The sequence below is a fragment of the Rhinichthys klamathensis genome, unplaced genomic scaffold (assembly GCF_029890125.1).
Source record: "Rhinichthys klamathensis goyatoka isolate OS25496 unplaced genomic scaffold, OSU_Roscu_1.1 h1tg000760l_1, whole genome shotgun sequence".
Lineage (NCBI taxonomy): Eukaryota > Metazoa > Chordata > Actinopteri > Cypriniformes > Leuciscidae > Rhinichthys > Rhinichthys klamathensis.
The window spans coordinates 57,527-129,615 of NW_026607164.1; the positions used below are offsets into that span (position 1 = coordinate 57,527).

Genomic DNA, 72,089 nt, shown 5'->3' on the forward strand with positions numbered 1-72,089 from the left:
CTGAATGATTGACAGACAGAATGCGAGTGTCCCATTCCAGGAAATCCCCTCGTGCCTGATGTGTAATCCTCTTTATGAAACGGGACAGACTGCTGAGGTATCAGCGAGACTATGTGTGTGTGTCCAGTATGTGGGAAAATATGAGGCTCCAACTTCATCATATTTCTCAGAAGTGTCTGAAGCTCTTCAACATTGGCTTAACATCATTCGTTCATCAATCCATCAACCAATCCAAGTGCCCTTCAAGCCACTGTGCTCTTATGACCTACCTGAAATGATTAAACACTAGACAGCATATATAAGTAGCCAGGAAATCAATTGTTGTTAAATTTGTATTGCAGCATAATGATCACAACAATCAACCTCAAACACATCTTGACGTACAATCCAATGTTAACAGGAGTGTGAGTCAGCTGAGATGAAAGTATGAGCAGATTTGGTCTTCTCGGAGGATATGAAAGGTCAAAATAGCAAAATCTGCGTTCATAAATGGCCTGCATAATGTTTTAAATTCATATCTAAAATGCTACTTTATTATGGTTAGGGTCAGTCTAGTAACTGTAATTAACAATAACGAGTTCCAAAAGTCCGAGATTACTAGTGAAACACGTCTATTTGGATTCTTCTCTAATTTAATACACTCAAAAACAAAGTCTTGCTATGGAAATAAATGTTATTTCCATCCAGAGGTGCATCCGTTTTTGGTCAAGATCTTGTCTTGACAACACAAGAGTCCAGCGCTCTGTAAAGTCTCCTCCAGCACATCCCAAAGACGTCCAGTGAGTTTAAGAACGGGACTTTCCATGCCAAAACACGCGTGAAACTGATTCTTCATGATCCTCACAACCATTCTTTCACAGTTTGAGCCGGATGAATCTTGACATGTTCATCCTGGAATATGGCCATGATGTGTCTTCCTACATTGTTTAAGAAATGAAAGCTACACAGTCCATCAATTAGGCTTAGAAGAACTGATGCCAAATATATAACATGCAACACAATAATCACTGCAATAATGATCCAGTCATAGACTCTCAAGCATGTGCCTATTTAAGAGACTTTTGTTTTGGCCAGGCAATGTATTTTTCCATTACAAATTATAATATTTGAGGGAAAGTTGAATTGAATGTCTTAGTATCTGTCTCCCTTTTGCTTTAAAGACAGCAGCACTCAAGCTGGCATGGACTCCACAACAAGTTAGTGCAAATCCATGTTATTCCAGCCTTATTCGTTGACGTGGTAAACATCATAAACAACATCTGATTAGAGACCTAAAAGTTGTGCAGAATTTTAAATAATTCTTCTGCATTTTAAATCATATCTTTGTTTTAGTCTTTCAAAACCCCAACATTATTTCCATGCGTATGTCCCAGATTTCCAGCGTGCACTTTTTTGGATCTATGGATCACATTTCTATCTACGTACATAAAGAATAGCGTGTTGGGAGACTGAGGAAAGATATGGCAGTTACAGTGTCTTCTGAACGGCAACTCTCGAGTGGGAATCCGTACAGAATGGAGGGTTGAAGATCAAGCTAACACACTGTAGTCAAACAGCGTCCTCTGTTGCACAAATATTGCACTGCACATAGAGAGGACACACAATCTGAGACTTCAAGACTAAAGACCAATTCACACCAAGAACAATAGCTATGAAGATAACTATAACAATACATATATTAACGTTCTGTTTATTCTAAGTGTATACGCTGCAGTTTTGTCCTCTGACAACGTTTTACTGTATGCACTGTGCACTTTCTTTGCCGTGGGGTATTGTCTTTTTGAATGTTTGCAGGGTTTTGGTCTAATGTCTTATTGTTGCTGGGGATTGTTGGCGTACTTATGATGTCTGTCTTTTATGGTTATTTATGTCTGAGAGTTGTACCAAGACAAATTCCTATCAACTTGTTGACATGGCAATAAATTATTGAATTGAATTTATCATTCTGAAAGTGATTCCAATGATATTGTTTCTCTGTGCCATTACCATTATAGTTGTGGTGTGGACTCTGCTATTCTTTTATATTAAGAAAGATTTTTAAAACTTCATCTTTATCATTGTATTTTTCGTTCTTGGTGTGAACGGGCTTTATTTGTCGGATTATTCTGCCTTTTAAGAATGAATCTTATTTGGGTTTCTTCCAATAATACGAACTTGTCCCTCATTGGCCCCTTGTCATCCTGTGTATATAAACCCTGAGTTATTTCCGGTTCATTTTCTTGTGATGAAGTTGTGTGCTGGTGTTGGTCTATGATGGTTCCTGGTGTTTATTAAATGCGAGTTCATCGTTATGCGTCAATCATCTGGTTTTGGATTATCACGTCAAGTCAGCGTATGATCATACCAAATCATTCATTATATAATGTAGAAATACATTTAACCTGGCTGTATGGAATTGTACACATAATGTCTTGTTTCAAAAGTTTGAGATGGGCAACATTATCGATATCAAATGTAAACAAATCTTCATATAGATGTAATGTTTTATTTCATGCTACGACCAGCATCACATAGAATTGCACAAAAAGAAATGAGGGCAATCTCCCCCCACACAAAAAAAAAAAGAAAAGAAAAAGAAAAAAGAAACGCCTTCTGAGGCACAATAGAGTAGTGATATGAAAATGTATAAATATTTGGTACCATTTAAATATGCATCATTTCATTTCCATTCAGGGAATTTAAATAGGTGACTAGATTAATTTAAGAGGTAAAATATGTTGTTTACATTCATTGCTCAAGGGCAAAAATACTCTTTTGTACACAACAGCATGACCAGAGGGACTACGCTATCAGATAAAGAAACACCAGGACCAAGTTATTAAAAAAAAAGTTGGGAAGGAAAATGAATGTGCTTTGGCTTTCTTCAGATATTTACCTGAAATGCATTCGGAACATTTCATCATGCCCTGAGGCAGGAACATTAATTTCCCCCCAATGCAATCATTGTATAAAACCCCCTTGGTAATTATCACAGGCATGGCAGGCCTTAATATCTCATTCATAGAGTTGATTCAGAAACTTTGCATAGTACCACTGTTAATTTGAAATCAGGCATTGTGCTAAACAACGGTCATAATATAAGCAGTTAATAGCATTAAGAAATATGGATTCAAGCATTTCACAATATTTAAACCCACTAAACAGGCCTTTTAAGGTATACAGTGTCAAACCCTGACAATTTACAATAGATATGCATCCGCTTTCCTTCATGACGCATGACATTGAATCTAAGCGATCAGTCTTTTAAACTATCTTTGGTGTCTTTTCCTTGGCATACAGCAGGTATATGTATAGTAGCCTACCTGTGCCGTGTGCAACACTACACAAACTCTTTTCAGTAGCATGTCTGGAATAACAAATCCACTAGAAAAAGCCCATTCCTCGCCATTTTGCCATCATTCAAAGGAAACGCTGTTACTGATTGCTCTGTATATGCGCAGCAGCCATGTCAGCAGCACACATGAATAGTCTGCCAACTCCCACAGGGTGCTAATGCGATTTATGCTGAATACACATGTAATATTGTTCTTTAATCCTTGAGCACAGTCGAAGAGGTAGAGATGGATAAAGAACAGCCAGAGATGGAGGCCGATGAAGAGGGAAGGATTTAGGAAGGAGACAGAAAGAGACAATGAGTGAGTGAGAGCAGATGTCTGCGATCCCACGAGTCCCATTGGGTCGGCCTAATCTATCCAGTGGACGTTGTGTTTGACTTTCTCCATCCATCTCTGCCTACCACAGATTCCAATGCAAATCTGCAAGAGTGAGATACTGTAGGATCCTTTCACACACACAAAAACACTGAGACACACTCCTCCGTCTCTTTAGACTTTCCTTCTATCCTTTCTCTAAACCTCTGTTGTCCAGTCTAGATCTCTCTCTAAACATCTAACTTTCACTCTTTTATTTAAACATATGCAATAATGATTGACAAAGAAAAGCCCTTGCACTATAACACATACTGTTTATGTGTAGATTAGAATCCAATCAGGGGATACACAATTAGCATCAATCAGTGTACAACCTATCTCTATACAGCATCTAAAACAGTCTCTGATACTTGATATACTATCATTGGCATATAACTTAAAAAAAAAAAAAAAAAAGCTTCGAACAGTATTTGTTTCAAAAAGATTGTTTCTACGGGCTGTACAACAGCTTCTTATACATAAAGGACAAGACCTGGATTTGCGAGTTATTCCTTGTCTTTTTCTATCTTTCTACTTGTATTGTTTTTGACTGTGGTCAAAACTCAAAACTCGCCAGTTAAAAGAAAGTAATAAAAAGTACCTGAGAAAGGGAGCAAGCAGGGTAACTGACAGACTAAAGAAAGAGAAGCTTATGTGATCAATAATTGCAAACTTCTCCACACACACAAAACATTGCGTTCGGTTTCATCATGATGTACCTTGGCCTAGTTGGTTTTCCAGCTCTACTGCCCTCATTCAGCAGAAAATATTAGTAGTTTCTATTCTCAGTAGTGCTAAGTAGCGAGTTAAAACTCTTCAGACTCAATAGGTTATTATAATCGGATCAAGTCTGCTTGATGTGCAGTCCGTCAATGGGGATTTCCTCAGGATGTGACTGAATTTTGATTTTATCCAAGTCGCATAACTAAAAAATCTATCCTTCCCCTGGTTACTTCTGTTCTCCCTGACATTTGTGACACCCGTTAAACCCTCATGGGAGCATCAAGCAGGTGCTTTGATTGTAGTCAGCCTTGTTGAGCGAGACAAATGGATGAAAAACAACTCTGTGGAGACAATTTGGTTCGATACAGAAGCACAGTGACATGACCATGTCCATTATAAGTTCTGTCATATAGGGTTTCTGTACCCTGGGAAGTGTGTAAACCAGCTCAGTCCACTCAGTAGAACTTGTCATCAATGCGGAAATGAGGACGTGTAACGTCATCTGGGTTGAGGAAGACTGAAATTGATTTGCCAGGGTTTTCTGTCACCAGCTGTTGAAGTCGCTGGGCTAGCCGGTCATCCTGTGGTGATCCTGCACCATATCCGTGGCTAGGTGATGATAACCCATGCCCATTGCTCCCAGCTCCCGCTGCCTCTCGTTTGAGCTGGCATGCCTGTTGCGCTTGCTCTAAAGCAGCTCTTAAGTGCTCTGCAGGATCAGAACGTAAATGTGCAAGTTTACGCGCAACTAACAGGGCAGCGCCATCCGTGAGATGCTCTAGCATGTTGCACTGGGGTAGGAAGTAATTGGGACAGTTTTTGCCCAGAACGCAGTGAGACAAGTCATCAAGAAGACCAAGGAAGAGTCGTGCAGGTGTCTCGTGATCTGGACAGCTTAGGAAGCTGGTTGGCAAGCGATCGCATGCCCAAAACATCAAGGTACGTAGGTGGTAGAGGCTAAGGCCGGTGCGAGGGCGAGCTAACAGTCTTGACAATACAGCTTTAGCCGCTTGGAAGGCTTGTGCCATTGGGTAGGGCACGCATTTCTTTAGCTGAACCTCACTGCGGGAGAAGGCAAGTCTCCACTCACGGTCAGGTCTGGTTGAGGGACTTGCAGCTGGAGAATAACATGGAAGCAAGTAGAACCCACTGATGGCCTCCTCCTCCGTTATTTTACCATCCCAGAAATGGTTGGTGGTGAGCCAGCCCTGTGCGACGGCCGGCCAGCCACGAAACGACACCACTGGAAGCAAGTCGTAGAGGATACGGCTAGTTCCTGCAGTGAGAATCAGCGTTGTTAAAGGGCCATTACGCTCCACACGATCAGGAACAGGAATCCCTCTTTGAGGATTCCTCCGCAAGTCTTCCACCGCTGTCCCAACTACACTCCAGAACCAATCGGCAACCAACAACGGAGAGAAGTAGCACCCATCTAATGATGGAGGATGCTGTAGTGATGGGATTGAGCCGGGTACTCCGCCAGTTTCTTCCTCTTCATCTTCCACATCTTTATTCTCTGTATTAATCTCGTCTTGACAGCAGATACGCCAACGCATCAGCATCGCGGGATCGCAGAGGCGCAGGCTCAGCCATGAATGGCATGGTGGGGAATGCCTCATATCCAGCGTCACAGGCTGATTGCGGTCATGCAATTTCAGAGCAGGCACCAGTAGAGTGAAGTCCAAATCATAGTCAACCCCTTTGGCGTAGTCACCTAGGTCCTCTGGGTTAAGGTCAAGAACACCTTCCCTGGCCCCACCTGATAGCAGCAGGTATTCATTGGCAACCGGTAGTCGTTTGTCTACCTTTTGCACCAGGCCTGTGAAAAGGAAGAATATTCATGACTAAAGATACAAATGGAGGGGTGGGTATATATAGGATGGGTAGTAGTTAGACAAGAGGGCAATGTTATCACAGTTCTAAACAATTCAAGCTCAAAATGCTGAAAGCATTTAAAATTTCTAACCCCAAAAGCATCAATAAAAAATTTCAATGAAATAAAAAGTTAAATCGGTGCAATCAATTGTCTTGCAAAAGGGCCAGAGGTCAAATTAAGTACTCAATCTAAAGATATTCCTGCTGGTTAAGTTGTTCAGACAAATTGTATGCGTTTAAAGGTGCAGCAAATAATTATTGAGAAACACTGTTAAAGATTTAAATCAACACCTAAAACAATTTTGTGTGTGTGTGTGTGTGTTGAAAAAAAAAACTGAGTTTGTACATAGTCCTGGCTGTGTAAATGGGGAAAAAAAAACCAAAGTGGATCGGAACGATCACCAAAACACTCTTGTAGCCTATCAGTAATATACGCTCATGATGGGGAGGAAAGATAGTGACTGTAGAAAAGACTGTAGAAAGAGAGAAAAAGATATGGCTGAAACATTACCAAAAAGGAAAAGGTCAGAGGAATTTAATTTGGAAGAAGTGTTATCAGGCAAGAACTTTAGGACCCGCGTTAATATTGGATATATTCTTTTATTAATTCATATTCTTGCACTGGAGAAAGCAGGACGGCCTGAGAACGGACACAGGGGTTCTGTTGTTTCTGCTTGATACATGAGTAACTTTGTTTTTAGCCATTTCCAAGATATGCTGTTGTTGTTGAATCACAGCCGTTTCATCCATACTTGCGCCAGTGGTTGCCTGTGTTGCGTAGCGTGTTCGCTAGGGTTGGGTATCATTTGAATTTTTATGATTTTTGACCCTAATTCCGATTCTTCTTATTCTTATCGATTCCCAGTTTCGATTCCAATATGGTAAAAAAAAAAAAAAAGTCAAACAATTAGATATCAGAAATATTTATTCTGTGCCTTTTAGCCAAACATTTTGTTGCAGCTGAATACCATGAGCAAAAATAAGAAGCCTGAAGAACAACTAATAAACTAAAATAACTAATAAATTTCAAACATTATTAAAGACAAGTATACAGTTAGTTATAAAACATAAACAAATAAGCAAATAAAAATGCAACTGAGCAAATTTCAGAAATTAAAATAACACTGCATAGTTGTCTTTTTATAAATAAAGTATAGATTTATCCTTATTAAAGTTACAAAAGTCATTCAGTCAAGATCAGTGAGTGATTTTCCTTTTTCTTTGGTTTCTTTGATGAACAGTAATGACAGACAGCAGCAGGTTTTTTTAGGCTGCTGTCACTTTAAGACTGAATGCACAGATCTAATATACTGATACACATGCTTTTCTTTATCAACTGTTTACACTCACCTAAAGGATTATTAGGAACACCATACTAATACTGTGTTTGACCCCCTTTCGCCTTCAGAACTGCCTTAATTCTACGTGGCATTGATTCAACAAGGTGCTGAAAGCATTCTTTAGAAATGTTGGCCCATATTGATAGGATAGCATCTTGCAGTTGATGGAGATTTGTGGGATGCACATCCAGGGCACGAAGCTCCCGTTCCACCACATCCCAAAGATGCTCTATTGGGTTGAGATCTGGTGACTGTGGGGGCCATTTTAGTACAGTGAACTCATTGTCATGTTCAAGAAACCAATTTGAAATGATTTGAGCTTTGTGACATGGTGCATTATCCTGCTGGAAGCAGCCATCAGAGGATGGGTACATGGTGGCCATAAAGGGATGGACAGGGTCAGAAACAATGCTCAGGTAGGCCGTGGCATTTAAACAATGCCCAATTGGCACTAAGGGGCCTAAAGTGTGCCAAGAAAACATCCACCACACCATTACACCACCACCACCAGCCTGCACAGTGGTAACAAGGCATGATGGATTCATGTTCTCATTCTGTTTACGCCAAATTCTGACTCTACCATCTGAATGTCTCAACAGAAATCGAGACTCATCAGACCAGGCAACATTTTTCCAGTCTTCAACTGTCCAATTTTGGTGAGCTCTTGCAAATTGTAGCCTCTTTTTCCTATTTGTAGTGGAGATGAGTGGTACCCGGTGGGGTTTTCTGCTGTTGTAGCCCATCCGCCTCAAGGTTGTGTGTTGTGGCTTCACAAATGCTTTGCTGCATACCTCGGTATTAAAGTTGCTCTTCTATCAGCTTGAATCAGTCGGCCCATTCTCCTCTGACCTCTAGCATCAACAAGGCATTTTTGCCCACATGACTGCCGCATACTGGATGTTTTTCCCTTTTCACACCATTCTTTGTAAACCCTAGAAATGGTTGTGCGTGAAAATCCCAGTAACTGAGCAGATTGTGAAATACTCAGACCGGCCCGTCTGGCACCAACAATCATGCCACGCTCAAAATTGCTTAAATCACCTTTCTTTCCCATTCTGACATTCAGTTTGGAGTTCAGGAGATTGTCTTGACCAGGACCACACCCCTAAATGCATTGAAACAACTGCCATGTGATTGGTTGCTTAGATAATTGCATTAATGAGAAATTGAACAGGTGTTCCTAATAATCCTTTAGGTGAGTGTACATTCACTTAATAACCGACTGTGTTTACGGGGATATTTTGACATTATTTTGTTTGTATTTGTCCGTTCAAGCGTACAACACGTTAGATAACTCAATTCAGCATTTGTGCACGATATGAGAGGCGGCTTTTTTTGACGAATTGGGTTCTCTGTCGTGTCTTCTTGCGCTGTAATGGTTTAATTAAATCCACATTTAACCTAGTGTTTGCTATTTTGGGGACGTAGCAATGAAGGGAGGGGTGTGTTTGTTTGGGTGTCGATTTCAAATATGAACCGTTTCTCAGAAATCGCTTAATGCACCTTCAAATCTGTAAGAATATAGTGCTTTAGAACAGATGTGAGATCCCTTTTGCCGAAACCCACGCCAACTGCGGATGAGCCACTGTCATAGTGCAAGAGTGATCTTACTTGCAGTTCACACTTTCACAAACAAATCATATTACCAGAAACACACCTCTGAGACTACAATCTTGATATATATATATTATAATGTGCAGTATTAGTTGAATAATTGGTTTCTGAAGTGAGTGAAGAACAAAAGCAGAAGGAAGGAATGGGGGGAAACAGACTGAGAAGAGGATTAGGGAGATTTCTGTCATTTTAGGAATAGCATCATCTTCCTCTGAGTCAGATAATTCCTGCTCATTCAGAGTGAAAGATATAAATGAACAGTCTGCCTCAACTCTGTTTTGCAATTCAATCCGTTGCTCCTTAAATTCTTTAAAATGAACATTTGAAATCTCTAGTGGAATCCTTTTTAAATGAAAACAAACATCTTGCCTTTTAATATTTTATGAAGTTAGAAATTGGTCGAAACATTCATTCACATACATTCATTTACATTCGATCCACTAATAAAAAGATGCTTTTAAAGAGGAGGACGATTAGGCTACTGAATACTAAGTATAGCCGCCATATGGACGCGTTTCAAAATAGTGCTTTAATGACCCATAATCCAAAGATGATCCTTCGCTAGGGAAATAAGGAAAATAATTGATGTCTTTCTAGGGGTGTTAAAAAAACAAGTAGCAATAGCTTTACTAATTACCAGTTTGTTCATGCAAAAATAATGAATTCATTATGTCCATCGCTCCCTACAGGCAGAAGCCATCAGCACCAGGTGCATTTCACTCATCACTCCCTCATACGGTCACCATTATTGACCACTTTAAAACAAAAACAGAATAATGCCTTCAATACAAAACATCACTCAGCATGACAGATGCCAAAGGGAAACTGGTTAGCATACGCATTTACCAGTCGTAAATCAGAGCCCAACATGCCCTGCTGTCAAAGCATGAGTTACACATAATGTATTGAAGTTTGGACTTCTACGGGACACTTACTGCGTTCTGTGACTTTTTCCAAGAAAAAATAACTTTAACATTGTGGATTTAAATAACAAGATTAATGTTTTCATGCACAATTATAATGATGCTACATAATCTGTCTGTCCAAGCAATACATAACACAGACATATACACAATCAGTGTCCGATATATGCTGGATGAAACCAGGCTGGGTAAAAAAATTGATTTCTAGATTTTAAACTGGATTTAAGAATCAATATCAGTTTATCAAAACGAGAACAAAGAATCGATCTTTTAGTTTATGCTGTTTGCAATTGATGAATGAACTGAACATTGTAGCTCCCATCCAACAAATCGCAATAAGCCTATTTTTGATATGAAACAAAGTCTCAGATTTCAAATTCTGTCCATTTTATTATGAATTTCAAACAATAAATACCATCTTGTTGCTCTTTAACAAGGCGAGATGGATCAATGTACCGCCAAGTGTCATCTCTTCCGCTTTACTACTAGTTACAGCATGAAATAAACATGAATGAACATCTGAAGGTGTTGAAAGATACAGTACATCTTAAAGGGGTCATATGGTGCGATTTCATGTTTTCCTTTTTCTTTAGTGTGTTATGTAGCTGTTAGTGCAAGTATAAGATCTGCAGAGTTACAAAGCTTAAAGTGTCAAATAGGGATGCACGATGATATCGGGACAACATCGGTATCGGCCGATAAAAGCTTAAAATGACCATCATCGGCAGATATGAATATTACTGCCGATGAGCCTTGCCGATAGCGTGGCGTGTTTCCTATGCGCACGTGACGACCGTGAACGAAGCATGAGCGCCAGCAACTTAAAGTCCCCGTGAACCGGAAGTTGCAAACGACTTTTCTCCAGTGTTGTGACGTATTTCCGAGAGAAACGGAATACTAAATGAGGCAAAATAGTGGGCGTGGCTTTTTTTTCCAACTAGCACCTGATTGGATCTAGAAAAGTAGGTGTTTTCATTCCGCCTGTCTACTGTCAGTTGGAGGGGCGTGGTTACGGATGTTAAGCAGACACCCAAACCGTCAAACCTACGTCGTAATTTCAGATTTTGATTAAAGATTATGAAGCCAAACATTTTTTTTGTGTGGATTGACTTGCATGGATGAATTGTTCACCACAAAACGATCAAGTTAGGCAAACAAAGTAAGTATGGTCAATTTTGAATTCATGGGGACTTTAAACTTCCAACTAGGGGTGTGCGATAATCACGTTTTTTGATCGTGGACGATTAAAATGTCTCCACGATCTGCTTTTGAAGAAAAATCGTAGTATCGTGCATTCTATCAGTTTAATTCTGGCGCCTTCATCTCAACATACTGTACAACGCGAGGTACATTCACATCACATGTAAACGCAGAGGTAGAGTTACACTCACGGGACACCGCAATTCACAAAAGTTCAATATTTGCATGTGCGTCAAAGTCTTGCTAGGTAAACATATCATTCACGTGCTGATGCGCTGTTCTAACATCCGCTTTTCTGAGCGCGTTACACCCGACGCTCACAGGAACTAAAAGCCTGTCACAGCGCCTGCATACTGGACTAATCTTTCGAGTCTTATTGCGCTGATACTGTCAAATACACACAAGGTTTACATAAACAAAGTTGGTTATGTCTAAAGTGAAATCAAACAGAGAAAATCTGCTTGTCAAATGCGTGTATATTAGACGCGTCGCGTGCAGTTCTTAAAGAGACAGTAATAATATGCTGCCGCTTGTCCTTAAAGAGATCCTGCACCCAGAAATACAAATTCTGTCATTATTTACTCACTCTAATGTTGTTCCAAACCTGTATTCATTTCTTTCTTGTGCTTAAATATACTATGGAAGTCACTGGAGTACAGCACCTGTTTAGTCAGCCACATTCTTCCAAATAACTTTTATTTTCAACAGAAGAAAGAAATTTATTTGGGTTTAAAATAACTCGAGAGTGTAAATGATGACAATTTAAATTTTTGGGAGAACTATCCCTTTAATGTTAATAAAACAGCAAAACACAAAGAGGAAATCACTCACTGCTCTTGACTGAGAACATTAATAGAAGTTTTAATAAGCTTTTTTTGCACTTAAAAAAAATACAAATACATAGGTATTGGGCAAAATTAGTTTGAAAATATCGGCATATCGAATATCGGCCAAAATCCACTATCGTGCATCCCTAGTGTCAAACCTAAAGAGAAATTCTAAGGCTCAGCCACACCTTCCTAAAACGCTTCGTTCAAACGCGACGAAACGCGAAGAGTTTCATTACACCGCCCAAATGTATACGGAAAGAAAGAAGGCGTAACTTTTCTTTTATTCTGGCTCTTCTGACTCACACAGCCTGTAAGTCTGTTTTCATATTTTAAGAATGATATACTAACTATTCAAACCAAGTTTTGAGCAGTATAGAGTAGCGCTTGCTTGTAGTTTCTATGATCACAAATGCAGACATAGTTTTATGTTTACATAGTGTTCTCACACCCGTAGCACGGCGCGTAAAAAGACAGTATAAGTCATTATAATCAGTAATTATGTCCCCAATGAAATAAACCTTACCAATCTGATACGATCTGGTCGTCGCGCTGGCAAAGTTAATCGATCAGCTTGGTCATCTAGTGGTAGTGCCGACATGATTACCTGTCATTATTGCTTTGGGAGCTGATGTCCCAAATATGGTAACGGGCGCAGTGTTAATTTTGTCAGCAAATTTTGATTTAGTTTTAGTCTTAGTCTTTTGACTAAAATGCCATTTAGTTTTAGTCATATTTTAGTCATCTGAATTGTTTTAGTTTTAGTCTAGTTTTAGTCGACGAAATACAATAACATTTTAGTCGACTAAATCTACAGTAGATTTAGTCGACTAAAATATAATGGGTTTAGTTCAATTGTAAGGCGTTAATTTAGAATTTCTCTAAAATTTCCAAACCCATATACTCCCGGAGAAAACATCTATTAACCTATTAATATGAATGATTTTTAAGTTTGAACATGCAATACAGATACAGATGTAACTGCTGTTACTTAAAAAATATCTTAAAATGAAATAAAACCACTTTTCCTAAAGTACAACACAGTCTTCTTTACAATGAATGATATATTCATTCCTTATAACTACTTACACATCATTCTTTATTCTTTCAAGCAGACATATTTATTTGTATGAATTAAATATAATTAATCCTTATTAAAGCTATTAACAAACAGTGAATGCTTTTCTCTTTTTCTTTTGTTGCTTGATCAAAATTAAGGACACGGACCGCATTAGGTTTATTGCCACTGTCACTTTAAGACGTCGGATCATGTCCAATGACATGCGGATACAATTGCACTGATGCACATCCGACACACTCACAGTTTAAGACATAACCAGCATAGTTTACATGAATACTCTCCAAAAAGGACATTTAGACATACTGTTGTGTATTTCTCCATTCAGACACGAAAGAGAGCTCAATTCAGTAGCCTACTCGCCTACTGTAGGTGTATTGTGTCTATGGCTGGACGCTTCGGTCGTGTGTGCGCACAGAAAACCGCACCGAATAGAGCTCTTTTTTGCATCGTCACTCTTATTCAGAGATCTATATGTCTGCTCTACTCATTCTCCCAGACGTTCACATTTTTTAACGTTTTATGACCGCGGGGTAGATCACGTTACAGTAGCCTACAAATGTGCGCATCTACCACACACGCAGGACATCAGTTCTGACGGATCGCTTCCCAAATCGTCACTATCTAACATTTTCGTCTAGTTTTTATTCGTTGACGAAAATGTCAATAGATTTTCGTCATAGTCTTTGTCATTCAAAACTAGGTTTTATTTAGTTATCGTCTCGTTTTCGTCTGTGAAAAAATGTCGTTGACGAATAATTTTCGTCGTTATTTTCGTCAACGAAATTAACACTGAACGGGCGTGACATTTCCGTCACACGGTTAAGGTTTTTGGGCCAATCACAATGCACTGGATCGCTGGCCAATCAGAACACACCACACTTTTCAGAACGATGAGCTTTGTAAAATTGGCGCCTTTCAGAAAGGCGGGGCATAGAGGACCAACAATAAGGTACAGTATGTGTAAAATAATTACTTTTTTAAACCTAAAACCATGCAAACACATTGCATCATCATATGACCCCTTTAAGTGTATCATGTCATGCAATCGCTCAATCTGTTTTTTAACCGTGGAAAGACGTCAATAAATATTACATTTACCTTAGAAAAGCCATTCAATGACCATAAACTCTATATTCAGCTAGAAAAATAACTCTAGACAGCAGCATTTCGATAAATATATGCAATATATTACATATCTTTTTACTGTTCTTCAATATTTCATGTATGTTTGAATAAATCCGTCAGGTTTTTATGACAGCCACTATTTAAATGTATATATTTCACTAAACTAATTGGAGTAGAAACATGATTATGTAATTATAAAGTTAGTATTATAACGGTTTTATTATTATAAAAACTGCCTTGTGTATAAGTGTTTGTATACAAATCAGTACATTTTAACCTTCAATATTTAATACTATTAGAACCAACTGCATTTACAGCATTAGTTTACAGCAAAAATGTCCATGTTGACATATATATATACGAAATAACCGGTATTGATTAAAATCATATCGTAGGTAGGATTTCAGGTGGACTAAAATACTGAGTTTCGCACAAATAAATCATGATTCTTCAATAAATTTTGTTAAAAATTTACGAAAAATTTACAAAAAAGAAAAAAACGCAAAAAAAAAAACACTCTTGGTGGCCTTAAGATGACATTTTAACACATTAAGAACACATTAAGATGACATTTTAAACAGATACATTTAGAAAATACTCCAAATTCATCAACATTAGAACAAGGTAAAGAACAAATTCATGTGTTAATTAAGCAGTTTTCATGAGAAGTTCAAACGTGCGTATAAATACGTTAGTGTACGTAATTATTAGCGAATGACCCATTGACATAAAAATTGTTTATGGTGTTTGTTTCAGGGAGCCTGTGACCTTCACACCAGAACGTTGATGAAGAGTGTGTTTTTTTTTTGTTTTTCTACAATAACAATGATCCCTTTTGCCCTTTACATTTTTAACACTATTTCAGTTTAATTAGCTCCTCTGGGAGAAATGTGTTCGCAGGATTGTAGCGAGTCTAGAGGCTGGCGTGCAGATGGTATGCTAATGTTTGCAGGTCATGGAGGTGTGGAAACAGAAATCATAATGATTAATTGATCAGTGCCACACTAGGTCTTCTGAAGTGTCTTAACCTCGAACTTGGTAAGGGTCAACAAAAGTGGATCGTCAGTTCTTCCAATCATACTGTAGGAGGCAGAATATTCTGAATGAATGCTAAAGATAGGCATAAAAATAACAAGCTGCCTATCTATCATTCTCAGTAGGTGTGTGATGGATGTCGCTTTGAAAATGTCTGCATATTTTTGGAGAGCGAGAGATGGAAACAGCAAACGAGAAAAAAATAAGTAGGAAGCTTTTGGCTGAACATCAAGGGGTTAAAAAGGACGAAGAAAAAAGGGAGACGCAACAGGAGGCAGGCAAAAAGAAACATAAACGTTGCACTGACAGGATGGCAGAGAAAAAAATCCATATCCACGTCAGAAAACAAAGGTCCAAAAGTAAACGACAAACAAAACAAGTGCTGGATGAGTCACATTTAAAAATGGAACAAATGAAACCGAAACAGACGAGAGCTACAGGCTAAAAGGTTTCCTACGGAGGAGAGAACAGGCTATAGCTATACAAATATATAAAAACAGCGGGCGAGGGAAAGAAACAAGTAGAACGAGAGAGAGAAAGAGAAACTGTCAGCAAATCCAGCATTTGACAGGATTACAGAGAACAATACAGTCCTGCAAATCTCTCTGCCTCACTTATGTCATACAAAACAGGATGACATTTAGTGTGTGTGTGTGTGTGTGTGTGTGTGCATGGAGATGGGGATTAGAAAGGGGTGTTGGGGAGATCTGGTGTGAAATACAGAGGGGAAAACACAGACAAGGAGAACTAGAGACACCTGCTGGACAGACAGCTTCACTCGGGGTCAAGATCTGATTCAGAGACCAGGATAAATCGAGCGCATCAGTCCAATGAGAATATACCGTAAATAAATGGCATATTCAAGTCTTTTTCATCTGTTTTATAAAATACACACTCGGTTTGAAGAGTTTGATGAGTATGAATTCATTCCAAACATCCTGAATGCAATTTGACATTTAAAAAATAAAAATACTCCATATCTAAATGTATACCAGGGTGGTTTTACTGTACTTTATCTAATCAGCTACAGCAGTTATGATGTTTGGACAGAATCTACACACACACACGTTGTTTTTTCATGTTTTATGGGGACTTTCCATTGACAATGATTTTTATATTGTACAGTATATTCTATCCCCTTAAACTAACCCATTAAACCTACCCAACTTTCTGCATATTTACATTTTCAAAAAACATCACTTGGAATAATGTATAAGCTGGGACCAAAAAATGTCCTCACAAGGACAAGGATTTCAGATATGCCATCTTTTTGTCCTCATAATGTAAGGTTTACCAGGTGTCTCTCTGTCTCTCTCTCTGTCAGTCTGGCTGTCTCTCTCTATCTGTCTGTCTGTCTGTCTGTCTCTCTCTCTCTCTCTCACACACAGAGAGAGAGAGAGAGAGATATGATGGTCCATGAGTAATCAAAGTGTTGTTTCTATTAGGTGTATATTTAAGTAAGTGTGTTCACTCTGGTATTCTTCTCACCCAGCATATTAAAGATGAAGTCTTTGGCCGTGTGCACCTCGAGCGCGGTCTGGTCCCCGAACTCTCCCTGTTCCAGCAGCACGAGCGCGTGCACCTGCGCCGACAGCTCCTCCAGCGTCGTGCCCGAGCGGAAGTCCACCTCGGGCACGCGCTTCACCGGCGCCACGGCACTCATGAGCGTCTCCATTGAGCATTACCTGAGAGAAACCACTACAATATTACCAAACTGTCCCACAATAATCACACTTATCAATATAACGTCAAATATTCTCATTAAATGTATGCATTTAAATAATTATTAAATTATGTTACTTAAAAAAAAACGACATAAGTGATAAACACATCAAACCGCTGATAAGGAAACAAACCCGTTACATTTAAGTCCTACTCAGTACTACTAACTACCCAAACTATTTATTAATTGTTAATAACACCTAAATAGTTACAGTCAGGTTAGTTATTCATAGCGACTGTAGCGGAATGTAGGTCAGTGGGCAGATTAATGGCTAATTAGCCAGCTAATGTCTCCAGCGAAACAACATTACACAGTTAATTATTATAAACATGACGAGACCTCTGAAATATGTCATCTAAACAAGAATTCCCCATGACATGTGCTGTATGAGGGGGGATATGTTTGTTTAATGTGTCCACTGACTGAGATGCGTGTAAGTCAAGCAGCCCAAATGAGCCGACTAGCAGGTGTGGAGTGAGCTAACGTGCTAACCAGCTAAACACTTTAGGATTCAGCGATGACACTTGTTCTTTATAGTTTGCACACACCCTGTTATCCGCTGGCTCGGTGCTCTCTGCCTTGGACCCCGGGTTGCTTTGCTTGTTGTGATTTCTTTAGTGAAACAGGATTTCAGCTCCCGTCATTTCCAACAGGTCCCCCTGCGCGCACCTTCCCACTGGCAACACTTTTCCCCGAAATAATGGACCTCCTCCGAGAATCTTGGGATTAGTAGTACTTTAAAAGGGACACAAGTCTATCGTGACCATGATTAGGCGCTATTACAGTATAAGGGATAGTAAACTATTTGCACTGATTTATGTCTCACAATAGCTAGTCTAATTAATTGGTTAATATTTTGTTAATCTCATCTATATTGTTTATATTTATATTTTGACGCAAGAATAGAAAGGATCAGTGTTAAAGTCCCCATGAAATCGAAATTGAAGTTGTTTGGCTTTTACTATGAATACGTTAGGTTACCTATACCACTGTGTTATCTATAGGCTAACTAGTGTGCTCCAAAACAATGACAAAATTCACATTTAAAAGATATAGCTAAGCAATAAAAACAGAGGCTACGTCCAAAATTTGCAAACTCTCTTGAGTATACTTATTTTGAATAATTAATTCATGACCGCTAAAAAAGTGTTATAGCCTATGTTATGAATGTAATCCAGACATACATGTTGTCATTATTATGTGACCTCCCAGCATCAGTTGCGTCACCTCACTGTCATTCGCAAATCCTCTCCCGTGGCCTCATGGAATAGTAAATTGTCCATCTTATGCGCACTTCAGAATCTCATTTGGCTCATTGTTGCCTTTATATGAGTACTGTGAATACGGACATATAACCGTTGTCACATACTGTTTTTCACCTACTAAATTGTGGGGAAGTATGGATTTCGGATACAGCCTTATAAGTCTCTCATTTATCAATGATTTTGATGACATCACTCTGCACTTCAGCTTCTCATCAAATTTTCATGTCCAATCAAATGCTCTCCAGAATGTAAAGTGTCCCGCCCCCTGCACTATAAGCTGCAGCTAAAAATGGTCACTTGTTCACACATTTTGAATTCTGCACAGAATGCTGTATTTTAAAGCGATGTGGAGGAGATCAGGAGGAGAAACGGTTTCGAGATTAGGAGAAAACTGCGGCTTTACTGAGCTCAAAGGCTCTGACTGAGCTGTGATATAAACACAAAGCTATTGGCTGAGAATCCCACTCCTAAATAAATTGTAAGGACAAAATGTGAGAAATTAAATTCATACCAATAATTAAATTGTCATGATTCCCAATGCCAAAACAAAAAATATTATCTGGAAAATGCATTGCATTTGACTGACAATGTATCCTTTACTACTCCACTATTAGTATTACCTGTAGTATTTTGTTTTACTGATCTGGGCCAGTATTCATAAAGACTCTTAATGAAAAGAGTAGCTCCTAGTGAAACAATTCTCAGAAAATTCTTAGAAATGTGGGCGTTTACTCTTAAAATTAAAGAAAAAGTCCTAGTAAAGAAAAAAGTCATTCAGAAAGCATCTTAACCCTTAAAAGAGGTTGTAAGGTCAAAATTGTTAGGAATACGGACGAGGACTTTTAAGAGGCTTAAGAGTTTCTTTAGCAGAGGAGAAAATGGCAGAAAGACGAAGAGGGAGAAGAAATGTTGCAGACAATGGATGACAGTGAGTTAATAAGACGCTATAGATTAGATTGTGCAGTGACCGATCTTATTATTGTATGATTATTCTAAGCCAATCAAATACAGCAAGGTAAATAAAAAAAAGGATTTATATACACATATATAATGTGTGTGTGTGTGTGAGAACGGTCAAATAGGAAAAATTACGCATGTAATTTCAAAGTGAAGGCTTAGAACAGACCCTATACTTAAAATCACTCTTTTTTTTCCTTCTTGGACAACCAACCAATCACAGACTTCAAAAGGTCAAACATAGCAACGGGGTCAACCCCGCCTCCTCACTAAGATGAAAGTTTTTGTCTTTTCCATCGGTCCTGATTCCTGAATCACTCTTAAGCTAAGACTCCTACGTAAAACATTGAAAGCTAAATTAAGAGTTTTCTGAGAGGATTCTTAGAATCTTTATGAATACGGGCCCTGGTCTGCAACCTAAAAATAGTTTGAGTACAGCAACTTTAGTGTGAGGGAACACAATTTGAAAAGCCAGACACCATGAATCCAGTCAAATGCTCCCCTGGCAGCTTTTAAACTCCACCTCTCCTCAGACTTTTTTCCCCAGGAGGTGAAGAGTGATCAAAAGATTTTCCAAACTCTCGCCATCTCTCCCCGTCCCATTCTGTTGCGGTGTTACCTTGAAATACCTCCCCTTTGAAGCAGCATCTGAGAGGCTGACAGCGCAGATAACTGACAAGAAACGGCGGAGGCCGAAGACAGCGAGATGCTTTTAATTCTTCACTTCTTCAGCAACACCTTCCAATTAACAACTGAACCCTGTAATCTAATGCGCACATAATTACATCTTCATTCATGATACAAAACTCTTCTCTATTCAGTGCTTTTGTATCGACACAATCCACTTGCCTTTCACACAAAAAAAGGCCGGACGGCAGTTTCGAATGAGATTTTTAACATTGAAGAATGTAGTGACAGCTTTTGACGCCGCACATCAGAAAGAATGATGATCTTTTCATGGGTATATGCAGCGGTTGAATGAATGGAGACTGACATGTTGAAGTGAAATTGTATTAACACTCTTCTCTGGGATGATTGACGCCTAGAAAAGCGAGCGGGAAAGAGAGAGTTTGGGTAATCATATCAGTGTGTGTGTGGGCATTTCATTCAAAGCGGAAAAATCATACCCTCCCACACCTTCAGACGACGTCTCTTTCGACAACCGAGGTCACGGTAAATCAGACCGGGGAATGAATTGGCACTGCCCACACAAGCGAGGGTGAGTGCGAAATGTCAGTTGGAGGAAGCGAAGCCATGTGAATACCGACAGAGAGAGACTTCAACTCCCATGAGTCGCAATTAACAACACCTACCTCGCTGACCGCTTACCCAACTGTAGTGAAACTGAGTTGCTTGCCCACAGCGCTGCTGGTTCAGACGCCGAAAGATCATTCAAGCGCGAGGAGACTTTAACGACCGAATGACCACAGGGCCACTGCAATGTATCGGTTGCTTTAAACATCGATCTTTCCCGGCTGCATCCATCCAGACAGAGCCTGGGAGGATACACTTAACACGGCCTCGTGAAGCAGAGCGCCATGTACACGCCTTTATGGGTTTTAACAAGACGACTCTGATCTGACTTCAGTAATGAGCGACTGGTGGAATTCCCAGTGCTATTGAAACGTCAGGGAGGAGGAAGAGGAAACGACGAAGAAACCTTTCCAGAGACGCTGATTATCTGAAAAACGCCTTTATATTGTTCAGTCCTTCAAATACAAGCATGTCTTTCGATCCGCAAGCACAGAGCAATTTCTTATTCTTCTATCAGCGGCGGTGATGAGGAGACTGAAGTGGTTTGATTGCCTTGCCCTGATTTGCACGGGTCTTCTAATAGCTCGAGTTAATGAGGGTTTTACGAGTGGTGTGATCCCTTTATTGGGACGTGCCGCATCAATAGAAGCCTCTCTCCGCAATAGAGTTGGCTTATGAAGCTGCCCTTGCAAATTGACCTGAGGATTTATAAAGTCATTTTCAAAGGTTCCCAACTCAGTCACAGGCCCTGGAATTAAAACCTCATTGGATTTCACTTTTCATTTGAATAAAGATAAGTTTGGCCCTACTGTCATACATACAGAATCAAAAAGCTTGAAGGCTATTGAGATGGATGACCTGGGAGAGAGAGAGAGAGAGAGAGACGTTTCCTCCAGTATCAGAAGGTCAAACATGGCAATCAACTTCTCAGACAGCTTTATTTGTTCAAACAAAGGAAACACATGTACAAACGCTTTCAAGACATGAACAACCCAGAGTGTGACTCATTCACGGTAATAAGGAAAGCTTCTCAAAAGTTGTTTTCCCCCAATGCTGATAAAATAAAGATGCCTGTGACAATAAAAGAGTTATGTTTGATCTCAAGGCCTTATCATCACTTTCCAGATGTGAGAAGGGTTTTAGATAAGATGTGAAATTCTCCACCCTTTTTCTCCTTCAGCCACCCCATATCTCCTCCTTTTCTTGTTCAAATGACAAAACAGAACATCATCTCTGAGAATGCATAAACACAGGTTTCAAAGAGCCATTGCAGCCCAGCCCACGATGAGCAACGAGCCTCCGATCGGTGCCAGCTTGCTGAAGCTGGGGTCGTTGGTTAAGGCCTGGTGGTAGAGCGGCCCACAGAAGCAGCCCATGCCCGTGAGGAGGATTGCACCCGCCTTGAGGAGAGAGAAAAAAGTGTGTTATTTACATGATTGCTTACTTATGATGTTCATTCAATTCTTAATACAAACTCTGCTTCATGCCCGGTACACATTGTATGATATTGGGTCGTCCCAGACGAAATATGACTGATCTCTGTGGTCGTGGATCCTAATCGGTGGTTCTACGTCGTACAGTGAGAGAGACTCAGGCCCCATCCACACTACTGCGTTCTAGTTTAGAAACGGATATTTAAAACGAATACGATCTCCGTCCACACCAGCGTTTTAGCTGCGTATTAGAATTGATCTCCGTCCACATTAAAATGACTGAAAACGCGGATCACGTGACCATTCACCAACACTGGGCATGCGCGTGCCGGTGTAAACACAACTTCATTGATAAAATTATCCCACCATGCTCTGGGTTAACCCCAAACCGACGCTCCATGTACGGTCAATGCTGGGAATTGTCACAGATCGCTCGAAGAATAGCTTGACTCCGGCGCATGTAGGCAGTTATAGCGTTGTAAAATGCAGAATTTACTTGTACAACAACAGCTGCTAGCAAAGATATACGCCATGACTGATGACACCCAATCATAGAGCCGAGCGTGAGCCTCTACTACGTCATCGTTTCTAAAGTCCTCCGTTTTGACCCGTCTACACTAAAACGCCCTCCGGAGATTCAAAACGAAAAACGGATCGGCAGCGTTTCTAAACTTCTCTGTTTTGAGTCTCCGTTTTTGCCGTTTTAGTGTGGATGGGAGGTGCAAACGTAGCAAAAGGTCTCCGTTTGTAAACGAAAACGCAGTAGTGTGGACGGGGCCTCAAAGACGGCCGTTGTCAGTCTTGAGACCAAAGATAGCCTTGAGCATTTAACACTTAAGCACGATCATCTCTCAGTGAATTGATTTCATTATTAGGGCTGTCAGTTAAACGCGTTATTAACGGCGTTAACGGAAACCCATTTTAACGGCGTAAATTTTTTTATCGCGCGATTAACGGTCTTTTTGGCCTTGCAAACTTTGTAGTTTTTTCACATGCTTTTGCAACAGGATGCGGCATGGCGCTATGAAACCCATTCATTTCAATGGCTTGCGCCGCGCGAGGACGTTTTGAAAGCGCAAGCGGATCTAGCTAGACCGGAAACAAAACAACAGGCACGACGCCGCACACACTTGTTTGGGCTTGCGACTGCGAGCCGGCCAAATAGTTGGTTAACGTTACGTTTTGAGTGGATGACGAGCGCGAGACGCCGAAATGGATGCCAATAAGATTCTGAATGGAAAGTTACTTTTAAAAAGTTGCCAAATGGTTCCATTGACAAGACCAAAGTGATCTGTGTGTTTTGTCGTTGTGAACTGAGCTATCATCATCGCAGTACGTCCAGTCTGAAATACCACTTGATGATGGCCAAGCACACACACACACACACACACACACACACAGCTGATGTGAATTCTCCGCCCCCTCGTCAATATCAGGACCTCGTCAGTATTTCTTTCACCCTTTTATTGATGGACAGTAGCTGCGTTTACATGGTTCAATCGGAATGAAATCAATCCGATTGATGAATCCGAACACGGTGTTTACATGAACGATAAATAAAGTAATCGGGTTGATGTGCGCGTTTATATGTCACAAGATTCAAATCGAAATTGATTTTTTGACATGCGCACACTGCTTGAATATGCCGCTGTTCTCTATTGGTTCTTTATTTAAACAGCAGATTTAATATATCCGTCTCTGGTCATGATTTGGAGACGATGAGCATGAACCGTTTTGCCGCGCTGCTTATATTGATCACGCAGTAAAACCCCGCGCCCAAAACCAGTCATCCGTCCATGGATGAGAGTCTGAAACAAGCACTGGTGGGACGTTGTCCTCCTCCACTTCACAGACGCTGAGTGAAATGATTTTTTTTTTAAATAACGGAACACTCATTTATATTCACTTTATTCAACAGGAAGAACAGCTCGTTCCGTGCGTCATACGTCATTAGGCTATTTTAACGTCATTGCACATGCGCAGTCCTTTTAGTTTCGGTTTTCAATCCGATCAAGTGTTTACATGTTCTCTCGATCGGATTACAAAAGGAGTAAACCACCCCTTTCAATCCGTTCGAAATTTCAATCGGATCGGGCTCAATCGGATCGATTAAGGTGTTTACATGAAGGTTTTTTAGTCCGATTGAGCCGTCAATCCGATTATAAGTGTCCATGTAAACGCAGCTAGTGTTACATTGAGAGATTATTTGCTCCAAGTGAGAATGTTAGTGTGAAATTGAACACAGTATATGCCAATGTTGTTTTCAATAAAAAAACATTTGCACAAAGCAAGCCGATCCACTTTTCCATGTTGATAAGAGCATTAAAATGAGAAAAAAAAGAATGGGACAAAAATAAATCAAGAGACATTTAGAATAGATAAAAATGTGCGATTAATTGCGAGTTAACTATGACATTAATGCGATTAATCACTATTAAATATTTTAATCGTTTGACAGCACTAATCATTATACACTCACCGGCCACTTTATTAGGTACCCCATGCTAGTAACGGGTTGGACCCCCTTTTGCCTTCAGAACTGCCTCAATTCTTCGTGGCATAGATTCAACAAGGTGCTGGAAGCATTCCTCAGGGAGTTTGCTCCATATTGACATGATGGCATCACACAGTTGCCGCAGATTTGTCGGCTGCACATCCATGATGCGAATCTCCCGTTCCACCACATCCCAAAGATGCTCTATTGGGTTGAGATCTGGTGACTGTGGAGGCCATTTTAGTACAGTGAACTCATTGTCATGTTCAAGAAACCAATTTGAAATGATTAGAGCTTTGTGACATGGTGGAAGTAGCCATCAGAGGATGGGTACATGGTGGCCATAAAGGGATGGACATGGTCAGAAACAATGCTCAGGTAGGCCGTGGCATTTAAACGATGCCCAATTGGCACTAAGGGGCCTAAAGTGTGCCAGGAAAACATCCCCCACACCATTACACCACCACCACCAGCCTGCACAGTGGTAACAAGGCATGATGGTTCCATGTTCTCATTCTGTTTACGCCAAATTCTGACTCTAACATCTGAATGTCTCAACAGAAATCGAGACTCATCAGACCAGGCAACATTTTTCCAGTCTTCAACTGTTCAATTTTGGTGAGCTCTTGCAAATTGTAGCCTCTTTTTCCTATTTGTAGTGGAGATGAGTGGTACCCGGTGGAGTCTTCTGCTGTTGTAGCCCATCCGCCTCAAGGTTGTGCGTGTTGTGGCTTCACAAATGCTTTGCTGCATACCTCGGTTGTAACGAGTGGTTATTTCAGTCACTGTTGCCCTTCTATCAGCTCGAACCAGTCTGGCCATTCTCCTCTGACCTCTGGCATCAACAAGGCATTTCCGCCCACAGAACTGCCGCTCACTGGATGTTTTTTCTTTTTCGGACCATTCTCTGTAAACCCTAGAGATGGTTGTGCGTGAAAATCCCAGTAGATTAGCAGTTTCTGAAATACTCAGACCAGCCCTTCTGGCACCAACAATCATGCCACGTTCAAAGTCACTCAAATCAACTTTCTTCCCCATACTGATGCTCGGTTTGAACTGCAGGAGATTGTCTTGACCATGTCTACATGCCTAAATGCACTGAGTTGCCGCCATGTGATTGGCTGCTTAGAAATTAAGTGTTAACGAGCAGTTGGACAGGTGTACCTAATAAAGTGGCCGGTGAGTGTATATCTATTTATGGCCTTAAATTTTGGCCATTTTGTTTCACAGAAAGGAGGGAGTTATGATTTTTATTTATTTATCATCACAGAATAACAAAGTGCAGGGGACTTGTATCAACCTGTCCCTAAAGGGATTTATTTTATATTATAATAAAACTGACTTTTTACAAGGCTACTTGGCATATAAATGAATAAATGGACATAACATTGATTTGAGTTATCTATTATTTAATAACGTAAGAAACATGAGACCGAAGACGGATATAACAAGAGAAATTAAATCTCTATTAGGAAATCGGTTTCCTGAGACAACTGTCAATTATGCGGATTAGAATCATTATATAATATTTCATCAAAGAATCACAATCAAATACTCCAGAGAGCCATATCTTTGACAGGTATGAAAGACATAAGAGATATAATATATGAGATGAATTCAGATACATTTAGGACACTTTTAGACAGCTAGGTGACTCATTTTTTGTCTATATCTGAATGACATCAGTAGTTATCATATGTAGCTGAAACTGTTTATGTTATAATAAGAATGAGGATGAGAGGTGTGTTTACCAGAGCTGGTTTCCCACAGCGAGCGGCTCCTAACAACGCCAGACTGTGGTAGAAGTGGTACTTGTTTGCTGTATCAAACAACTGAAGACACAAAAAGAACAGAACTGTCATTATGTTGTGTTGCACCTTGTCCTGAATAATAACTATAAATAATGCATCACATTCATACAAATGTGGGTTACATAGTGAAAAATAATTATCTTTTAAGAATTACCCCAGCACAAAAAAAACATGCTTTGGTAAATCATAAATATGACGTAAATTGAGATTATAAAATACCAAGTCATAATTATGAGATAAAAAGTTATTATAAATATGAAATAAAATATACTTGAAAGTATAATATTAAGGCATAATTGAAATAAAATATCAAAATTCATGTCACAAGTATGAGTAATTTTTTTTTTAAAAAACAACTCAGTTTTTACTTACGTCAAGATTGTTTGTCATAATGTCGACTTTTTACATCATAATTGTAATTTACCAAAGCATTTTTTTTCTTATGTGGCAGAAACGGGCATACGAAAGTCCTTACTGTGTACACAATAAATAAACTTGATTTTTTAAAATAACAATTGCGGCAAGATGAACACGTGACACAGAACATAAATAGCCAAATAAATAAAAAGTTGAAAATATAAGATATCGAGTCATAATTGCGAGATAAAAAGTTATAATATACTTGACTCATAATTTTGATAATTTCAATTATACCTTAGTATTATACTTTCAACTTGAAATTATTAAAATTATGAAATACAAAGTCATAATTATGAGTCAACAAAAGTTTGTTACAAAATTATTTTAGACCAAAGCATGATTTTATTTATTTATTATGTGGCGGAAATGGGCTTCGATACCAAATAAACAAAAACGTACACCATAAACCAATTTGTTATTTAGATGATAATTTATGCAAGATTAACAATGTGACAAGGACACAGAACATAAATAACCAAATATACGCACCTCTCTCTGGTATTCACTCGCTTCACCGTGTCGGAAGCCTGTCCAAGAAACAAACACACGAAAGAGTAGCAGAAAAGCTTAAAACTTTGAGGTAAAGTCCGGGTAATGTGCGCGCAGTCACGCTCGACCTGTCAGGTGCCCAGTCGTACAATAACTGTTAGGCTATATGTTTAATCTTCATAACGCAGCAATCGTCTGAAGAGTCCCGTCAGCCAAACAAAACACAATCTCTCCCTGAAAGGACACTTACCGTGAGCTCCATAAGCACCTGCTGAGACTGCAAGAGCTCCAGATATTCCTGCCAGCCTCTGGACCACTGAAGCAGCGTTCATGACTCCAGCATAACCTGGGAACAACTAGTGTAAAAACATGCAGGAAACTGGGGGTCATTACGGATCTAACAGGAAGAATGACGCTATCCACTCGGAACTACGTGCGTAGAGCCAAGATGGCGTCCAACTGCACAGTTGCACATCACGTGAGTCCTTCCGATAACGCTTATCACTCAGGTGTATTGAAGACAGTGATGAAGTCGAGATCAAACACGTTACGCGATATTGTAAGTATTACAATTAAAATAGAATTCGTGTAAAATATTACACGACGCAAATGTATTCTTTTTCAGTCAAGGTCACAGGGACACATAAGCGTAATAAACATATTTTTTACATTTTTAATTTAATTTTTTTTTTTTCCTTTTAGGTATGCAACCCCATATTCTTTTGAAACCACAACAAGCGAATGCCGTTACCCCCATTCACTGTTTCATCAAACAAGTTATCTACCTTGAACGCCGACAGCCACTGCACTGCATAATGTGGTTCGTATGAATTATTAATAAACCGCCATTTCACTTCAAAAAGGTTATTAAATCTAATTCTGCTGGTTTATAGGTTCGTGCACATTTATATATTTTACACAAGACGTGCTTGTGCAACTCTAATCACAATGCTTTACAACCAATTATACTTTCGTAGTAATAGGTACAAACAATACTATTTTATTTTTTCTGTGCTCCTGTTTGTGGGGAATAAAGACCATTTTCAAGTTTGTTTACAGTTTCTTAGTTCTCAGTGCAGTGAATCAAACACGTGGGCTTTAAGTGTCCAGTGAGGGGCGCTGTTTTACTTTGACTGTTGGCTTTCAAAACTAAGCCCTTAATGTGTAGAAAATTACATTTTTTAAATCCTGTCCTTGAGTAAAAACAAAGCTTTGGTCCAAATTTGCAATGAACACAAAATAATTAAGAAAGAACACAAGTATTTAGGTTTGGACCCAAAATTTACGGTCTTGAGGTCAAGTAGGATGTAGGCACTCTGTAGTCAATTAAACCATTTACATAATATCTGTACGTTCCATAATTCATGCACACATTTTTAGGATTGAAAATATTACCAAGCTAATATGAACATTAGCTTGAAATGAGCTAAAATTAATTTATTTTTATGGCAAAGATAATTTAGGGTACATTTCATGCTCATTGATGATAATTATATTTTTTCTAACAGTTGTCTTCATAAATATTATATTTTATCTATTAAGAGAATGGATACTATAGTCTCACACCAATATTTTATTTTAACAATTTCATTTTGCTTGAAAGTATGTCCCTTAAATTACATGTCTGCTTTTTGAAGTGATTGGGACTTGTTCAAAATAATGGATAAAAAAAAAATAAAAGTCAAGATTATCTGTATTAAAGTTTTTCTATATTCTAAATACTTTACAAAAATAGATTGTTTAAGTTGAATTTTCTTTCAAAGACATTTTATTAATGTCCGCAAAAATTCTCTCAACTACTGTATGTTACTAACCAAACACCCCCTGAAAACTAAAAATGGTTTATCCCAAAACCATGTGACCGGCATCATATGATGTCATTTTGTTCTGTGGCAGATATTTTGAAAACATTATGGTAAATATTTTTAGATTTTTAAATATATAAATATTTTTTTATCTACAATTATTTACCGTCAAGGAGTATATTAATTGACCGTCAACTATGTTGGACATGGTTTACAATGTTTTTATCATTTTATTTAAAATTGAAATTAAAATGTGAGGTTAAGCTGATCAAAAAAATACCATTTGGTTGGCCAGACAAGGCCTGCAATCGAAATTATGAGGCAAAACGGTGACATTGTCAACTATGTTACCTGTTATTGTCAAATATGTTACCTCTCAGTCATTCTCAACTATGTTGACAGATTTTTTACATTAAATATCTGATGCTTTTGAACTACATAGACTGGAGTTTTGCATAGCATCCCACAACTATCAAAATGATCTTTAAAGTAGATTTATGCTAAAAAAAAAAAAAAATTCTTATCATTAGTGGCCATGCTGAGAATTTTACACAAATATCTGCAAAAAAAAAAAAAATTCTTCGAAGTCTTTCTAATCACTGTACATACGGCAGAATAGACCAAAAAAACAGTATATTTGAGTCACTGAAAGTGTTGCATTTAATCAGTGTGTGTAGTGGCATCCTGTAACAGCTGACAAACTCACCAGGAAAAAAAATAATTTTTTTCTGCTTTTTTTTTATATCAAAATGATGTTAAATGAACTAGCAGATACACTATGCTGATAAAATATATAAACCGAAACCAACAGTTGAGAGCTATCCCCTAAACATTACACTCACACAAACAGTTTTTACAGTATGTTTTATAAGCCACTCGCCTCTTTCGGGCTGCTCCCCATGATGTACAGTAGGTGATTTCATATTTTACTGTCCTAGTGGGGAGATCTGGTGCCCAAAATGTTGGCAAATCCACTCATAGATAAACCTCTTTGACAGTGCTGGAATATAAGATGATATTTGTGTGCTTGTTCTCTGTGCTAGTTTGCATTGCTTGGCAAATCCTGCAGTGTCATGTACAGTTCTCGTGCGCGTGTGGGAGCGAGGCAGTCAGGCAGGGAAGTTGTACAGTGTTTCAGTGAGGCAGTCTGTTCCAGCAAAAAGGCTTTGTTTTCTCGCTTGCGCTGTTTAGCCACTAACACCAGATGAAATGACAAGCACAACCATGAAACATTCCAGCATTAAAACCGCATGCACTTGATGCACTGTGGCTGTCTCTGTCAAGGCTTTCTAAACCAAACAGCAGTTTTCATTGAAGCAATTCCTCCCGCAGACTGTCCGTGTGTTCGCTAGCCTAGGTTTCATCTGAATCCTCAACTGGCAAGGTCGTTTTTGTTTGGTAAAAACTCAGAATCTATTCGGATGCTCACAAAGAAGACCAATGCAATACTTAGACCTTCAGAAACAATGATCAAGCCACAGATGTCCAGTATTGCAAATCTCTCTTCTACACACACAATAACAAAACAGTACAATGTTTTAGATGTATCCTTTAACAGCGATAGTTTACCCCCAAAATGAAAATTCTGTCATTTACTCAAACTGGATGAAAAAAAAATTCACTCAGAAATTGCTAGTAAATTTCACAAACAATTGCAAAGAAACAGTAAGTAACGCATATAATGAAACGTGAACAACTGAAATAGTATTTCATTGTAAAACGTACTACAATAATCTTTGTTTTACCATGTCATTCCAAACCTGTATGACTTCTGTGGAACAGAAAAGAAGATATTTTGAGAAATGTCTCATTGTTTTTGTCCACAATGGAAGTCAATGTTGACCAAAGCTGTTTGGTTACCAACATTATTCTATTCTATTCTATTCTATTCTATTCTATTCTATTCTATTCTATTCTACTGTTACTTTGATTCTACTGTTATTCTGTTCTATTCTATTCTATTCTATTCTATTCTATTCTATTCTATTCTGTGACTTTGATTCTACACTGTTAGAAGAAAAGGTTTTGATGGGGCTCTATAGAACCATAGGGTTTATGACTCCAATTTAGGGTGTTTTCACAGCTGATCTTTTTCTTTGCTCTGAAACAGGGACTTAATTTACAATGTTGCTTTTTCTTCTTGGTTCGGTTCGCTTTCACAAGGCAACATTTCATAGCGTAGGCCTACCAAAATGTGTTTATGTAAATCATAAAAACCAGAAAAACTCACAGAATCTGCTTAGTGTTATCAGAATCTGCACTACTGCTTAGTTTGTTGGTTCGTTGGGTCAGATTGCGGATTGGACGGATAGTTTTGGTGCGGATCCGAGCGCGATTGCAGTGTTTATGCCTAAACGAACCGAACAAAGGGGGAACACAACCAGGCTCCCAAACAAACACCCCAAACGAGCCAGGTGTGAAAACGCCATTAAAGAACCCTTTATATGCCAAAAAGGTTCTATAAGGAGAAATGTCTAAAACGATTGCATGTTTAATGGGTTATTTACTTTTTTTTTTTTGTAGTGATAAAATATGTATACATATTTTTAATTCATAAAATGTAATCAAAATAAAAAAATGACTTGAAACAAAATAATTAATTTAAACTAATCCCGTGGAATGGTCCCATGAACGGAACCTATATTCCATATTCTATATATAGAAGGTTCTATATTCATAGATGCCACCCACGTCACTACCAAATAGAACGCCACAATATTTACGACCGGTCTCGCCCGGTGTGGCCCATAGGTATGGCCGCCCAAACTGCCCATTTGAATGAGAGAGAGAGAGAGACCGAGAAACCTGGAGAAAATTTTAATTTTAGGCTCCGATCCTTATTTGTTACCCCCAGTTTTCTTTTGTCCATTATTATCTGCACCAGACTTGCCCCAATTTGCCTTCCATGATATATATATATCTTGTGCATAACCCCTCCACATACAGTAGGGATCGCTTGAAGGCTTACAATAGCTGTAAATGCATATCAATATGCTGTGGCTGGATGGGTAAAAGACGTAAAAGTGCGGCACCTGGCCACCAAGGATTTATATTTAATCATGGGAAATGTATTATAAAAAAAAAATTCAAATGTATGATTTTGGTGGTAGTTTGCTCTCGAGTTCTTAGCTAGCTAAGTGGCTAACAGCTGGTAGCTTGCCAGCTGTTAGCCACGGCTCACGGCTAGCTGTCATTAATCTGGATTAGGCCTGTCGCAATAGTCAATAAATCAATTAATCGCACGATAAAAAAAATTAGCTCTATAATCTTTCCGGACGCGATAATTTCCATTTGCATGCTTGTTTGTTTTCCTCGTCTCTCTCTCTCTCTACCAAAGAGACTGGATGACAACTCTGTTTAAGACATAACCGACATATTTTACGTGAATACTCTCCAAAACGGACATTTAAACATAATGTTGTGTGTATTTGTCCATTCAGACACGAAACAAAGCTCAATTCATTACTCGTGCGCTGTATAGGGGTCTATGGCTGCACGCTTCGGGTCGGGTGTGTTGCATAGTAAGGTGTGAGCCGTGGGTGTCCAATGATCTCTTCGAATGACAGCTAACCACTTCTTTCTTCTATCCTTTTCTTTTGGTATAGAATAAAATACCAGTTCGGGGTTCCTCTTTCGGCTGTTGTTGCAGCCAACTGCACATCATATTGCAGGCATTACTGAGACCGTCGGTCGTAAAGATGGCGGCGCAAAGCAGTGACGTCATGTGACCCGAACGAATATGAAGCACCTGACAGAAACCTTTAAGGTTCAACATAGAAATATTTCATCTAAAGGCCTGTTCACACCGGGACGAATTTTGTGCGCGATATTCGCCGACGTTTAACGCCTCGTGACTAAACAAAGGGCGCCAATGTGAGTGTGCACACCGACGCGGAAAACGCCACGCGTAAAAGCGTCATTTTTTAAAACGCCTCGGGTTCGTTTTTTTGGTTTGACGTGCCGCGTTAAAAACTATCCGACCAATGAGATTGGTGCTTTTGCTCACGTGTCTGGAGCTTTACAGTAAAACACAACTTGGGGGCGCTCAAACACAAAACGGTCTTGCCGAGCACACATACGTGACGGCGAAGAAGATATACGCCAAGTAGCGTCTACACTCCCGGGAAGAAATAAGACGAGGAAGATGCAAGGCAAGATGAAGTGACAAGCGAGTGTCAGAAGCGTATAGTTGCGCAGCGCCACCTTGTGTACCGGGGTTATTTTTTGTTTTACATTAAGCGCCATCTAATGTCAGGGAATGAATTTGCATGTTCACTCGGCTCATCGTCAGCGAAAATTGCTTGGGTGTTGAAAAACGCTGGCGAATAACGCGCGCCGATATTCGTCCCGGTGTGCACGGCCCCTAAGAGTGTATGAACATTGAGCATATTCATGAATTCTGTTTTAACAAGTGGTTACTGACATGTGGAACAACATGTGAAATATATTCAGCCTTTGTAAGACAGCCTCGGCATTGTGAGCTCCACGACGCATGCATAAATCTTCATCCTTCAACATAGACAGCTTTCTCAAATACAGAACTTCAATAATAGATCAAAAATGAGGCTCTCGCTCTCTCTTTGTGTGTGAGTGCGGCAGGTGTGTGGAAGCAGCCCCCCTGTATGCTGTTAAATTATAAAGAGCCCGTGCAGAGTTCTGGAGAAAACCCTGACCTCCAGTAACAGCAGGTTTGAGAGGGAGAACCACATGAGTTCTGCAGAAGAAACAACATGGCGCCAATTGCTGATTCCGAATCAGTGGATTGTTTTAGCACACGGTGTATGATTGGCGTAACTTTGGTCTGAGATCAGCGTTTTCGGGTTGTGTGGGAATTGAGGGCTTGAGGATGCACTTGTGAGTTTCTCTAACTCTTACTTTTGCCAAGTCAGGGAGTGTCAGAGCAAGAGAAGATACCGGTTATCAGCAGGGATCAAGCTGTTGATGGATACTTGGCTGTGTTTCTGACTCTGGGCTTTGAGCTTAATACCACACCAACTTCTGTTTCTTAAACTTCAGTGGTGGGAAACAAAGCTGATGAATCCATAGACTGTCTCCATGGATAGTAGCTTCTGATGCAATAATGCCACATCTTGCTCACTGCTAATATTTGCACTGCTGAGTTCAGCTTTCATGACATACTTTCTTTTGTGGGAAATAATTGTATTATTAATGTTATTTTTTTGGTCCAAACAATTAAAATCGGGTCCAATGTTGTTTTGGACCCCATTGAATTATGAATAGTGTTGGTTCTGTGAGGAATTGCTTCCGTTCCTCTATTGTAAGTTGCTTTGGGAAAGTGTGTCTGCTACATGCATACATATGAAATGTTCATAATATCTTCTTTTGTGTCAACAGAAGAAAGAATAACCTGAACTTTCATTTTTCGGTGAAGTAACCCTTTAAAATATATTGCCATTTCCACCTAGAAAATCTTGGTTCTCGCACGTCAAGCAAACATGGTTGAGTTTCTGTTGATCACAACTGATGTGTGAGTTGATGAATGTTGAACAAAAGCCTAAATCCAATCTGTTCATCATATAAAGTATGCTTTCCTGTAGCTCAAACAGTAGAGCGTTGCCGCTTGCAACGCCAAGGTCATGGGTTGATTCCCAGGGAAAGCAAGAACTGATAAGAATGTAAATGTGTACCTTGAAATGCAATGTACGTCGCTTTGGATAAAAGCGTCTGCCAATTGCATGAATGTAAATGTAAATAAAGTGATTGAGTCTCTTCAGAAAATTGGGACTAAACCGCTCAATTCATATGGATTAGTTTTACAATCTTTATGAACTTTTTGAAGCGTCAAAGTGGTAGTTGCGTAGCTGTCAATGGAGGGACAGAAAGCTCTCAGATTTCATCAAAAAGATCTTCATTTGTGTTTCGAAGATGAATGAAAGTCTTACGGGTTTGAAAAGACATGAGGGTGAGTAATTAATGACAGATGTTTCATTTTTGGATGAACTATCCCTTTAATTACAACAGAAAATCCTTTTCATCCTTTGTCATCTCTCAACTTGTCGAAACAACAGAAATGAATGCTTACTGTAATGCAATATTGGAAGCCTTATAAGCTAATTGGATATCTTATTGGAAGAAAACAACCTTAACATTTGCCTAAGAGGCTTTGTAAGTAAGACGATATGTTAGGGAGATTTAGGTGGTTTATGGAAATTTGTTTTTAAAAAATTAAATCTCAAAACCTTTCCTGTAAAACCTGGCCTTCACCATTTAAATTATGCTGGAGATTAAGGCACGCTCACCGAGTGCATCGGAGATTCAAGTAATGTACTCTGATCTAAGCACTGGAATGCACCGCTTGCACAAAGTATGCTAGTAGTCAAAGTGTGAAATAGAAAGATGTTAGAGACAGCAAGAAAAAGATAGGGACAGTGATCAGCACAGTAATTAGCAAAGCTCATTAGGCTCATCACCATCCGGCTTCAAAGGCAACTCATGCAAATTGACAGGATTTATCCACCAGCTCCATTTGGAAAAGTTCAGTGACGAACAGGCTTGTAGCGCTTTACCTGCTTAGAAATGCCTTAGGAATGTTTGCAATTAAAAATTTCCCTAGTCATCCAAAATATTATGATCTTTTGATTGAGCATCTTTAACTCTAAAAGGCTTGAGTGGAAAATGATCAGCAAAAAAAACCCCTTTTCATGTCACTTTTATCATCATCTGTACTTAAGTAAAAAATCCAAAAGGATTTTATGAGTTGTATCTCCCAGGATACATTACCCTATTATGGTATGAAAAAGCCAAAGTCATCAATATTTTTGATTTATAGAGAGTTTTATATATTAGGGGGGGAAATTGAATATGCAAAATATGCTGCATTTATGACAATCGAGGCATATACATTTCTATTTTTACACTGCTGAACTGTCAAGTCAAGTCACCTTTATTTATATAACACTTTACAGATCGTTTCAAAGCAGCTTTACAGTGATAACAGGAAAATGATGCATTTCGGCTGTTGTTCAGCTAAAGTCAGTTCATTGTTGATTCAGTTCTGTTGTAAAGATCATCAATTATTAAATGTGTTCATGGCAATGTCCAGCTCCGTTTAGTTCTCATAGAGCAGCATCAGTTCAGTCAGATCAATAAACCAATTACTGTCTCGTCTTCAACCTTATGGGTGGGCAATTCCAGCCCTCGAGGTCCGGTGCCCTGGAGGGTTTGGCTCCATCCATTATCAACCATATATACAATGCAATTTACAGTTACAACTAGGGCTGCAACTAACGATTATTTTGATAATCGATTAATCGGACGATTATTTTTTCCGATTAATCGATTAATCGGATAAAAAATTCAATTAAATTTTTTGTTTATTATGACTAAATAAAACCCGGTTACACTTTATTTTAAGGTGTCCTTGTTACAGTGTAATTATATATTTAAGTACAGAGTAATATTAAGTAACTACATGTACTTACTATAGGAATAGGGTAGGATTAGGTTGAGGGTTAGTTGCATGTAATTATGCATAATTTACTGTTATTACTACAGTAAGTACATGTAACATATGTAACAAGGACACCGTAAAATAAAGTGTTACCTAAAACCCTAAATTAGGATATTTATGTGTAAAAGTGTACTTTAAAAAGTGCAAAAGCCACACATTGAGTTTTACAAATATCAAAATTTGCATTGTTTTTAATGATAATTGCTGATGGCAAGTTGACAACCATGATTAATGTAAAAAAAACAAAAAAACATTTATATCCAACATATTGTTTTAACACAATTTTTGTTAAAACAAATTTACAGACATGTTGTTCAGATGTGAAGATATAAATTAAAAACATCTCAAATATATAATTCATTTAATTTTTATTAATAAAATTAATTGAATTATAAGGATAATTTGTAAAAAATAAATATAGAAAGACTGAAAACAAGCGTGTGAACATAGAGCTGCAGTAGATCGCGTTTGAAAAACAATTAAAACTTAATAGTAGACAAATGCTATATAAAGAGAACGTAATGGAGGTACGCAGCAAGCTAGCAGGCTTGATTAAACAGACAGGAAAAATGATGCATTAGTGCACAAACATTCGCTGAAAACCACTGAGTACAGTGACTAAAAACAATAATTTACTGCTGCTGTTATTAACTGCCTTTATATTTAGTGCTTCGCTTTGTAAAGACTGTTTTAATTTAATATTTCTGCGGTAGCACTATTTTAACCCATCACTTATGTTGCGAGTGAACTGATTGCGCAACCTGATGCTCGAGACGCAAAATACAGACATCCCAAGTCTCCCGGAAGTTCTGGAAGTCACCCGCATATTGATAGCGGCTTCCTGATGCTCGCAAATTAGTTCAAACTCCCGGGATTTGAGCGCGCAAGCAAGCAACTAGGTTCAGTGCCGCTGCTGACGTAAGACGCTGCTGACGTGTGTCTGGTGCGTCCGTGAATTCGGGTTTAAATAAATATGGCTGGGCAAAAAAATGCAAGTCTTCCTCTTTCCTCTGTGGAAATCCTTAGACATGTTTGCGAAGATTGTTTTGTTTCCAGCGTGCGTCTCCCTCAGACTGTAAACGAAGCTCGGGCGCACCAGACACACGTCAGCAGCGGCACTGAACGCGGATCCACAACAGAACCGGAACACACACACACACACACACCAGACACACGTCAGCAGCGTCTTACGTCAGCAGCGGCACTGAACGCGGATCCACAACAGAACCGGAAGACAATACAATGCTGAATAAAGTCCTAGTTTTTGTTATTTTTGGACCAAAATGTATTTTCGATGCTTCAAAACATTCTAACTAACCCACTGATGTCACATGGACTACTTTGATGACGTCTTTATTTCCTTTCTGGACAAGGACAGTATACCGGACATACATTTTCAATGGAGGGACAGAAAGCTCTCGGACTGAAACTAAAATATCTTAAACTGTGTCCCGAAGATGAACATGAAGGCGAGAAGGCGATAAAAGACGACATGAGGGCGAGTCATTAATGACATAATTTTCATTTTTTTCTGGACTTCAGTTTCACATAATACTTCATAAATCATTTTAATATGATGTTTTGGTGCTCAAGTAACATTCCTTATTATTATCAATGTTGAAGAAAAAAAATATGCTTCTTCTTATTTCCACGGAAACAGTGATACTTTTTTCCAGGATTCATGTCTGTAAAAAATCTAGGCCTGGTTTCACAGACAGGGTTTAGATTGAGCCAGGATTAGGCCTTAGTTCACTTAGGACATTAAGCAATGTGCCTTAGAAAAGAACATCACTGATGTGCATCTTGAGACAAAACAATGGCACTGATACATTTTAAGAAAATTGCTTTAAGTGAAGACTGCTCAAACGTGCATTTTAGTCTGAGACTAGGCTTAAGCCTTGTCTGTAAAACCGTCCAATAGACACACTGCATATTGTGTTAATAATCAATAGTGGTCCAAAGGCACCTTCGGATGGTGAAACAGCTGGGGGTTTTTTTCAGCTGTAACTATTTCATATTGCTATGCAACCGGTTTTGTGGTTCTATGAATATTTGGATGGTTGCCAGGTGATGCTCTCCTCATACTGAGTGACACATCGCACGGCTGGGGTTGGAAAAACAGCCCGATTCATCTTATTTTTAAGAGGCCGTTTGCAGGAGGTCATCATTTACATCTCCTGACCAGACTCAGCCTGTGCTGCACACAGAAATAATGATGCCCCTGTTGAGTTCTCGCCATCTCGAAGATACAGTCCAGCAGAATCAGAATTGATTTTTCGGAGTTGATTGATGGACTATGAGGGTCTTAAGAGAACCTCTTGAAGATCACATGCAGCCTCTCAAGGAAGACGTTATCTTTATTTGAAAAAAAAATTATAAAAATGAGAGCCGCCTCTCTGTCACTTTCATCCAAACAGTGACTCTCATTAACAAGGTTAATTAAAAGAGGAGAGAGAGGTTGTATTGTTTCCCGGGGCAGTGGGCAGATCTCGGTCTTGCGGATGTAGCTAATGTTGTCCATGAGACTTCCACATTCATTTTCATCAACGTAAGCATCCATACATGCACACCACCACGGATTAATACACACAAACACCCAGAGACACTCACGGATTTGCAGATAGACTTTAGCGGCACTGCTGGGCAACAATCAACACCTTGTTTGTTCTGATAAAAAGACGTAAAAAGGGAGAAGAACAAGTTCCGCTGATTTTCGCTGAGCCTCCTTCAGGGCAGATTCCCACTGCTGTTCGTCCTTGCCTTGTTAAGCGGCTTTCATGCGTGCACCACAAAACTCAGACAGAACTTCTGCTTCTGTGAATATCCATCTGATGGATGAATTCACTCCCTCATAACGTGATATTTGAGAGTATATTTTGCACTTTCGTGATCACTGATGCTTGTGGAGTTGCACTCTTCACCTACAGCATTGCACCTTGCACGTGTGCAGTATTATACATTAATGCATATCATGCACTCACCTAAAGGATTATTAGGAACACCATACTAATACTGTGTTTGACCCCCTTTCGCCTTCAGAACTGCCTTAATTCTACGTGGCATTGTTTTAACAAGGTGCTGAAAGCATTCTTTAGAAATGTTGGCCCATATTGATAGGATAGCATCTTGCAGTTAATGGAGATTTGTGGGATGCACATCCAGGGCACGAAGCTCCCGTTCCACCACATCCCAAAGATGCTCTATTGGGTTGAGATCTGGTGACTGTGGGGGCCATTTTAGTACAGTGAACTCATTGTCATGTTCAAGAAACCAATTTGAAATGACTCAAGCTTTGTGGTGCAGTATTCTGCTGGAAGTAGCCATCAGAGGATGGGTACATGGTGGCCATAAAGGGATGGACATGGTCAGAAACAATGCTCAGGTAGGTCGTGGCATTTAAACGATGCCCAATTGGCACTAAGGGGCCTAAAGTGTGCCAAGAAAACATCCCCCACACCATTACACCACCACCACCAGCCTGCACAGTGGTAACAAGGCATGATGGATCCATGTCCTCATTCTGTTTACGCCAAATTCTGACTCTACCATCTGAATGTCTCAACAGAAATCGAGACTCATCAGACCAGGCAACAGTTTTCCAGTCTTCAACTGTCCAATTTTGGTGAGCTCTTGCAAATTGTAGCCTCTTTTTCCTATTTGTAGTGGAGATGAGTGGTACCCGGTGGGGTCTTCTGCTGTTGTAGTCCATCCGCCTCAAGGTTGTGCGTGTTGTGGCTTCACAAATGCTTTGCTGCATACCTCGGTTGTAACGAGTGGTTATTTCAGTCAAAGTTGCTCTTCTATCAGCTTGAATCAGTCTGGCCATTCTCCTCTGACCTCTAGCATCAACAAGGCATTTTCGCCCACAGGACTGCCGCATACTGGATGTTTTTCCCTTTTCACACCACTCTTTGTAAACCCTAGAAATGGTTGTGCGTGAAAATCCCAGTTACTGAGCAGATTGTGAAATACTCAGACCGGCCCGTCTGGCACCAACAACCATGCCATGCTCAAAATTGCTTAAATCACCTTTCTTTCCCATTCTGACATTCAGTTTGGAGTTCAGGAGATTGTCTTGACCAGGACCACACCCCTAAATGCATTGAAGCAACTGCCATGTGATTGGTTGATTAGATAATTGCATTAATGAGAAATTGAACAGGTGTTCCTAATAATCCTTTAGGTGAGTGTATATTGTATTTTTGTACTTTCTGAGTTTATATTGTATATTTTGCACCCGTTTTTCTATATCAGTTCGAGCCAGAGTCCTCATCTTTTTTAAGTGCATCACAGTGGATTCTCAGCCCTGAAAACAGCGTCTTCTCGACATGAACAACACGAACCAAACTCTTCCAGTCTCAGCTACAACTACAGTCAAAGCAGTTTACGGACAGCCAATGAAGACCATAGACTGGCATTATGCAAATGAGCTACATTGTAACAGGAAGAGAGACTGGAATTACTGACGACTTGTTTATGGAGTTCAGAATCAATTCTTTCTTTTAGGAGACAATAAGTAAGGGTAATACCTAGACAATGGACACCTCGAAGGGCATTAACCCGCTTATACCATGGTCACTTGCCAAATAACACATTTTTAAAACATTAGTTTATATTTTAATTAGTTTTACAATCGAAATCTAAAGTTTTTACAAACAATAACTTGGTTTCCCTGGTTACGCCTGACGGTTTATTTAGCAACCGGAGATATTTATAGTCCGCTCAGCTCGTAGAACCCTTCATTTTAGCTATCTTACAAGCCAGACAGTTAACGTATTGTTTTTCATGTAAGTTAGCCTTGTCTACACTTTAGTTTTTTTAAACCTATAATTAAAACACACAGGTAGGCATAGTGTAACGGCTAACAGGGCTGGACTGGCCATCGGGCATACCGGGCATTTGCCCAGTGGGCCGACGTGCTTTGTGGGCCGATACATCTCATACTTAAATTTTTTTTTTTTTTTTTGTCTGAACGGCCCATAAAACTCGTACATCGGTGGCCCATTGCGTTTAGTTTTGTTTAATTGGCGGCTCTGGGATCTTTGTGCCGGTGTAATGCATTGGACAAAAAAGTCAGCGTAGGTTTTTCTTTTTCTCACAGACCGGCGCATGATGAAACGCGTAGATCAGCAGCCCATTGGTTATTTGCTTGATTAACACTGGGCTGGTCGAATCACATCTTTAAACTCCTCCCCCTTTGAGCTCTGAGTGAGCGAGCAGTGTTAGTGTGTATCTGTCAAAATAGTCAGAGCGATGGAGAAGAAATGCAAGGAATGTGCAGAGAAATAGCGTGAAAAAAGAAACTTCAAAGGCCCTTCAAGTGTCTGATGAGGATAGGAGAGAGATGAGTGAGTGTAGAGAACTGTGGTAAGCAGAACTAGGCTACTGTCACAACACTTAGGCTATGTAGTAACCCACTACCCAGTTACGCATTATTTACACATCTGCATATTTGACGATTATGCATTTTATTAGAATTGTAATGAGACGAGTTTGTAAACCATGTTTTTCTTCAAAATAAAAGCTCGATGCCGTTTCCGTCAAAATAAAAGATCATGTGCTTATCTCTGTATAGAAATTAGTACGAAACTAATTATGAAAGTTGCTTTTATTTTTCAGTGCATTTGTTTTACAACATATGGCTATACTGCCATGGGATTAATATTATAACTAGTATTATGTAGTGTAATGTAGACAGACACTATATCACAACTAAAAGTTTTGAGTTTTTCTTTGTTCAATTTGCACACTGAATATGGGTTGGAGCTCTTTATTTTTAACTCTCAAAGTGCACCAGATTGATGAATTTAACATTTAAAAAGCACAAAATTTTCTTTCGGTGGGGGAGCATGCCCCCGAACCCCCCTAGCGGGACAGAGGTGCTCTCACCACAGATTTCCCAAAATCCTGTGGGAAAAAACGGTATTGCTATCCCAGCTTATAGCTTTCTTTAGGATTCATCACTGTGGAGTATAGTTCAACTTAGTAGTTATTTCATCGGTTAACTCTTACTCACTCCTATTCACTTATGGCATTAGTGGTTTTAATAGGAGTTGGTATACATATTCAAGGGCGTGCAAAGTTCAGTTGTGTTATATAGTGGGCCAGTCTGGGCCAAAATGCCCGGGCCGATTTTTTGTCCTAGTCCAGCCCTGACGGCTAACTAGATGTTTGTTTTGATACAATAAATTGTAAACGGATACTTTGACTGCCTGTTGCTATAGTTACTCACAGCTGATGTAGCCAGCGCATTTATTTATTAATTTCGAACGGTAAACAGTCAGTTTCACTAGAACTCCTTTACTGGGTGTCCTCTATCACTTTTTAATGGACAACACCCTGCAGCCAATCAGAATCGAGTATTCACCCAGACCATGGTATAACTTTATTTATTGTGGACTTTGACTTTTAAGACTTTGCGGACCTTTTACCTTCCCAAAGTTCAACTGCATGAAATGTATCCGAAAAAGCATAATGGGGTACTTTACCACTCCCACACCCTTAAAGATTTTACTTTAAATTAATAATTAATAATTTTAGCCAATTGATCATCATTGTAGAAGTACAGCTAAGTGGATTCACTCTGATCTTTAATGGAGAAGTGTTGATAAAAAGAAAAAAAATACCCTTCTCAATCAAAGAAACAGCAATACAAGTTTAGTAGCCAAATAAAGTTGCTCTTACACGATGTCATTTGATCATTTTTTTGATGAATTAATGCTGCCATGATCAATAGAAAATGTACAGAAGCATCTCTTTTAAATAAATCCCATTGCATTTATGCAAGCACTAATAACTTTAATTGCGCCAGATAAATGGCGTTGACTTTTGTGAACAAGACACAATCCATAACGAGTCTAATTTACATAGAAATGATACGAGCTGAAAAGAATGACAATGACTCAAGTTAAATATGCATGTCACAGTGCTATACCACCAGATAACACCTGTTTTGGCTGAATTACCTGCTTAATGAATACGACTTTTAGCATTAAAAAAGTGGCACAGCTGTTTAGCGATTTTACACTCAACCAATGGCGTGAGATTAGGGGTGTGGGACTACTTGTTTGGACAGTCATTATTTTCACAGTTCATTTATTTCCACTAGTGACACATTGCTTACACACTTCGCCTGAATCAAAGATTAAAGAGTTATATCTTTAAATAACATTACATATCGCAATGTTTGACAACATTATCCTGTCGTACAACACGCAGGTTATCCTATTTGGCATTCACAGCACAGTACATTTGAAGATAACGGTAATATCTGTAGCTCGATAAATATCTGAATCTGGTGGGCAAAGTCAGAGGGATTGGGGCTCTGTTTAAAGAAATATTGACATCTTAGAGGACACACAGCGATAAGTGTGACGGTGAAGAGTTCTCCGAGTGCTTATGGCGGATGATTGTTTATAGTGCCCAATGATATTTTGGTTTGAAGTTTGAACTAATCTTGCCTCATCTGTCTTTTAGGCTCTGTTCACACCTGGTATTGAGATGTGTTTGGGTTGATCGGATCACAAGAGGACGACGCTAAATACAGGTGTAAAACGCTTTGAGCTCGTCCACTTTCCACCACTTCCAGAGGTATTTGAAAACACATTCAAACCGGATTGCTTTCGTAGTGTAAACGCTCATGTGATCGAATGTGTTCAAACAGCCACAAAAGTCCGTCTTCTCTCCGTCTCCTGACCTCGTGCGTAACATTATGGGAAGCGGCTAGACAGACGGATTTAAACTTTGTCGGCAGGAGACCCAAGTTTGGTTTGAAGATGAAAAACGTACCAAGCTCAATGTTCTCTCACCATTCCTGATTTCTAACACACACTCACAGCGTTCGGCTGGTGTTGTGACTGTCAGAGCAGAAACTAAAGCTGATGCTCTCTGTGTGTTTTTCCGTTGTCTCTGGTCGTGTTCATGTGTAAATTACACAAGCTTATTTCGTCCATTGAATTGAAAGATCTGAAAAAACACATACATTTCCCCGCCCATAGACCCTCCCCTCGAAGAAATCAGGACAGAAGTGGTTGAAAGTGGACAGAAGAGATGGATTAAAACACCAGTAGACGGGAATATGTCTCTCTCGTCTACTTGTGATCCGATCGACCAAAACACATCTTAATACCAGGAGTAAACAGGGCCTCAGCTTGTCCTGTATATTTTTGTCTCTCTTCCCTTCAGATCATCCACATTTCCTTTCATCCCTCTATGCAAGGATCCCTTTGCTTTTTTGTCTATTGAAAGGAACGCAGCCTTGAAATAATGTCATGATTTATTTTAGGCCATCGCTTCATTATTTAGCCGACTCCGAATTCTCATTTGCCTTTTTAATATTCTGGGAATGCGTCTGACTTACAAATGCTCCGGCTGAAATAACTAACCATATAAACAAATAAATAAATGATTATGGATAATTATGGGAATCAGCACTATGTAAGGATGAGCTGACTTAATAACCTGTGAAATTGTGCTCTATTTAAAGAGGAGCTGTGTGAACAAACACACACACACACACACACACACACACACACCAAAGTCAGAAACACTGAAACAATGTACAGAATCCGTATACTGAAACGAAAGCAGTAGACAAGACCAGTCACTATGATTAGCATCAATCAGTGTTGGAGAATCACGGTGGCCTACATTCACACTGCTGGTGTGTTCAAACTCTTGCTTCCTGTTTCTTCAGAAAATTGTTATGGAGAAAATTCCCTTCATGGAAATATCAAACAACCATATTTCCTCCTGCCTTGATTTTTCTTTTTCTTTAACAAGATATGAATGATGAATAATTCATTGACCCAGGGATTCTTCCCCAGCAGGGGAACGTACGCATGAGGGTGTGAACTTACTCCAACATAGGTGCACACTAACACACACACACACACACACACCTGTTCACGTAGAAAGTCAAGTGCATATGGGAATGCACACTCACACACTGTGTGTAGTTACACACTGCAATAAATCTGATTCTTTATTAGTATCTCTTTGTTTTGTTTTTCAGGAAACATATCTAACCAATCATAAAACAAGACAAAAGAAGATAGAAGATGAGAAACAAAATTAAGTATGGAAACCCATATCTCCCTCAAAGTAAAAGAATTAGAAGGTAATTGTAACTTCATTTTTTTTTTACATGTTATATCTCGTAATAGTTTGTCTACTTTATGTCTCACATTTACGAGTTTACATCTAACAATTGCGTCTTTATTTCTCAAAATTACAACTTAATATCTTACGATTTCGACTTTTTTTCATGATTGCTAATTTATCTCACAATTGCGACTTTATCATAATTGCTATGATAAATGACGACTTAATATCTTGCAATGGACCCTTCGCTAAGTCACGCCCGAAAACCGCCACAGGCCAATCGTGGCTTAGCAACCGTAACTAGGCGCGGGAGGTCCGGCAAGTTTTCGAGTACCGATTGTGTGAGCTTGTTCCAATCAGTCGTCCACAGCATAAACATGACAATTCTCACTTAATTTCCTCGTAATTGCAACTTTATATCTTACAATTTTGCCTCACAATTGCGACTTAATTTCTCAAAATTACAACTGAATATTTTACAATTTTGACTTTGTCATGATTGCGAGTTTATCGTAATTGCAATGATAAATGACGACTTAATATCTAGCAATTTACATCTCAGTTACGAGTTTATAACTAAGAATTACGAGTTGACTTCACGATTGCGTCTAAAGGCCCGTACACACCGGGACGAATATCGGCGTGCGTTATTCGTCAGCGTTTTTAAACACGTTTTTTGTGTTCACACCCAAGCGATTTTCGCTGACGATGAGCCGAGTGAACATGCAAATTCATTCCCTGACATTAGATGGCGCTTAATGTAAAACAAAAAATAACCCCGGTACACAAGGTGGCGCTGCGCAACTTTACGCTTCTGACACTCGCTTGTCACTTCATCTTGCCTTGCATCTTCCTCGTCTTATTTCTTCCCGGCAGTGTAGACGCTACTTGGCGTATATCTTCTTCGCCGTTACGTATGTGTGTTCGGCAAGACCGTTTTGTGTTTGAGCGCCCCCAAGTTGTGTTTTACTGTAAAGCTCCAGACACGTGAGCAAAAGCACCAATCTCATTGGTCGGATGGTTTTTGACGCGGCGCGTCAAACTAAAAAAACGAACCCGAGGCGTTTTTTTTAAAAATGCCGCTTTTACGCGTGGCGTTTTTTGCGTCGGTGTGCACACTCACATTGGCGCCCTTTGTTTAGTCACGAGGCGTTAAACGTCGGCGAATATCGTGCGTGAAATTCGTCCGGGTGTGAACAGGCCTTTACTCGTACTTGTGACTTTATATCTCACAATTCCAACTTTATATCTTATAATTGTATGTTTATATATATATATAACAATATATCTTGTAATTGCAACTTTAAATCTCACGATTTTGACTCGCAAGTGCGACTTTATTTCTCGTAATTGCAACTTTGTATCTCACATTTACGTGTATTTTTTCCTTCTTTATTCCTTCTTTATTTCTCACAATTGCAACTTTATTTCTTGTCATTTTGATTTTATATCTCAAGGTGACTTTAGTTTTCTCTCTCACACTTATCTGCTTTATTTATTTACTTTGAGCTGGAAATGACTTATTTTAAGAGTCTAATTTTTGTAAAGAAAAAAACTCATTGAGAAACCAAGACATCGCTCATATGTAGAACGCCAGTACTCACTAATCACAACTGCCGCACACCCCGCTGTTTCACAAATACGCATATTCAGTATGAAAAATGACCATGAAAAAGGATTTTCTTCTATTTGTTTTTCCTGTCTTCCTCCCCATTTACCGCATCTCTCTGCCAGTTTCTGTTCTTTCATTTCCTCTGTTCGTCTCTACATTTTCATCCTTTTCTTTTTACCCGTGAGTGTACATTGAGGGCAGGTGAATGTATCCGGTATCTCCTAACTCTGTCTATTTTCCTCAAGCCAGATCTCACATGGGCTTCAATTATGAACAGATGCCAGGAAAGTGCACACGCATGCACTGCAGAACCGTGTCCCACCTCGTCCTGTTAGTGCTGCTATATTAATCTGTTTCTTGTCATGCAAGCTGAGAAAGAGGAACAAAGAGAGGTTGGCAGGAGAGAGAAGGGGACGGGTTTAGCCTGTGGTGACTGTCCTGTGACCCTGCCGGGTGTACTGGCTCACGGACACCTGATGGCTGCTTGTTTAAAGCTAGTGCAACTGGCCTCAGACTGACAGAACTCGGAGATATGTAACTAAGATTTAGGAAGGACAGAGAGGAGACGCGTGTTCACCTGGCTAGAGATTGATGAGCGCAACGCTGCCAAGTACGATGTGTTCCTGGACTTTTTGTTGGTCCAGGAACAACATTGCAGCAAAAGAATCTAACTCAGGATAAACATCAGGACATTGTGAAGTTTGATGTAACAGTTCAGGTAAGGCTGGGCAATTCAACTCAACAGAGTTGCTACCGTTAAATTTAGGGCCCCATTAAATCTTTTTTTTTTTTTATTCCCTAATTTCTGTTTTCTCCATTAATTTTTTCTAGATTCTGTGTTTTATGATTTAATACGAATTTATATGAACTTTAACAATTTAACCAAGCTTTTAAAGTCCCACTGTAGTCAATAATTGTGTCCCTTAAAACTCATCTTTGATCACCAAAACGACATATCGAAAAAAAAAATCCTGTGAAAAAACTTTCTTCATGCCTTAAAATAGCGTGAATGTAACTCGACACCCTTGCTTCATTTAGTATACGTGGTTCTATGAATATGCAAATGAGCCCCGCCTCCACTCACTCACTCAGCTCAGAGATCCACTGGTTGACGATCACATGTTGACCTGATTGGTTACAAGGTAGTGTGTGACGTCAGAAACACCAGCGATTTCAAACAGTGTTTTTGAGACTGTCTTTGGTTCACTGCAGTTTTAAGGAGAAAATACTCAGGAATGGTGTCGACTTATGAATTTACACATGGTTTGTCTTAAAGCATATTAAAAACACCACATAGACATTAAAAACAACATTAAAAACTTGATTTTCACCACAGGGGGACTTTAAAATGTAATCAAATGAAAATATAACCTTTTTATTTGTTGTCAAACAAGATGCGGCACAACAGAACTGTATACATTTAAAACATGGATGAAAATATATCTTGGTTGTATGATATTCCTTAGAAATAATAATACTGTTATTATTACTTTAAGAAGTACATTTTAGTATACGGTAGCAATATATTTCTGTCATAATTTCTTAAAGTTAAAGGTTTGTCATAAAGATCTTAATTTCGTTTTGTATTTGATGGTAGTTATTCTACCAGCTCTGGAGATGAAGTTCATTTGTTCATGTCATATGACAGACGCTGAAAACACCGTGAGCATCACATGTGGCACTTATTAGCGCATTATTAGCATGTTTATTTCTGCGGTGTGACAGGCTGTTAGATTAATCCATATCGAGTAAAAATGTCCAGAGCTTATCATTGGTATCAACATAAATTTTATGGCGATATCGTTTATCGCCCAGCCTTTCAAGCAAACGCTTTTATAAAGTCCGACAGATACGATGGTTTATAAATACTAGTATTTGTCTCTCACATACACACCTATTATTGTGCTTCAGAAGACATTGATTCATACACTGTGCTTATACGGATGACCGTTGTGTTTGTTTTGTGTGGTTTTTGAAGGGGCCATCCACCTGCATTAGACTCACAGAGATTATTTTTATATACATCTGTTAGTTAGTTTTTAGTTTATCATATTTAGTTTTTTTTTTTTTTTTTTGGGTTTTAGTCGACAGCATCTGGGCATTTTAGTCTAGTTTTAGTCAATTGTTAATCAAGATGATTTTGGTTAAAAATTATAATGCAACCATTATTGTCATTTGAGAAATGTCAATTCATACGCATGGTTTATTTTACATCATCTGGTTTCCTGATTTATTATACTTATGATATAAATGAACACTATCTACATTATGAAAAGTGGTAAAACAGGAAACTTCTCAAAAGCTAAAACAGTGAAATTCCTAATATTAATTCCAAATTATGATTTTCTTTTCTGTTACTGAAAAAACTGAAAGGCAAACCAATGGTCAATGAGGTCAAAATACCAAACAGTTTCTTACTTAAAGAGGTCATCTGTAATGAAACGTGAAATGAAACTGGAGACAAGCTGGTGAGGACCCAAACGCAAACTTTACTATCAAAACATAAACAAACATAAAACAAGGGCAAGGCATGAGACAAGAACTACGGCAGGAAACAGTCAACACTAGAAACATACAATGCACGACCAAGACACAGGGCAAACAAGAGGGCTTAAATACACTGACTAATTACAAGACAAGGAACACCTGTGAACAATGATCAGACAATTAAAAAATGACAAGACAGGACAAGACAAGACAAACAGGGAATCGCATGACAGACAAGAACAACGAACAAGACACAAAACCCACACCGTGACGTGAACGGTCTCTGGATCGGCGGATGTGAACGGTCTCTGGATCGACGGACGTGACGTGAACGGTCTCTGGATCGGCGGACGTGACGTGAACGGTCTCTGGATCGGCGGATGTGAACGGTCTCTGGATCGACGGACGTGACGTGAACGGTCTCTGGATCGGCGGACGTGACGTGAACGGTCTCTGGATCGGCGGACGTGACGTGAACGGTCTCTGGATCGGCGGACGTGACGCGAACGGTCTCTGGATCGGCGGACGTGACGTGAACGGTCTCTGGATCGACGGACGTGACGCGAACGGTCTCTGGATCGACGGACGTGACGTGAACGGTCTCTGGATCGGCGGACGTGACGTGAACGGTCTCTGGATCGGCGGACGTGACGTGAACGGTCTCTGGATCGGCGGACGTGACGTGAACGGTCTCTGGATCGGCGGACGTGACGTGAACGGTCTCTGGATCGACGGACGTGACGTGAACGGTCTCTGGATCGGCGGACGTGACGTGAACGGTCTCTGGATCGGCGGACGTGACGTGAACGGTCTCTGGATCGGCAGACGTGACGTGAACGGTCTCTGGATCGGCGGATGTGAACGGTCTCTGGATCGGCGGATGTGAACGGTCTCTGGATCGACGGACGTGACGTGAACGGTCTCTGGATCGGCGGATGTGAACGGTCTCTGGATCGACGGACGTGACGTGAACGGTCTCTGGATCGGCAGTCGTGACGTGAACGGTCTCTGGATCGGCAGACGTGACGTGAACGGTCTCTGGATCGGCAGACGTGACGTGAACGGTCTCTGGATCGGCGGATGTGAACGGTCTCTGGATCGGCAGTCGTGACGTGAACGGTCTCTGGATCGGCAGTCGTGACGTGAACGGTCTCTGGATCGGCAGACGTGACGTGAACGGTCTCTGGATCGGCAGACGTGACGTGAACGGTCTCTGGATCGGCGGACGTGACGTGAACGGTCTCTGGATCGGCAGTCGTGACGTGAACGGTCTCTGGATCGGCAGACGTGACGTGAACGGTCTCTGGATCGGCGGACGTGACGTGAACGGTCTCTGGATCGGCGGACGTGACGTGAACGGTCTCTGGATCGGCGGACGTGACGTGAACGGTCTCTGGATCGGCGGACGTGACGTGAACGGTCTCTGGATCGGCGGAGGTGACGTGAACGGTCTCTGGATCGGCGGACGTGACGTGAACGGTCTCTGGATCGGCGGACGTGACGTGAACGGTCTCTGGATCGGCAGACGTGACGTGAACGGTCTCTGGATCGGCAGACGTGACGTGAACGGTCTCTGGATCGGCAGACGTGACGTGAACGGTCTCTGGATCGGCAGACGTGACGTGAACGGTCTCTGGATCGGCGGATGTGAACGGTCTCTGGATCGACGGACGTGACGTGAACGGTCTCTGGATCGGCGGATGTGAACGGTCTCTGGATCGACGGACGTGACGTGAACGTTCTCTGGATCGGCAGTCGTGACGTGAACGGTCTCTGGATCGGCAGACGTGACGTGAACGGTCTCTGGATCGACGGACGTGACGTGAACGGTCTCTGGATCGGCAGACGTGACGTGAACGGTCTCTGGATCGGCGGATGTGAACGGTCTCTGGATCGGCGGACGTGACGTGAACGGTCTCTGGATCGGCGGACGTGACGTGAACGGTCTCTGGATCGGCAGACGTGATGTGAACGGTCTCTGGATCGGCGGACGTGACGTGAACGTTCTCTGGATCGGCAGACGTGACGTGAACGGTCTCTGGATCGGCGGACGTGACGTGAACGGTCTCTGGATCGGCGGACGTGAACGGTCTCTGGATCGACGGACGTGACGTGAACGGTCTCTGGATCGGCGGACGTGACGTGAACGGTCTCTGGATCGGCAGACGTGATGTGAACGGTCTCTGGATCGGCGGACGTGACGTGAACGGTCTCTGGATCAGGCTCGGCAGGGCTGACGTGGAGAGCAGAGCTTATCCGAAGGGCAATGTCAAGATATTGAGCAAGAGTGTAGTGAGGGGTATTGTCAGGCATTATGTAAAGAAGAAGCTCATCAAGTCTATGGCGAAACATGTCCTTCAAAACATCATCCTCAAAGTCCACCCCATGGCAAAGCCCACAGAATTCCTCCACATACCTTTCGATCGGGTGATTACCTTGGCTAAGGCGAAAGAGACGGATTGCTGGGTCCATATTTTGGTTGTGCATTCTGTAATGAAATCAACCACTGGAGACAAGCTGGTGAGGACCCAAACGCAATCTTTACTATTGAAACATAGAACAAGGGTATGGCAAGAACTACGGCAGGAAACAGTCAACACTAGAAACATACAATGCACGACCAAGACACAGAGAACACAGCCCCCCCCCCCCCCCCCCTCTCTTCTCTTCCATGAGGGTGTCGACACAAGACGCGTAGACTGCAAGACTGCCTTGGCAATCCCTGCATCTATTTAGATTAAATAAGATTAAAATAGATTAAAATAGAATAGATTAAAATAAGTGTGTCCCAAAGCATAGTATATTGAAAAGAGTGTGTCAGAAGTCCCCGGATTGTCTACTATTTCTGGTGGATTTTCGAAGTGTGGATCCGTGCTAATATTGCCCACAACCCATTGCGCTTTGGAAGAGGAACTACAAACAACACGAGTAAAAAGTGTTCAAAAACAAGGCGGAGATGCGCTACTGACGGGGAGAGGTTTAGATAAAGGTTTGAGTGACTAATCAAAGTTTGACCTAATAAAAAAAATATTCATTTAATGTTATCCGTGTTATATTTCATCTGCAATAACAATGTGGACTTTTATATGTGGACCGTTTGGCCATTAACTTTTAAATGCATCATTATGCATTAATATGGAGGAGAGTCTCCGCATGAAAGACCCGTGACTGAAGATCAACGTGCTTCTGCATTTCTCTCCGATATGGTAGGAAATTAATTGTGGAGGATTTTATCTTTGACAAGATGATTGACAGGCCAGTTTGCGTGACAGGATGCGTGTAACTAAGCGACAGAGAGCAAACGTTAAAGACGATATTTAATGAAGTGATGGCATGTCCCAAAGCTTGTGTACTCTTCTGCTACACACTCAAAAGTATGCACTTTTTCTTTACAAAAAGAGTATATACTTTCAGGGCGTAGTACAAGTAGGCGCACTGAGACCCAGCAAGACAGTACACAAGGGATGAGGGATGAAATATGCTAATACGAGACGGTCAGTTGTCGTGGGCGGAGCATGAATATCCAAACGGCTTGATTACTGAGAGTGTTTAGGCTTTTTGAGGATTAAAAAAAAGGAGTGAATGGATTTTTTTCATTGTATGGTGGTTGTGTCCACACACTGCAAAGACACCTTTATATGCAAATTTTTATAAAATAAAAGTTAATTTTGCATCCGATGACCCCTTTAACATTTCTAACTCATTCTCACAGAACAATGATCAGAAAAACTCTTAACTACAAACTTTATTTGTATATATATACGCTTTTATCTCTATTTAACATACTTAAGCAGAGCTATACATTTACATTCTGCCAACGCACAATCCAGTGTCAGTTTGACCTTTGAGTTTAATTCGACTCGGATCCATGCTTTTATACTAATACAGAATATGTAACATTTTATTAAGGACTCTTGACATGATTCATAAAGTTATTTTGTAGGATTTTTAATCAGGCACTAAAAAGTAAGATGTTTTTTTTCTGCTAATGGAATCACTTTGGTTTCCCAGAAAACATTTACAATCACATTAGTGATATCTCTTCGATTTTACACTCTAGCATCATGACAATGAGGTTCGCACATAAGCGCCATTTAAAATCTAGCTCAATACAAACGCACATGTAATGTAATTATTACAGTTAAATCACAAGGACCTCACGGTTACACACACAAGTAAACATTGACAAAGGTGTTACGTTTGTTTAACATTCTGGTTAATTATAACATTGGTCTTACTCGGTATGAATCCAGTCTTCATTAACATGTCTCTCAGAAACTCTGACATGAGCTGCCGCATTTTGTCATATTAATGCCACGCCATCTTCCTAATCTTATCAGTCGCTGGACAATTTACATTCATTAAACACGCAATTCCATGGAGAACGTCACGCACAGCCCTGAATGCATGTTGACAGATGCTGTTATACTTCTCCGACGCTCTTGAGTTTTGACAGGTGCCACCCCACCGCTCACCTGTCGGATTGTCTGTCGAAAGCTAATTTGCCATCAGCAATGCAATGAAAGCCTCATGAAGCGAGTGTTTAAAGATAGATCACATTTCCCACCGCCACCATCCTGTGATGCGTCACCACCACCGGGGTGTAAAGAACAATTTACTGTTGATGGGAAAGTGTGATGCTCACACATTTGAACACATGCAGGTCTGGGTGTGTGATCTTTATATGCGCGAGTGTGTGAGATACGGCAGCACCTCCTTGCATACGTTTTGACTCAATAGCATTTGAAGCGTGACTGGTGAACATAGACACGGGGGTGACGGCGTTGTTCCAGAGAGCCATTACTTGTTAAAACTTAAAGAAAGAAAGAAAAACAATTCCCCCGTGTGTGTGAACACCGACTGCTTTCACAGGATCTCACTGCTGCTACACACACATTTTGTTTTTGGTAAATATGTCGTATAATGCGGATGGTTAGAAAAACACGCGAATGGGCCTGTCATTTAATCTTTCATAAACCCTGAAGTCATCGTGCAACTGACGGCTCTTGACCTCATCTCCAGGGGTCGTGACCTGTAGCTGACGCTGAACTCTGACCCCTCTCTCTTCCAGCGGCATGAGAATTACAGCAGGGATTTCATTACCAATGCACAATTCAAAATGTCATCCGGTCTGAATGTAAATGAAAGCCTTTATTTTATTCTAAAATATACAATTATTGAAAACGTAATGTGTACAGTATGATTCAATCATATTTCACACCAAAATCAAATGTAAATATTTTGCATAGGGAAAATTAAGCCTATTTTGTGTTGCTATTATTATTTATTATTATTGATGTGATTGTTATATTTTTATGGTTTTGCATGACATTTTATTTTATTTGCAGGAAATTGCAAATAAGTAATAATGTCAACAACAACATCACAAAAATCTTAGTCACCATGAAATCAAAATTGACCATTTATGTACTTTTTTTTTTTTTTTTTATTCATGTGGCCTCGTAATTTGTCAAAATAAGTTTTCTCTGATGACAGGTTTACTGGCGTGAGGGCGGGGCAACCCAGATTTTGTAAACCGCGATGATGTGTTTTGTGGGCGGAGCCTGGTGGCAGAAAATAAAGCCAGTCTTTGGAAGCCATGGACAAATACAATAAAAAAAGTAAATTTTGAGTTCACATTTCACAATTCTGACTTTTTTTCTTGCAATTCCGAGTGTATATCTCACAATTAATGTGAGATATAATGTGGGGGGTTAATTATGACAGATTCACACACTTGTGGAGATTGTATGTGCTAAACAATGTATATACAATTTAGTTATTTGCTTACATGCCTCATTGGGCTGCAAATGATATTTTGACACACATTGAGCCCGGAAGATCATGATGACATCCTGTCCTATTTGCCTATAAAGTCAATGCTTATTACAGTACATGAGCGTTGAGCAATGATGATTGTAAAAGAACAGTGCTAGTGTGTGAGTGTGGATGAATTGGTGAAGGTGTTGCAATCTGTATGTATGTTTGAAGCATCTTTGTGAAACAAAGCTCCCTCTGCCTCTAGGAGTTTGACAGCGGGAGAGAGTCTTATAATGCACTTCAAAGATTCTTCTCGCTGGTCACTTACTGAGAATAAGACCGATCAAACGTCGCTCAGTGGAAACGAGAGAGAGGGGGGGCATTGCAGAAGATTTCTTTATGTAATGTGCATCCTCTCCTGTTGCAGATGACCCGTTAAGGGCAAACAGTGTGCACTTCTATGCAATGTGTGTGTGTTTGTGCATTGCAAATATCAAAGAGGCTCTCTGGCTCTGCACTGATGTCGGTCTTCTCTGGTGTGGACCATTACGTTTGATGGCTGATTCTTATCCACCGAGAACCGCCAAGCATCCCCAGCTCTGAACTCTCAGTCTTTGGCTTAGTGCAGTGGACATGTGAAATAAATGTAATGTGTCTCGGACAGTATCTTCCTTGTCACCATCTTGAGTGGTATCGTCAATCATAGTCCAACTCCCCCTCCCCAAACAAATTGCCCCGTTCTGTTCATCCACTTACATCAATCTTTAATTTTTTTCCCTTGTCCTCCACGTTTTCCCTTATCTTTATCATTGATAATCTGCCAGCATGACTGTTAAAAGACACTTTGGCAAAATGCCATATCAGTCATTACAGAAATAAGAGCAGAAAAGGGCCGTTCGAGACTGATGGTTTTCAGAACACCTTTTCTCCAAGTTATTCGAGCTTCTGAGAAAAAACAAAAACAAAACACGCATAGCTGTTGTTGGATTAAAGAGCTTTGAGAGTTAATGTTTATAACATTTTTGTTTTGCACATCCTTCGTTTTCTTCAAAAAAGGAAAAATTGCCACGCTTACATAAAGGGAAATGAGGATGAATGTTGGAGGATTTAAAAGCAGAAATCTAAACTTGTAATTTTGTAAAAACATACATTTCTCTGTTAAAACATGTATTGTTTGAGCTGTAAAGCTGTTTATTGCGGTTGTTTTAGGGATTATGGTTTTACACAGAATTTAACTTCACACAGAAAACTGTAGTAAGCAATTTTTTCACACTGAAATCATGTTAAAACAAATTGTTTATTATGCCTATGAAACAGTGAGAATTTTAAATTGTATGGATTGGACCCATTCACTTCCATTGTATGTGTAACCCCATTTATTTTTCTAGATTCTGTGTTTTATGATTTAATACAAATTTATATAAACTTTAACAATTTAATCAAGCTTTTAAAGTCCCCCTAGTCAATAATTGTATCCCTTAAAACTCATCTTTGATCACCAAAATGACATTTAAAAAATAATTCCTGTGAAAAAAATCCTTCATGCCTTAAAATAGCTTGAATGTAACTCGACACCCTTGCTTCATTTAGTATATGCTGAACCTTGAATATGCAAATGAGCCCCGCCTCCACTCACTCACACCAGCTCAGAGATCCCCTCGCTCAGTCCACTTACGGTAAACGCTGCGCAATGGTGTCGATCTGTACAACGTCGGACACATAACGGTAATTAATATGATTAGCCTTTTGCTTGACGTTATCAAACAGCTAATAATGTGTTGCTAATGTTTCACACACCATGTTCCCGTTCGCCATCTCAGAGTCAGACGGCTGGCTTCTAACAATCATCAGAAACGCTTTGAACAACTCAGAACGTCAGTGGAGAAAGGCTTATAGTTCATCATAACATCGTAATATGCATCATACACCCGCTATATTGCTAAATCTAGCAATTGATAATCTATATTGATATTTTTCATATCAACAGAAAAATATACTGGGATAAGCTGTCTTCTCTTGAGACTCCACTGCTTCAGAGCGATCATAGTTAATGATATGCTAAAGCTCACCGGCACATTGATCTGATTGGTCACAAGGTAGTGTGTGACGTCAGAAACACCAGCGATTTCAAACCGTGTTTTTGAGACTGTCTTTGGAGTTTTAAAGAGAAAATACTCAGCAATGGTGTTGACTTTCGAATTTTAACATGGTTTGTCTTAAATCATATTAAAAACATTACATAGACACATAAACAACATTAAAAGCTTGATTTTCACCACAGGGGGACTTGAGGGAATAAGAGGGATGAGTGGAATTATTATTTGTTTTGTTCTAATCTTATGCCAGAAATGCTGTTGTTCCTTTAAAGCTACACTGTGTAATTACTTCCAAGTAATCAAGTATTCTCGTAAGCGTAGAATCTGCCATTTAAAATACAAACGAGCGAGTTGCTCTAATGGCGGTAGCCATGTTGTGCCTCCATCTTGAAAATACATTAGCCAAAGAGGGACATACCTGTAAATTCAAGCTTCGCCTTTCGCGTTTTTACACTCAGTTGCACCGTGACGAATGGGAGGGGGAGATTACTCGCGACTCCCGGCAGATTAGAAAGCCTGTTGAAGATGGAGGATCACACATATTCTCGAGGACATGTAACAGAGTCGCCAAGGAAGCGAAAGAGACAGTGTTGGGAAAGTTCATTTTCTACATGAACTAGTTCAAAGTTCAGTTCACAAATTTTAAAATGAACTAGGTCATAGTTCATACTTCAAAAAATGAACTAGTTCATAGTTTTTTTTTCCATATGTTGCTGCGAGCTTTTTTTTATTATTGCCACAGCCCATATACAACCATAGACAGCAATTATTTTATCGACGGGCAAAGTTTGCACAGAAATGTAAGATTTTTCATATCCTCACCGACCTTGTCAGAAAACTTGTTTAAATAATCACTGGTGGCTGGTGTTGCCAGATTGGGTGTTTTTTTCGCTACATATTAAAGGAGAACTCCGGTCAATTTTAACATTGAGCTCATTTTTTTGTACATTTGGAGTGCTGTCAGTACAAAAACGACAAAAATCGGTGTTGCCTACACCGTGTTATCCTCTTTTTAAAATTCGTTCGAAGTCCACAGTAGTCGATTGTCGAGTTCGCGCGCGCGATCATTGGTAAGTAATATAACTAACGATCGCGCGCGCGAACTCGACAATCGACTACTGTGGACTTCGAACGAAACCAGGAAGTAAATACAGGTATGTGAGCTGGCTGAATAAACATCATTTTTATTAATATCTTTCACATCTATTGCAGTCAGATTGACCGTGGTCACTCTTAATAACACCACTCACATGGCTGTGCACTTGTAATGACAAATCAAGGATGTTAAGAGGCTAAAAGCAGGTTTAGAACTTGCCCCATTGAAGTCAACAGGGTGCGAATTTTAAAAAGAGGATAACACGGTGTAGGCAACACCGATTTTTGTCGTTTTTGTCTGTACTGACAGCACTCCAAATGTACAAAAAAATGAGCTCAATGTTAAAATTGACCGGAGTTCTCCTTTAAGGCCTGTTTCCGTGTGTTTTAGCCGGGTTTTCGCCTGGAAGGCTCTATAGAAATCTGGCACCCTATTGAACGAAGTTAAACTGAGATAGCGTACGTTCACAGACACCAGAATGAACGCATTCACAGTAACGTTTATCAGGCAGTAAATCAGTACGCTCAGTTCACGTTCGCCCAAAATATGAACGAGTTCATGAACTATCGTTCATTGAACGCGTTCAGGCACAACACTGGAAAGAGAGAAACAAAACGGCAACGCGACAGGCAAATCAACAAGACCAAAGTCAATATTGGAGTGGCTATTCCAAGATGGAAAGAGCTCATGAGGAGCAAGGATTTTAAAAGGGACACTGAAGGTGCCTGCATTCTTCTCGACAGGTAATTCAGCCTATTTGTGTAAATTCAAAGTTTTATAGTTGCTTGGCTAACTATAGCATGGTCGTGCATAACGCTAGAATGACGTCTATAGGATACTTCTCCTCGCGTCAGTGAACACTCATGGACGAAGTCGAACTGGAAGCCATGTTAATCTTGGAATAATACGGCCACCGTAGGAGTTAAAACGCCCTTGAAATGGGAAAGTAATATTCAGTTGGTAGTCATATATAATTTCACTTCTATACACTCTAAAAAATGCTGGGTTATTTCAACCCAAACTTGGATCAAATGTTGAAAAACCCAGTAATTGGGTTAACATTTTTTTTTACCCAAAGTTGGGGTTTGTCCATATTTTACCCAAAATTGGGTTAAAACAACCCAGAATTTTTTAGAGTGTAGGTGGGAGAAATTCCTACACAGCTTTAAAGTCGCCATGAAACAAAGGTTGCAATAGTCTTTTCTTCACTATTGTGACGTACAGTATATCCGAGTGAAACGGCTTCTCAAACAAGAAAAAAGTCGGGCGGGACTTGATTTTGTCCATGGGGAATTGATTGGGTGGTTGTGGTTTGCTATTGGTTGATCTCATGTGAGTGACAGGTCGCCCCGCCCTCGCGCCAGTAAACACATCATCAGAGAAGAGAAGTCGCTGCAAGAGGGAGGGGAAGTTATTTTGATTAAAGATTACGAGCGCATTTTAAAAAATAATAATATTGTCAATTTTGATTTCACTGCGACTTTAAATAGTTTGCCAGTATTATCGTTTTATACAGTCATTCCAGTAAAGCCATGCTGACTCTGACTGTGAGATTGTAGATAAATGATTGGGAACTGCCTCTGTTGTTTTCTAGTGTGTATGGCCTTGTAAGGTGGGAAACTGTTGCAAGTCAGGCCAGTAAAGTGTCTCCCCCCTGCTGTGAATGAATCCTCCTCTGCCCAGAGCAGATGTTTCCGCTGCTTTCACAGATTTAGACACACCTGCTGCCTTCAGCTTCAGTTCAAGTTAAGGTGAGTCCGGTCTGCATGAGTTTAAGATCTCCTGGAGTTCCTCAGTGTTGTCTGGAGACTGGATAAAACGAGATCTATTTCAGTATTACTAACTGGATGTGTTTCAGCTGCGTCTCACTGAAGCCCATGGACTCGCATCGTTCTGTAGAGCAGAATTAGAAAATGGTTATTGCCACAAAAGTGCTGGGATTTTTGCTCGCTTGTGTTTATTTGCCTTGTTTCGTGAGTGTATAGATTATACTGCAGTTTGTGCAACTTGGAGCAAAATCAGTGATTTAAAGTTATTAAATCAATAATATCAAACTGATGCTATTACAACTGATTCAGACTGTTGAGTAGTGGAATATTGTAAAATAATTTGTTCTTAACCATAATATCTGGCAATTTTCATGTCCCCATTCGTCACTATTACATTTTTAATGGATTATAGAATTTGTGTACATTTAATTTCTTCCCTAGTTTTGCTTTTATCTAATTTCCTTTTGTTTTGTTTTTTTATATATTTTCTGAGAAAATGTTATTTAAAGAATAGATTGGGAATAATTTTAGAATATAATATCACTGCAAATATATGTGTGGATCATGTGACAGTGGCACTGAAGATGATGCTGAAAATTCAGCTTTCATCACAGGAATAAATTATATTTTAAAGTATATTAAAATAGAAAACCAAAAATCTGTTTTACTGTATTTTTGATCAACTAAATGAGGCTTGATGAGCATAAGAGACTTCAAAAACATTAAAAATAGTATTTTTTCCAATAGTTAGGCCTATTTATTTTTTAGTTCCTGAATGTTTAGGCTCAAATGGCACCGTTTAGCAAAGATGCACAACAAACCGATAAGCCTTAGCCCAACAAAAATGTAAAAGAAGATCCCCATCATCCAGCGGTTGACATCGGGTCATCATGGTGAACAAGAGGGGGTTCTGTCTCTTTAAAATGCCCTGACGTCATTCTGATGCAGAACCGAGGATGACCTCGTGCGCGAGAAAGGAGAGAAATCAAACGTATCATATCACATATAACATTCAGCCCTGGTTTTTGGCAGCACCACTACAGTGGTGGTGTGTGTGTTCATCAGCGCTGTATGTAACGCATAGGAATGCAGCAGGGATGCTGAGAGTGGTGTGTGTGGATGCGCGCGTTGTCACAGCGACAGGCCAGCTTGGATACAGAGCGTCACAGAGAGCGTGAACGCGCACAAGAGAGAGAGCGCTAGAGAGAGAGAGACGGGCAATCAAAAACCTCACAGCATCTCATCTCTCCCGTTGCACACGCTCCCGGAATCACGGGAAAACGACAGCGGAGCCGGTGAGCATCATGACCGCCTTCAGTAGCCGGAATCAGACGCTCGAGAGACCGATAGATTAAACTCGAGACTTCGCTGCCAAAGTCAGCGAGTTAAATCGGCGTTTGTAGCCGTAAAACCGTCAAATATCACGAAAGAGAGTCTTGTTTAGACACATAGAGGGGAAAACAGGTCACAGAAGTGAATTCGTGTTTATTTTGTGTGTTTTTTCTCCATATACGCTATTAAGGGAGAAGCTGACTGACGTTTTTTAAACAAGCTTTTCAACGGACAAATCCAACTAGACTTCATTTACGTAGACGTTCCGTTGATGGAGCGACGCGCGTGCACGATTCTTCACTTTTGAAATCGTTTTCTGTGAATGTGTGTTATGTCGGGGTGTTGTCGGGAGAAACCGTGAAACATTTGCTGCTGTTCTCGGACAACGGAGAATCTTGTGGTTTATTCCGAGCTCAGGCTGATGGAATTGCGCTGACCAACGACTGACAACACAGGGAAATACCCATAGATCTTCAATACAAAGACCTCGGATTTCTGCCTACGGCTCATTCCCAGACAGGTAAATGTATTTCTATGGTTAATTTATTAACAACTAGGCTGATTTATAGTCAGCAGGGTCAGTTGGAATAGTGCATAAAATGTTGTTGGTATAAAGGGAATTAAATGACCGTGTTTTGCTGTTTAAACTGTGTGGTGCTGCAACCTGTTCTGAACCCTTTTCCGAAATGCTTCATCCCCGCGCGTTTCAATTGGGGCAAAACGGGCACGCGCGGATGGTGCTGTCGCGTGTATGATTGTGTGTGTCGGGAAAAAACGTGCATATTGACCCATTTTGATATACGCATTAATCATGCTTTAATGTTTTCTTTCCTTATTGGCCAAAGCACATTCATTTCTATGCCTATCCCCATTCCCCCTAGTTCTGTTAGAAACCAGACACAGTTGTCACACATTTTTTTTTAGCATTATGTCTCAAACCTTGATATTCCCAAACTTAAACTAGCATAGGAATTGTAAAATAATGAATGTCAATTGCAAAGAGTATACCAACCCCATTGAGTTGTAACACCAGCAGAAAACATGACTTTTTTGCCATGGATTTGTGATCAAATATAGGCTACTGTTTATATATTATATATACATGTTCAAGCCATCATCAGATTAAAAGCAGCAAGCTGTAATCGGAGCCAAATTCAGAAAAGTATAAAAAAATATAAGCTGACAGTGTCATCTTTTTGGGCCCAGTAAAGTACAGTTCACCCTGATATATATACATATATGTGTATGTATATTATACATACAAAACACAGATAACATGTTTATATATGAAATGCTTGTTCATTAACAATATAACAAATCCATTTTTTATGTGTGAATTTTGTATTTTCTTATACCTCAAAATTGGTCCTTTATATGTGTACACAGAGACATAAATATTTTACGTGTGATCATGTGTAGTGAATGTCATCCCATCTATTCTAGTCCAATAATAATTTGTTAAATTGATGGTGTTACAAACAACACTGCCCAGTCTCCCCTGCATTTGAAATATCAAAAATATATTGTCTAATTTATTTTCTTATATTTGAAAGGGCTTTGACGTCATAAAGCATGAAAATGAGATTATCAAAGAATCACTCCGGCCCCCAGCATCCTTCTCTGTCCTCCTGCAACACACACACACACACACACACACGCACACATACACACAGGAACATAAACCTATCACCGTATATCAAAGACAAGTAATCGCTGCTTCACTGATGTGCCGAACATCTGATGGGAGGAGAGGTCGAAGCAAGAGCAGCAGTTACCACACACACACACACACACACACACACACACACACACACACTCATAGTCTGAAAGAATGGGCCACATTTATATGCTATCCTAGTATGGCCATTCCAAACCTAGTGGATAGCAGAATTGAGAAGAGACAGAAGCGCTCTGTTCTGTGAGCAGGGAATGCTGATCTCTCTCTCTCTCTCTCCATCTCTCTCTCTCTCTCTCTGGCCCAAATAGCAGATATGGAGCTCACTGTGTCATTTGGGAGCAGCGTAATGGATGGGAGCAACTGTGTGACTGTCCTTGTGTTGGACTGATTGGTTACTATAGATGTTCATTTTTCCACTTGCTGCAAAACCGTATACTTTAAACTGTGTGTAGCACCGAAACAACACCCATTTGTGTTCATTGATATAATGTCATAACCATTACATTGTTGCTATAACTTTTTGTAAGACTTTCCACTAGATGTTGAAACATGGATGTGGAGATTTGCTCCCATTCATAGCCTCACTGATGTTGGGCAAGGGTTTCTTGCATATCATCTAAAGTTCTTCAGTAGGGGTTTAAGTTTTGGCCAAAATATCCTTTAACTTTAGTCAGTTTACTCATTTTCTGCACTCAAATGGCATCTAATTATAACATTTTATTTCAAAGAAATGTATTAATTTTATATAATTTTATTTATTTTCATGGTGCACATTTTCATTCTCATCTTTATATAATTTATTCTCATCTTTATTTCTTCTCAGAATGTAAACGTATCAACATTTAACAAAAACAACATGTTTAAGCTTGTTTAAATTCACAAAGTGGCTCACACATTCTGACTGACATGTAACTTCAACATGTTAAAAGGGTCATAAATCAAATTTACCCTGATCTTTTGACATATAAGAGGTCTTTGTATAAAAACATCTGCAAGTTTCATAGTTTAAAACTTCCTTCTCATTATAAAGACATTGACATTATTTAATCAAACGTCTCGTTTTGATATTGAGGGATTTGTGACGTCACACGGGCAAATTAATTTGCATATGACTGGCTCCAGAACAAGACATTGACGAATAGTTCTACATCATCTCCTCATAGGCTCCGCCCACTGGCGCTCAGTCGCTTAACGACTGACATTTTCCTTCACTGGATGTTTAAAACATAAAACCCATTATAATCACTGACGCTGTCTACACTGATACAGTTTACAGGTGTGTGTTCAGTTTCTGACACTTGAGTCTCTCCACAACAGGACTAATGGACGAGTGAAAGAACGTTTTGTCTCGTCCAGTTTAAACAGCTCATCTGTGTCTCTGTACAAACTTCAGAAGGAACTCAGTTTCAGAAACAAGTGGATGTTTATTATAATGGCGTCCCGGAACACGTCAGAGGATTATATGTTTGTTCGGTTTTATATGGTTAATGTTTTTCAAAAACATTTAAAGGGCGTTGATACTGTTTCCTATGCAGTGACCTTAGCCAATAACTGTCCGTTTACTGACGAGCCTTAAAGGAGCCCCACTTAAAAACTGAACATTTCAGACAGAGGCTCAGAATGAGGGTCGAAAATAATCGGTTTTCTGCACATTTGTTTTTGGGGTTTTTTTTGTGCAAAAAAAGTAAACCTCAAGGAACATGTTAAAATGGGAAACAAAATCCATTTCATGACTCCTTTAAAGATCCCTTGTTCTTTTGTGTCACGTAATGCAGATAAGGTATAATATTACATTTACGGTATGTTGTACTTTTGATTAAATCTCATGTATAATTTTCAAAAAACATTGAGTGGATTGTTATTATCAATTAATATAATTTTTATTTCCTGTCAGAATTTTGTCAACAGTAGCATATGTTTTAATTGAAGCTGATTAATTATGGTCACAATGTCTCATCGTCTTCATTGTCAACTACGTCAAGAACATTTTTTTGTCAATAATTTTGTTGATATTAACTCTACATGTTCTTCCACACCAGACTCTGTAAACCATTTCTTTATCCTCATTACCATGTTGGAACATAAAAGTTGTTCCCAAAACTAATTGAAAGCACACAATTCTCAAGAATGTATTCTGGATGCAATATGTAGACGTGCCATTTCAGCTTTTTGCTGTGTGTCTGTGTGTGTGTGTGTTAGCAGCAGCAGCACCAGACAGCATGTCTTGTTTATTCATGCAGAAGCAGCGGATCAATGAGCACTAATTGATTTCAATGAACTGATTAAAGACAGGGAGGCAGGAGGCCACATTGTTGGAGGATATACGAGCATGTGTGCATGTGTTTTATGTGTGTGATGCCTTGCTGGAGTGTAGACTCTGTGATCTCACAAGATGGAGAGACCAAACATATGGGTGTAGATGCGCTCAGAAGTGTGTGTGTGTGCGTGTGCTGGTCTGGTACCCTGTAACAGATGGGCTGAACTGAGCCAGATAGGGAGTTGGACACCAGGCTCTTGAATCTCCATGTGTTCACTTGATAGTTACTGATTTCTGTGTTTGAATACTAGGACTGAATATGCCGTATTTACCTCAGCATTCGTTCGGAATCTGTTCATTCAGAGCAGCTCCTCGGATTCGTTCATGCTCGAACGAGGCTGTGATGTATGTGTGAGAGTGTGTTGTGTGTGTTGTATTGTCATGGTTGAATTAAGCTGAGGGATAAAAGGTAGGGCTGTCAAAAGGTCAGATCTGATGGCTTCTCCTGGTTCATGTCATTTCTATCTGCTTCTGTTGTGTGTAGGAAGGGGGGCTTACGTCTACAGAACCCATCCAGGTGTTTAGTGGTCTTGGATTAGAGCCGTGTGATGTTGGGATGTAAGGGATAGAGATCGAGGGAGAAAGAGAACGAGATAAAAGCAGGATTCCCTCACATCCTGGATTCTCTCTGGTCATGCATCTCAGAGCTTTAAGTCAATGCTGGCCATCATGTCACCACTCGGCAGCCATTTTAATGAGATCTGTGTCCTCACTAGGGTGTGATGGTCCTCCTGTCTCTTTGTTCACAGCACCCCACTTATCTCTCTCTCTCATAGGCTCTTGTTTTAAGGTTAGAGGAAGGTCAAATGCTCAAAAGAATCGCATTCACACACACGGCTATCATGGTGTGTGAAGTATACTCACGCATCTGTGTTATAAAACAGACCAGTGAAGAGGGCCAAGGGGATTAAAGACATGAATGGACACACACATAGACTTACACACACTCGCATTCACATCCCTCGGTGTGTGAGGCACCTGTTGGGATGCAAGACTTAAAGGTGTAGCAGCTCTCCAAAATGATACATTTCCAAAGACGTTTCCATGCAGAATTCTGTTATATAAGAAGTTTGGGGTCGGTACGATTTTTTGCACCATTTAGGAGGAGAGAATAAGTGGTGAAGAGATGACACCACTTGGTGCCATGCGCCAACATAAATTACACACTTTTCAAACTACACAAGCATGACTGTTCACTGTTTTGCTTTAGTAATAGTTTCATGTTAAATCTAAAAGGAGAATCTATTAGACTGTGGCTGTCAAAAGTTGTCAAATGCGGCTTTATCGAGCTCAACGGCTCTGGCCGCGCTGATATAAACGAAACGCTATTGGCTATTATTAAAAGGGGGAGGGGCTGTTCGATATGTCCCGCCCTGTCTTTTTTTTAAGTGTCTGCGTATTGATTTTTATCTTATTGTTTTGTTATTTTATTTTATTTTAATTTTATTTTTTTCTTGTAAGCACTATGAGATTTGATGTCAAATGTATAGTGCATTATAAATAAAATTCATCATCATCATCATCATCATCTTCTTGTTTCAGTGGAAATTACGTCAACACATTGAATAATGCTGCGTGTTTCAAGGCACTTCAGTGGGCCTTTAATGATAATTAAAAAATGAAATGAATGAATTTTATCATACTTTATCACCAAACCGGTTACTGTTTCATCTCTAATATATATTTATAAATGTGCTGCAGATTTTCCAAATATCCCTCCCATAGTCAACCTACAAATTGCTTACTTTTAGCTGTTTCTGCATTGGAATAGAAGTATTTTGACATACAAAAATACACACTTCACCTTTAACTCCAAGTTTATTGTGTCAGATTTGTCAGCTCCCAGAGTGTGTTTGATGGGACGGATAAGCCCACAATACAAGCAGCCGGAGCAGATCCCAGGTTTCCAGGGCATGACGCTGTTAAACTCATTCAGTGTTAATAAGAAGCATCTAGAAATATAAACTCAGTTGGTGATGGTGTTAGATGACCTTTCTTGTTTTTTTTTGTTTAGAAATCTGTTTAAAATGGAGTGATTAATTCATCATCTGCTGTTTGTTAATTCTATCCATCCATCTAATGGAAATCGTTGCAGGTTGAACACATAGGTGTCGCTGAAGTATCGATAGAGATATCTCTTAAATGCATCGATCTGCATTGATATTCTGTTTAGTCACCGGCATGCATCACGTGACCAGCGCAGCAAGGTCACTGCTCATCTATGGCCTGATTTCCTCTTCCTGCTGTTCAGGGGATTTGAGTAAATCCGCATTGCACGATGACGCTCAGCTAGATTAGTATATTTATTATGTAAGACACGGAGACACACACACACACACAGACACTTTATATCTGTAATCATATTCCGTCAAATTTCAGGGATATAAATAGAAGCGTTTGTTGCTAGTCTATCCTCGAATGGAATTCATGCCATGCATTCACCATCAGAGCAGCGGGATGAAATGAATTGAGTGGGCTATTACATCATTTCCTTCCTGTTTTGTTAACACACACACACACACACACAGACAGAATGAGACTATTAAGCCAAATGGCTGCTCTTATGGCAAGTGGGTCCTGGCTACAACTGTGAATTCTGGGAAACGGATATATTTTGAGTGTTGATGCTAATCTGGTCACATCAGTCTGATGGACACCATAATATCAAGATATTGTACACCCTTTAATACCCCCTTTTCTTGATTTTTCTCTCTCTTCACGTCTCTGTCCAATCAGGGTGTTTGTTCAGATTGCGGTGTGTTTGTATGTGTGTGTTTTACTGTCTGCTCTGGGTGCCTGGGTCTATCTGTGCCCTTGTCTGAATGTTAATGTATAATAGGCGTTAGACAGCACACAGTAAGTGCTAACATCATAATAGCCAGTGATATGACAACCGACCGTCACAGGCAGGTTGCAATAATGAAGCACTCAACATGAGGGGCTTTCGCACCGGAGGAACGTTTCCATAGTTCCTATTACTATTGGCAGAAGTATGCACCACAGGAACTAGGAACGATTTTAGCCAAAGCAGTGCATTTTGGGTGGGTCCTGTTTACACCTGGTATTAAAGGGATAGATCACTTTGAAATACATTTTTGATATGTTTTTAGCTTACCTCAAGGGCATCCAAGATGTGTCTTTGTTTCCGCAGTAGTTTCAATTTTGTTATTTTTAGGTCAAACCGTTCTTGTCTGTCAGTCATATAATGCAGGTCTATGGTCACCACCTCAAAGAGCACGCACAGAGAAGTCCAAATTAAACATGATTTAATGACTCGTAAATGTAAGTACACATTGATGGCCTAAGACACGAAACGAGCGGTTTGTGTGAGAAAACGAACAGTATTTATATCGTTTTTACCTCTTGTAAACACAGCCACGTCCAAGTGATCTGAGGGCGCGGGCGCTTCGGTCTGCGCAAGCGCCGGAAGTGATCTCTCGCGCGTGTACGTCACTCATTGTTTACACAGAGATTTCGGAAGTGTTACCTTTCACTGTGAAGATCTAAACATATTTAGATATACAGGAAATCGCAATGGAAGACGATTTCGATATATCAACAGACAACGTTTAATTTTTTTCGCAACCGCGGAAATGAACTACAATAAAGCTTACCTACCTACGCTCATCAAAAACATAGAATAAATAAGTTCCAAACAAAAGAGCATGTCTCTCCTACATTACCACATCCTAGATAAAACAGGCAACCGAAAGAAACATAAAAAGAATATTTTGATCTGGCGGCTGGCAGGAAGTCTGAGCCATTGTGACCGACCCGAAGCCGCAACAGTTCCTTCTGTCAAACGGAAGAGGAGTTTTTAAAAGGGCCGCCAGCTGATCCTCCAGTTACCGCCGGCAGTCTATTAGCAAATCAACAATGATCTGAAACTCAAAGGAAACATCACAAAGCATACACAGATATTATAAAGACATAAAGACAAATACACATAACGTAACACAGGTCTGCCAAATAAACGCATGGCGTAAGTATATGAGGTAGTTGGTGATACCCAACATAATGTTGACATGCATACACACATGTATGTATAATTTCTCAGATTCTGTTCCATTTCATTCTGTTAGCTTCCCCGCTCTTTCTCCCTCCACGTCTAGAGGCATTTCCACGCATCTCTGGCTGGCTGGTTATGTAGGTTAAGGAGGGTGACGGAGGCATTGAGGACTGAGCGCTGCAGTGCTGCACTTTGGGAGGATGATGTGATGGCTAGAGCCTCTCTCTCTCTCTCTCTCTCTCTCTCTCTCTCTCTCTCTCTTCCGGTCTCCCCCTTCCTTCCCCTCTCTCTCTCTCACACTTTCTTTTTTTTCTTCTTCAGTGAATCCCTGGTGGTCCAAACACTCCTCTGCAGTGCAGAGTTGGCCACTTGACCCGTGTCAATATTAGAGCCCAGCAGCTGGTCCTAGATCAGTGCAGCAGGTGTATTGGTTGAGCCTAAAGTGAAAGTAGAGAGGATGGAGAATGGAGAAGCTAATCAAGGATCTGCACTCAAGCCCGGATGCACTATGTACTCTTTCTGATAGTACGCTTTTAAGGTTCGCAACGTTCTTGACAACGTCTTGTCAAGAACGTTGTCTGTCATATTTCATGCTAAGATCAAAATAGATAAGAAAAAATATCTTGTGCAAAATGAGTCTTTTTCATTTTGCTGTTAAGAGTTTTTGCAATTGGAAAAGTAATGATTGAAATTGTAACTTAGTAACATAGTATTTGTTGCATTGTATTTATGCTGATAATAACAAAATTACATTGCTGTACAGTGATATAAGTAAAATTGTGATTTGACAAAAGGAGGATTTTCAATCGTTTGTAAGATATAATATGTTATATAAATATTTATTAAATGTAATTTTAAATTATGTCAAATATTATAAAATAATGCGCAATAATAAAAAAGTGAATACATTTTTAAAAGGCACTAAAATATATTTTTATTTTTTTATTTTGATTTAGGGGGAATTATTTCTCTGCCATAAGAATGAGAGGAGAGAATAGCGAGTGATCGCCAGTGTTTTTTTGCTCCCTCCTTTTTGTTCATTCTTTTTACTGCCACAATCAATGGTGAAAAAATCCACACTGAGCCAAGACTGAGCAAAAGAGACGGAGGGCTGGATTCAGAGAGAAAATAGGAGGGAGGGAATTAGGTGAGCTCAAGTCTCCAATAAAAAATAAAAAAAAGAAAGCATGACACGGTTTTCTTGGCCGATTCTGCTTGTCGAGCTGTTCGTCTCTTCCTCCTTTTTAAGCGCTGGGCGTTGTGTTTGGTGCGCTGCCATTTTTCACGTGAAACAGTGGCTTTTTCAAGATTCATTAATCAGAAGGCTCTTTCTTTCCCTCAAGGCTGAATCAATCATTCAGAAAAAAAGAACAGAAAGCGGAAAAAGATGGGCGGATACGTCGAGTGCTTGTGTAGATGAGTTGGCATCATGTTAAAGGTTGCCATAGTCACTTCACTCCATAGAGTCTAGTTGTAAGTATAGTGTGTTAATTGCAATGTCAATAGTTACTGAAACTCTAGAGAGTTGTGAGTGGTTACCAGGGCATTTCTAAGTTGTTGTTACGCGATTCTGATTGGTTTTTAATATGTTGCTTGCTGGTAGAGTAGGGTAGCTATTCTAGGTGGTTGCTTATTGGCCAAAATCAAAAGAGCCCAACCCCTAAGTTTCTATGATATTCTGTCCTTCCTTAAAGGATAATTCCGGTATTTAACACTTTGAGTCTATTTTCTAGTTTGTTTTGGATGAACTAGAGTGGTGGACTTAGAAATGTTGATGATGGGTCCTGTCTCGACTTTTTGACTCTTTTAGAATCGCCTCTGAGCGCTTCAGAGTGGATGTCTATGGGCATGCTCAAACATGTCCTTAAAACAACCCTTAACGTTGGTTTTCAAAACTGTGCAACTCACCGAGTGGTTAGTGGTGTTCGTTGATGATTAAAAACAAATATATCGGCACAATGTATGCTTTCAATCCGTGTTATTTGCTATAGTGGAACTATTTTTTCAGATACCTCACAACCGCGTATAAACTTCCGCTCGATATTTGAGTCTGAAGCATTAGCACACTCCCAGCCACTTGATGGCGACAACCACTTTGCCGCAGTTGCTCAGCTCACGCTAGCCTTCTGAGAGACGGAGAACCGAGCGAAAAGACTACAACCAAATGTAAACAGACCCCTTTCCGTTTCCGGTAGCGCAGTAATATCAACGAGCTCTGAGTCCTCCAGCAGACATCGATGCGATTTTAAAAAATGGCAAATAAAACACGATAGAAAC

General features: G+C 39.8%; 3 protein-coding genes across 4 annotated transcripts in view; 1 reads left to right on the forward strand and 2 right to left on the reverse strand.

Annotated features, from left to right (window-relative positions):
* Positions 1-4,582: 4,582 nt before the first annotated feature.
* Positions 4,583-17,859, reverse strand: tmem102 (transmembrane protein 102). The gene is made up of 3 exons (XM_056242843.1): positions 17,704-17,859; positions 16,921-17,117; positions 4,583-6,231 (listed from the first exon to the last, which is right to left on the reverse strand). Exons 2-3 carry the CDS (start codon positions 17,105-17,107, stop codon positions 4,868-4,870), a joined length of 1,551 nt encoding a protein of 516 aa, XP_056098818.1. The 5' UTR covers positions 17,108-17,117; positions 17,704-17,859; the 3' UTR covers positions 4,583-4,867.
* Positions 17,860-21,550: 3,691 nt separating this feature from the next.
* Positions 21,551-27,689, reverse strand: tmem256 (transmembrane protein 256). The gene is made up of 4 exons (XM_056242842.1): positions 27,529-27,689; positions 27,279-27,316; positions 26,310-26,390; positions 21,551-22,031 (listed from the first exon to the last, which is right to left on the reverse strand). The coding sequence occupies exons 1-4, from the start codon at positions 27,608-27,610 to the stop codon at positions 21,888-21,890; spliced, it is 345 nt and encodes a 114-aa protein (XP_056098817.1). The 5' UTR covers positions 27,611-27,689; the 3' UTR covers positions 21,551-21,887.
* A 34,324-nt stretch (positions 27,690-62,013) lies between these two features.
* Positions 62,014-72,089, forward strand: part of nlgn2a (neuroligin 2a) — a 229,095-nt gene continuing 219,019 nt past the window's right edge. For both annotated transcript variants that reach the window (XM_056242851.1, XM_056242852.1), the window contains exon 1: positions 62,014-62,328. The gene's annotated coding sequence lies outside the window, so the exon portion shown is untranslated. The remainder of the gene's footprint in view (positions 62,329-72,089) is intronic.

Excerpts from the sequence above, each read along its gene's own strand:
- tmem102 (XM_056242843.1), bottom strand. The coding sequence starts at position 17,107 with ATGGAGACGCTCATGAGTGCCGTGGCGCCGGTGAAGCGCGTGCCCGAG. Across the intron at positions 6,232-16,920 it reads CTTCATCTTTAATATGCTGG|GCCTGGTGCAAAAGGTAGAC; the intron begins GTGAGAAGAATA and ends TCCTTTTCACAG.
- tmem256 (XM_056242842.1), bottom strand. The coding sequence starts at position 27,610 with ATGAACGCTGCTTCAGTGGTCCAGAGGCTGGCAGGAATATCTGGAGCT. Across the intron at positions 27,317-27,528 it reads AGGTGCTTATGGAGCTCACG|GCTTCCGACACGGTGAAGCG; the intron begins GTAAGTGTCCTT and ends TTTCTTGGACAG. Across the intron at positions 22,032-26,309 it reads GCTGTGGGAAACCAGCTCTG|GCGGGTGCAATCCTCCTCAC; the intron begins GTAAACACACCT and ends TCTCTCCTCAAG.